Below are 67762 nucleotides of genomic sequence, written 5' to 3' on the forward strand. Positions count from 1 at the left end.
CTGGTCATCTAAATCCCCTTGCGACCAATTCGTTTGTGATATATATTCCCACCGCTGCTGTTACTACCAGTTCACAGAACCAGGCTGAACTGGGAGCAACCCACCGCTGGATCTGGCCACCCTGGAAACAGTGAAGGATTGGCCCATGGTGCCTCTGCCAGATAAAACAGAACTTATGAGGGCCACATAAGCTCCGGTTTTTGATGGCAAAGGATGGCAGGAGGCCATCGCAGCCAAAAAAGGAGCCTGGAAGCCCATTTTTGCTGGCAGAGCGCTCAAGCTGCCACAGACAGCACCAACATGAGTGATGTCAAGCTGACCCTGTCTACCCTGGCCAAGCTCACCCAGGCCGGCGAGGTCAAACACAACCCTGATGTGTCCCTCAATGAAATTGACTTTGACATACCTGCTCTACTCTTTCTTGATGATATATTCCACACCACTCCCCCTTCTCCTTTCACCCTCCAAAATGAAATGATGTTTATTTGAATATGTACATGTGTGTGCGTGTAACTGTTTACTATCCTTGCTATAACCATCTACATGGCAGGCCAAAGGAAAGACAATAACCATCTACATGGCAGACCAAAGGATAATGGGTTGCCACTGGTACAGTAAAGCAGTGTTTCCCGAATGCTGGCTGGGGAATTCTGGGAGTTGAAGTCCAAATATCTTCAAGTTGCCAAGGTTGGGAAACACTGCAGTAGAGGACAGCGCACCGATAGTGCATGGTGCACTGGGCGCGCAGCTTCAGTTCTCTTGCGTGTGTGCACACACGTCCCTGAGCATTTTTGCTTTATGCACATGTGCATGCATCCCCTCATGAGATTTCAGTGCATTTATGCATAACTACAGAAGCAAAAACATGCTGGGACACGCACGGCGCACTCAAGAGAACCAAAGCTGTGTGTGCAGCACACCAGTAGCAGTAGTAATGGCAATCCACCTCCTGCAAAGCAATATAAATAAATCTTACAATCCCATAATTGTAGAAGGTTCTTTTCTAAACTCAAACCAAGACAGAAATCCAGAACCTGAATTGCAACGTTGTTCTCTGTTCTAGAGACCTTTATATGAAAAAATATTCAAAAATCTATTTTTTAAAATGTGGCACAATGTAAACTTAAATTACATTTATTATCTCCTGGTTTGTGTATATATGTAAAAAGAAATTCTACTGAAAGAGTAGTAGATGCTTGGAACAAACTTCCAGCAGAAGTTTCCAGCAGTGGTTGGTAAATCCACAGCAACTGAATTTAAACATTCCTGGGAAAAATATATATCCATCCTAAGATAAAATACAGGAAATAGTAAAAAGGCAGACTAGATGGACCATGAGGTGTTTCTCTGCCGTCAATCTTCTATGTTTCTATGAAATTAGTTGTTTGTGAAAATTGTTATAGCAATGGCACTTAGACCCATATATTGGTTCACAGTCCTTTTACAGCCCTCTCTAAGCGGTTTACAGTCAGCATATTATCCCCAGCAATTTGGGTCCTCATTTTACCCACCCACATCAGAAGGATGGAAGGCTGAGTCAACCTTAAGCCTGGTGGGATTCAATCTGCCAAACTGCAGGCAGCCAATGATCAGCAGCAGTAGCCAGCAGTACTTCACTCTAACCATTGTGTCACTGTGGCTCATATTACAGGGATACAGGGGAATTCCCAGTATTTTCTCATGTTCTGTTAATGTAGGACTTGCTTTTCTATAATATTGTAGGTATAATATAGAATTTGGAATTTATATTTTTCCATAACAAATCTTTCTGAGAAAACTTTGGGGTGGTTGTATACAGATAGTCCTTGAGTTATGATCGCAATATATGTTGCTAAATGAAACATTTGCTAAGTGACTTTTGCCCTATTTTACGACCTTCCTTGCCACAGTTGTTAAGCAAATCATTGCAGTAATTAAGCTAGTAACATCGTTGTTAAATGAATCTGGCTTCCCCACTGACTTTGCTTGTCAGAAGATCATAAAAGGGGATCACATGGCCCTGGGACATTGCAACTGTCATAACTACAAGTCAGTGGCCAAGCATCTTAATTTTGATCATCTGACTATGGTGGTGCTGCACTAATAGTGTGAAAAACGGTCATTTTCCCGGCCATTGTAACTGAATGAACTGTTTTAAGTCACAGACTTATACTTGTGGTAACACAGCATTATGTAGGCACAGAACAGCAGTGGGTTGCTCCTAGTTCAGCTCGCTTCTATGAACCAGGAGCGCTGGTGGTGGGAGGCTACACCTACCCACCCAGGATACTTCAGCGCATGCGCATAGCGGGTGTGAACAAGTAGTAAAGGGTTTTAGAACCCATTACTGGCACAGATATTTAGGAAGAAGGTTTCAGGGCTCTGATCCTCCCTCTAACCCCATCCCAGAAAACACTATCCATATTTTGCCATATAAATATATTGTATTTGATACTTCTGTGTAACACTTTTGAATGCATTACGTCTAAAATAAAAGAGAAGGGAACTATTACAAAATAAGGTGATAAGAATTCTAAAGAGATAGACTGTCAGAAGCAGCAGGAGGGATACTATAATTCTTGTTCCTGCTTTCCTGAGAAAAATAAATGCAAAATAGAAATCCCAAAATGCAAAAACTCAAGTCTTTTCCTTCTCCAATATCATAGTTATCTGCAAAATATCCCCCCTCCCCATAACTCACGCACATACTCACATTCTTAGCCAATTAACAGACTGATCACCTACTTTAGCCCATTCTAGTGTTTTCTCAAAGTGCATGGGACAACAGAAGTAGAATAATATCAAATTCAGGTTTATTTCACCCATATAAAAACAATAGATAAATAATTTAAATTTCACAGGACAAAGATCAGTGCTAATTTCAGATTAGCAAATGAATAAAAATATTTATAAAAATAAGACTTTTCTTCTCAATGTGAAGATGAGAGAAATTCCATAGGAATTATATGCGTAATATAAATATGTATCTTCAGCCAGCAAACATATATATTATATATAAATAGCAATTTTTCTTAGCAGCTTTATAAAAGCACAGATGTCCCCCCCCCTCAAAAAAACCTCAACTGTTTTTCTCTCTTTCACACCATTTGTGTCATTACAATCAAATCCCACAGTATAAATATTAACGTCTTATAAATATATTCGCATAAATAAGTTCAGTGCAAATTTCCTCTGTTCGTTTTCACACCAGAGTTTCCAAATATTGAGTCCAGGAAGGATAAAGTGAAAGATGAGGATACAAATTAATCTTGGTTGACCTTTACTTTGCTTGGCTTCACAGTGTGACTAAGAGTCCCAAATAACCGGTCCCAGTGCGTAAAGTAAGGTGCATAGTTGAACTTGAACTTCAGGTGGTGGAGATCGTGGTGAGGGGCTCCTCCGTACAGGCCAAAAGGCACCAGTCTGTGGGTTGACCAGGGCAGGTCATAGCCAGAATGATCTTCCACTGACAACCAGATGTTGGCCGTGAAGAAAGTCATTTCCGTCAATGGATGACACCTCAACAGCATTGGACCAACGACAGCGAAGAAACCCAGCCAGAGAAGCTCCCAAACGCTGGCATACTGTGTGGTCAGTGCAAAAGTCGAGACGTGTTTGTGGTGGACCTTGTGGAAATTTTTATAGAGCCACGGTACCTTGTGGTGGAGCAAATGCCACAGAAAGGACAAGAAGTCGAAGATCAGCAGGCAAGCAGCGACCTGCAGGAGAAGCGCCGGTACCTCGGGAGCGATGCTCGGGTAGCTCACCGGCCTCCAGTACCAATGCGCAACGGTGGCTGGGAAGATGCAGACGATATGGTGATAGATGCTCTGGCCCAGGCAGAGAGCCACCATCCGCGGCGTAGGCGAGGTCTGCGGTTGGATCTTACACTTCCTCAAGACCGGGATCCAAGGGCTTAGTAAATCCAGAGCGATGAAAGGCAAGCAGAAAGCGGTATAGATGGCAAAGTTGAAGAGCACCGGGAAGAACGGAGATTTGAGCAAGTCCTCCCGCATCCGGACAAAGTCCCAGAGAGGCTGCAGAGCCGGCACGTTTTGCAAAGCATTGGGCTGGTTGCAAAAAACAAACAGCGCGCTTCCGTTGTGTATGCCGATTTCCATTGCAGCCGGAGCTGTCGCTGTGCTTGCTTGTTCACCTACTGTAGCTGTTCTTATGCCTGAAGTGCTTTTTATTCTGTTCCCGCGGGTGACGTAACGAAAAGAAAACTTCCCGCAACTTCCCTCTCTAATCAGTTCAGTTCCTTTTTCCTTTTGAAGAAAATGTACCGGGAGGGGCCGGGGTGAGGAATTTCCCTTCTCCTTTTCCAAAAAGTTTATCCTTGGATGAGCTGGCCTTCTCCTGAATCCCCCCCCTCTCTCTCTCTGTGTGTGTGTGTGTGTGTGTGTGTGTGTGTCCCTCTTTCTTTTCTTTTCTTTTCTTTTTTTTACAACAGATTAGATTTTGGAGCTAAAAAGCAGGCAGGGAGACAATGGCATAGGAATGGCACTAAAAAGAATTCTATTAATGGCATTTTGTCAAGAAGGGAAATGGGGATTGAAGACCACAATCTAGCTTTACAATAATTAGGTTTATCGTCTTTTTTCTTTTATAAAGAACAGCATCTGAATGCCTCTGCTTTGATTTCTTTTTCTTTTATAAGTTTACTTGTTTATTTTTCCTCACATTATAATTATACACTGCTCAAAAAAGTAAAGGGAATACTTAAACAACACAATATAACTCCAAGTAAATCAAACGTCTGTGAAATCAAACTGTCCACTTAGGAAGCAACACTGATTGACAATCAATTTCACAGGCTGTTGTGCACATTCAACTTTGTACAGAACAAAGTATTCAATGAGAATATTTCATTCATTCAGATCTAGGATGTGTTATTTGAGTGTTCCCTTTATTTTTTGGAGAAGTATACAGTATTTTAACTAATAGGTATATGTTATTTGTCTAATGCTACCTTCTTTGTCTAGTTTCATCATCTGGGTTACACCAGTTGCTATTCTCATCTCCTTTCATCCCATTCATATTAAACTGAATAGTTGAATTGAACTGCTTTGGTTTCTGAGGAGTATTAATTGATTTTAAAAGGCTGAGAAATAAAGGCATTTAAAGCAGAAAGTGGTGGTATTCTAGAAGTAGAGCCAAAACAAATGTAAAGGCATTTTCCAACTGCCTAATCATTAAGCGGCTAGGTTTGACGAGCATTATTGATAGAGATCACATTTTAATTCTCACATTGTAACGTATCATTTCAGAAGTTTTGAAAATGTGACTCAGGGGTGGGAAAGGTTCACTAGAAAATTCTTATAGATTAGATAAGCAGCCACCTTCAAAATGCTTGCCTATGTTTTTGTTATTCTATAAAACGAATTAGAGTATTGCAGGCTAACACAGCGAAATGGATTGGGGAGGGGTTATCATTCTGATCCTGAATTTCAGGTGGCTTTCAAGGTTCATCAATTCATCTTGGTTACCACACTATGAGTTATCAATGATTTGGCAAGGTATGTGCTCACATTGGAGCCTCTATCTTGTCATCAGAGCACTCTGAGGCAGGCTGAAGTCAGACTAAGGTTAACAAATATTTTCCACCCTCTATCAGAAGAAGATCTTCTAGGTGCACATGTTAGAACAGAGGTCTTTAAACTTGACTACTATAAGACTTGTGGACTTCAATTCCCAGAATTCACAGCTGGCTGTGGATCCCTGTGTTAGAATGTAGAATACAAGACTCTGCCATTCCTTGAGAGCGAATGGCTATTTTAGTTGGGGTTGCAATGGGGCTGGACACCTCACTGATAGGTTTTCATGTGATTTGTTATTGTTTGGTCCTGAGGATATTGATCTCATGGAAGAAAAAGTTGATCAAGGTGAGAAACCTGTGGAACTTGCACATGTCCCGAGTCCTCGGAGAGGGGTGGCATATAAATACAATCAATAAATCAATAAATAAAATAAATAAAATAAATAAAATAAATAAAATAAATAAAATAAATAAAATAAATAAAATAAATAAAATAAATAAAATAAATAAAATAAATAAAATAAATAAAATAAATAAAATAAATAAAATAAATAAAATAAATAAAATAAATAAAATAAATAAAATAAATAAAATAAATAAAATAAATAAAATAAATAAAATAAATAAACATAGAAACGATTGACGGCAGAAAAAGACCTCATGGTCCATCTAGTCTGCCCTTATACTATTTTCTGTATTTTATCTTAGGCTGGATATATGTTTATCCCAGGCATGTTTAAATTCAGTTGCTGTGGATTTACCAACCACGTCTACTGAAAGTTTGTTCCAAGCATCTACTACTCTAATAAAACTATTTAAATAAAATAAATAAAATAATCATTATTTGATTGCAGTATTTTCCATGTTCTGAAAACCACATCTTTTCTTTTTTCAGTTTCTTACCTATGAATATTCAAAGGGCAACATTCCTATGGCAAATCCATGAAGTTTCCATCTGGCAGTAAAAGAAACAGTGGCTGTTCTAATAGCCGAGCTTGGTTTGAGGTTGGTGGTGGTAGTGATTCATGCACTCTGAATTGAGACCAATTACTATCATGAAAGTGTGGCATAAAAATCAATCAAACAAATATTATTATTATTATTATTATTATTATTATTATTATTATTATTATTATTTAGATTTGTATGCCGCCCCTCTCCGTAGACTCAGGACGGCTCACAGCAATAATAAAAAACAATGTACAACAAATCTAATACTTAAAAATATCTAAAAACCCCTTATTTAAAAAGCAAGACATACACACAAACATACCATGCATAAACTATATAGGCCTGGGGGAGATGTCTCAATTCCCCCATGCCTGACGGCAGGGGTGGGTTTTAAAGACTTTACGAAAGGCAAGGAGGGTAGGGGCAATTCTAATCTCCGGGGGGAGCTGGTTCCAGAGGGTCGGGGCCATCACAGAGAAGGCTCTTCCCCTGGGTCCCGCCAGATGACACTGTTTAGTCGATGTGACCCGGAGAAGACCAACTGTGGGACCTAACTGGTCCCTGGGATTCGTGCGGCAGAAGGTGGTCCCAGAGATATTCTGGTCCGATGCCATGAAGGGCTTTAGAGGTCATAACCAACACTTTGAATTAAATAAATGAATTGAAATTAAATACTGTAATTCGAATTGAAATAAATGAATGAATGAATGAATGAATGAATAAATAAATAAATAAATAAATAAATAAACAAACTCACATTGCTTTGCTTGAGTACAGCAACAAACCTTGTGTCTGAAGTGCAGAGAAAAGCAGATTGCAATGAAGTTCTTCTCAACAGTTGAGTCCTTGGGACTCATCATAATGAGACATAGAGACACCTTATTCTGGAAAACAGAATAAGAAAGAACATCAACGTTGGTCATCTGTAAATAGAAGATGCCACTGCTAATACTTCAGGCAGTCTCCGTGCCATGGTGGGTTCATCCTCAGGATCCTTCTGAGAATGAAGAGATCCTGAGGGTTCACCTTGTTCTCTCCCTGATAGATGTGCTGCGGATCAGCCCTACATAATTTCAGCAAAATGCTGTTTTTATTTTCAGGGGGCAAATAATCTCCCTAATATTGTTTCAATACTGAACCAGTTAATATCTATTTGTCTAACACAGGGGTGTCAAACTTAAGGCCCATGGGCCGGATTTAGTCCGTGGGGTAAGTAGATCAGGGCCACGGGGCTGCCCTGGGAACAGCAAAGGACTGCCACATGGTCCTCCTGAGCTCCATTTTTGTTGGCAAAATGGTTGCAGCAGGCCATCACAGCCAGAAATGGAGCTCAGGAGCATGTTTTCGCTGGCAGAACACTCGGGCCCCCAAAGGGCCCCCCAACATGAGTGATGTCGAGCAAGCTATGCCCCTCCCCCCGATCAAACACGACCCTGAATGCGGTCCTCAAATGAAATCGAGTTTGACATCCCAGGTCTCACAGAATAACAAAACTGTTATTCTGTCTCTTTATGCATCAATCTCTGTGTGGGGTTATTGATTCATTTTTGGCTGATTATTATCTATTCTGGAACGTTAAACACTTAGCACTTTTATTATGACTCAATAATCTGTGGACACATTTCCCGTTTATAAAATATTAGATACAAGGTTATATAAATACCAAATGTGGGCGAGAAGGTGGGTTTAGAAACTGCAAGATCGGAGGAAAAAGATACACAAAGTGGACAAGCAGTAATAATTATTAGCTAATTAACCCAAGCCTTTAAAATTGTTCTGAGGTAATGTTAGAAATGCATTATCAGTCAGGAACTGATTAACATGTCCAACGTGACTTGAGGAGGCACGCAATTGAATATCCTGATGAGACACAGTTACATTAGTTTTGAAATCTATCTTTTAAATCTTTCATATTAGGTTTGTCACCCAACCTCACAACATGATGTTGCAAAAGCACAAAAACATTCATAAGCTCTGCTTCCTTGAGCTGCCAACAACTCTCTTGTGGACCTCTTGAGGAGGAGTTGTGCAATTCTGAAGCAACTAACATTTTACCCATTCTTGATCTTCATGTTATTATGTCAGCTTCATGTGACAGAGGAAGAAGGTAAATCGGTCACCCTCAAGAAGCATCAAAATTGCTTTTCTGTTTGGCCTGGAGAAGACAAGATAGCAAAGGAGAAAACAGTAGAGTGTCTTGGCTTGGGATAGGAAGAAGAACTCTTGTAGATATCAGTATTAATTATGTGTGCTATATTTTATCTTTATGGCAAGTTATTTTCCACTGCCCTTTATTATAGGTAGGTAGGTAGTAGGTAGATAAGAAGGAAGGGATGGAGGGAGGGAGGGAATATAAGAAAGCTAAAATGGTGTAGTCTGTAGGGATTAAAGCACCAGGCTAGGCACTGGGTGACCATGAATTCTAGTCCTGCCTTAGGCATGTAGCCAACTGGGTGACCTTGGGCCAGTCACTCTCTCCCAGCAGGAAGAAGTAGGCAATGACAAACACTTCCTGAAATGAAATCTTGCCAAGACATTTCAGGGTCTTGTCCAAGCGATTGCTAGCAGTCAACACCAACTTGAAGGATCATTATCACCAAGTACATAAAGAACCACCCCAACAAATGCACTTAATACTTTCTCTATCCAGAAACATTAATGTTCTTTGGAAAATGAAAGGCACAACAGCAATATCAAATAAATATCACTCTGCCCACTGAATTTAAAGATGTGATTTATAATTTCAGCCTCTCCATAATTTTTTTACACTTACCAAAGACTCAAGGGCATAAATTCTGACAAAATCAATCTAATGCCATACTCCACAGCTAAGGATACATTTATAAAGGTAGGTAAATTAGTGGCATAGTTGCAGGAAATCACACTACATCATTCATGTACTGAAGAAACAAAAATTAGCTATTTGCTCCATCTACTGGCTACAGATACAGATGCAAGACTCAGATTTTAATTCTTGCTGTTGGAATTCAACATTCCGTAAGAAGAAAATAAATTACGGTATTTAATATTCTGTTCTTTTTAACTTTTTAACACTGCTACAGATTTTGTGCTTCTCCCATTTAATAATGGTATTTTCAAGTTTCAAGTTTTATTGGATTTATATGCCGCCCCTCTCCGAAAACTTGGGGCGGCTAACAGCAATCATAGACAGTATACAATAATAATCCAGTACTAAAAGCAAATTAAAACCCGTAATATACAAAACCAAACACACATACAAACATACCGTGCATACCATTGTAACGGCCTAGGGGGAGAAGAAATCTTAAGCCCCCCATGCCTGGCGGCAGAGGTGGGTTTTAAGTAGCTTACAAAAGGGAAGAAGGGTGGGGGCAATTCTAATCTCTGGGGGGAGTTGGTTCCAGAGGGCCGGGGCCGCCACAGAGAAGGCTCTTCCCCTGGGTCCTGCCAAGCGACATTGTTTAGTTGACGGGACCCGGAGAAGACCCACTCTGTGGGACCTAACTGGTCGCTGGGATTCGTGCGGCAGAAGGCGGTCCCTGAGGTAATCTGGTCCGATGCCATGAAGTGCTTTATAGGTCATAACCAACACTTTGAATTGTGACTGGAAACTGATCGGGAACCAATGCAGACTGCGGAGTGTTGGTGTGACATGGGCATATTTAGAGAAGCCCATGATTGCTCTCGCAGCTGCATTCTGCACGATCTGAAGTTTCCGAACACTTTTCAAGGGTAGCCCCATGTAGAGAGCGTTACAGTAGTCAAGCCTCGAGGTGATGAGGGCATGAGTGACTGTGAGCAGTGACTCCCAGTCCAAATAGGGTCGCAACTGATGCACCAGGCGAACCTGGGCGAATGCCCCCCTCGCCACAGCTGAAAGATGTTTCTCTAATGTGAGCTGTGGATCGAGGAGGATGCCCAAGTTGCAAACCCTCTCTGAGGGGGTCAATGATTCTCCCCTCCCCTGGCTCTGGACTCCCTCTGGGGACCACAGCGGTGCCATCCATGGCTCTGCCCAGGTGCCAAGGAGGAGGATGAGCTCAGCCAGGAAAGTCCATGGAGAGCCAGGTGGCTCCTGGCGGAGCGGGGCCTGGGCAGGAACTGAGGCAGTGGCAAAAGAGCTCCAAGCCATCCAACACGCCTCCATTCTGCCCCGCACTTGGAAGGAACAAGTTCCGCGAGAGTCCTGGGGGCTGCACCAGAGAGGGCTGAAGCCAGAAAACAGAGGGGCTCCAAGAACGAGGAGAAGGGCCGGCCAGCGGTGCCTCCAAGGGGAGGGCAAACCAAAGGGAGCAGACTGAGAAGCAGTAGTGTGGGACAGCAGAGCAGAGCTCAGGCTGGCTGCCACTTTTGCTGGAGCTTCACTTGGCATTTTCTTGCTTCCAGCACAGAAGCAACGAAATGCTGAGTGAAGAAACAGTGGCAGCCAGCCCGAGCTCTGCTATGCTGTGCCATGCTGCTTCTTCTCAGACCGCGGCGATGGGACGACTCACTTGCCCACCCCACCGTCGTGTCCTGAGCTACTGGGCTCCATTACGGATCCCTTTGGTTTGCTCTCCCCTTGGAGGCGCTGCTGGCTGGCCCTTCTACTTGTTCTTGGATTGCAGCTGCGCAACTGGAGCTGGTGGGGGAGGTGCCACTTTTCAGTTATTGACATTTCCTTGCTTCCGCGCATGTGCAGAAGCAAGGAAATGCCAAAAATTGGAGAAATTGTGTGCGTGCTTCAGCTTCTGCGCATGCCTCCTCCCCACTGGAGCGTTCCAGTAGGGCCGCAAATGGCTGCCCTTTACTGCCTGTAATTTGCAATCTAGTTAAGGCAGTCATAGATGATGTCATACCATTCGGCTAAGCCATGGAGAAATATTGGTAGCTGAGAAAGCAAGTTGTTGCCACAGTTATACTCATTTTTGCTTAACTCTGCCAGGCAGCGCGATCTGGTTTTTTTAAACATGTTTTTTTCCCCTGACTTTTAAACATTTTAATACAGTTTGTTTTTTTCATGAATTCCTTGATAATTCCCTGATAGTTTCCGAAGCACCAGTTTCCCTGATAATTCCTTGATTTCCCTGTTTTCCAGGTTTGCCGGACACCCTGCAAATACTCCAAAGGCTGTGAGGGGTTTCTTTCTTTTCTGCTCCACTTATAAATGTTACAGAAGTATCTGGTTTATCAATTGTGCAAATAGAACTCTAGGAAAAAAATTACTCATTCACACCATTTACTATAACTGTTTACCAGAGATAGTACATCACCATGACTTGCTGGTTGCTCATGTCCCTGTTGTGTTCATTAAATTTACATTCAAACTTCCAGTAGAATTTCATGTTTTCAACATCAAGAAAATGGTTGCATCAATGGCATTTCCAATTTCAATTTAGAAAAAAAAAGTCCTGTCTTAGGACTAATCTTTGGTTAGTCTGGCCTAAAGGTATAGGGTGCACCAAGGTCAGCAGGTCTATACAGTGGTACCTCAAGATACGAACCCCTCGTCTTACAAACAACTCGTGATACGAACCCGGGGTTCAGAAAAGTTTTGCCTCTTCTTACGAACTTTTTTCGAGTTATGAACCGGCGTTCGGGAGGCTGCTGGGAAGCCCCCCGGCTGTTTTAAAAGGTGACAGCCCCCCAGCCCGGCTGTGACCTTTTAAAACAGCCGCGCGGCTTCCCAGCTGTCTCCGAACGCCGAACGCAGAAGTTCGGCAAAAGTTCGGCGTTCGGAGGCTGCTGGGAAGCCCCGCCGCCCAGCTGTCACCTTTTAAAACAGCCTGGAGGCTTCTCGGCGGCCTCCCGAACGCCGAACCCAGAAGTTCGGGTTTGGCGTTCGGCGTTCGGGAGGTCGCTGAGAAGCCCCCAGGCTGTTTCAAAAGGTGACAGCCGGGCGGCAGCAGGTTTTTTGCGGGGGGTTTTTTTGGTTGCACGGATTAATTGACTTTACATTGTTTCCTATGGGAAACAATGTTTCGTCTTACGAACCTTTCATCTTACGAACCTCCCCCTGAAACCAATTAGGTTCGTAAGACGAGGTATGACTGTAATTTGGAAGATGACTGGAGAGCTCCACACAGCTCTGGAATAGAAGGAAGACTGGCAATCAATATTGATACATTAAAAAATCCTTGTAGATTACATTTCTATATATGGTTAAATAAATTCTTATAGACTGACTATATCAGGGATCTCCAACCTTGGCAACTTTAAGACTTGTGGACTTGCTGGCTGAGAAACTCTGGGAGTTGAAGTCCATAAGTCTTAAAGTTTCCAAGGTTGAAGACTGCAGGACTATATGACCATATGAAGGAATGTGTACAGAGAACACCAATTTGAAAAAGTCCAAGTCTCAACATGGAAATGGCCCATCATGTAATTTCACAGCTAGAACCTCCATATTGGTTATTTGATCTTACCTGTGTATGAATGAGAGGGAAGGCTGCCTGCAAAATTGCTAGCACCTGCAGTGCCATTGCCCTGTACCTTTAAGGCAGGAGTGTCAAACTGGATTTCTTGGAGGGTCAGATCAGCATTGTACATGTCTTCTCCAGGCCAGTTGTGGAGGGTGTGTGTGGAGACGGGACAGACAGCCTCCTGCAGCACCCTGCAGGCCAAAATGGGATATGGAGGGCATGGACAAACCCCATGTTGCTCATTTTTGGCTTGGATGGCCTCCTGCAGCACCCTGCCAGCCAGCTGAATGGGTGCTGCAAGAGGATGCCCAGCCTGAAAATGTGCCACATGGGGGCTACTCGCAGCCCATTCTCACTAACAGAGGCACTATGGGCCAGTCCTTTACTACTTCTAGGCCAGGCCCATGGGCCGAATCTAAGCATGCCACTAGTCAAATCCAGCCGACAGGTCTTGAATGTGACAAGCCTGTTTTAAGGCCATGGCCTTGTCGGCATAGCAACCATTTGCTATAAAAGCTGAACAGAAAGACAGCTAGGAGTGTTAGTGTGTGTTTGTGGAAATAAAGCAACTAAAACAGATACTGTCCTCTAATAGGACTCACAAGGGGTAGTCGGAGGAGGAGCAGCAGTGGAAAAGAGCGGAGTAGTGAGCAATGAGTACTAGCCTGTTAATTCTTGTGTGTGTGTTGCCTAGGAACCAGCGGTAAGTTGTTCCCACTTTGGCCTGGTTCTGTGAACTGGTAGTACCAGCAGCCCACTTGCCTGGGATGCTTCTGCGCAAACTGTTAGCAAAGGATTTTAGAACCCAGTACTGCTATGAACCCATATTGTATTTGCTCTCATGTTTTAGAGCCCAATGACTTGGATACACTTTTAAAAAAATCTGTGACACTATATAACGACTTGTCTTGAAGGCATAACAAGAAGTGGGCTTCTGCAATTAATATACAGTGGTACCTCGGTACTCAACCACAATTCGTTCCAGAAGTGTGGTTGAGAACCGATTTGGTCGAGTACCGAATTTATTTATCCCATAGGAAATAATGGAAATGGATTTAATTGGTTCCCAGCCCCTGTTAACTCGCTGGGAACCAATTAAATCTATTTTCTTTATTTCCAATGGGATAAATACATTTGGTACTCCAAGCTGCAGGAAGGGTGGGGGCTGCTGCAATCCCACTCCTTTCTGCTCCTTTCCTTTCCTCAATGCTTCCTCTTATTACCTGTAAGCAGCTGCAAAAACTTTCTCCCTCCCGTCGGCTGCAACGGCTTCCCTTCGAGGAACAACAGCGCCGGGAACGTCACGTAATGAAGGGAAGCTGCTGGAGTGGCGGCAACTGCTGAGATGGCTCCGGCGGCTTCCCTTCATCACGTGAGGTTTCCGGCGCTGTTGTTCCTCGAAGGGAAGCCGTTGCAGCCGCTGGGAGGGAGAAAGTTTTGCAGCTGCTTACAGGTAATAAGAGGAAGCATTGAGGAAAGGAAAGGAGCAGAAAGGAGTGGGATTGCAGCAGCCCCCACCCTTCCTGCAGCTTGGAGCTCTTATAGAGCTCCTCAGCCCCCCGAAGCTGCCGGATAATGAACAAAATTTTCTCTGGCTGTTCGGTATCTGAATTTTTGTTCAGATACCGAAGCAAATTTTTGCCGAAAATTTTGTTCGTTATCCGAAATGTACGAGAACCAAAGCGTTCGAGTACCAAGGTACCACTGTATCTCCAGAAAATTGGTTATTATAGTTTCTATTGTGCAGTTCTACTGATCTCAGTGGCTAGAAGTACATAGGTTGGAGGTTAAATACAGATTAACAGAGTTGGAAGGTCATTTCATGATGACCAAAGGCCGTCTAGCCCAACCCTACACCCAAGCAGGAGACCCTACACCAGTGTTTCTCAAATAGTGGGGTGGAGGGCCCGGGGGGGGCGCAAAGCGATGCCAGAGGAGCACATGAACCCAGGGAATGTGCTCTTTTTCTTCCACAGGGAGTAGGGGTTTTTTGCACTGAACAATAGCACACATCACAAACCCTTAAGAGACACAATGGAAAAATATTTAACAGGGATGAAAAGAAAGGAGTAGAGAGATGGAGATAATAAGACAAATAAGTCTCCTGAAAGCTAAGGTGAGGAAATACGATGAAGCGTATGTAGCGCTTGCTTTCACTGTGACTGGTGGGAGATGAGAAAAGACCAGTATGTTTTCCATGTCAAGTGGAACAATTTTAAAGATCATCAAGTCTCAGAATTCCTGAGCTAGCATTGCCAGTTTATAAAGCGTTACAAGATATGCACGTTCTCCAAATATCTCCAACCTACTACTGAAACTGCAGCGTTTACAGCTTATGGAAGTTGGCCCAAAATGTCATTTATGTGGACTCAGCATTTTGCAACCCTTTTCTTGAAGTCTAAAACTCCCAATTTTTTGTCTTTTGAACTAAAATTTTGCATAACATAGTTTTATATCATAAAGAAACTATGTGCCAAATTTCATCAAAATCTGAGATGGTAAGGTGGGGACCATTGGTCCACTTGACACGGAATAACTTGTGTCTTAAAATTTTATTTTAATTTTTATTCATTCATTCATTCATTCATTCATTCATTCATTCATTCATTCATTCATTCATTCATTCATTTAGTCCAATACACAATACATATTGAAGAGAATAGACATGAAGTATTATATATAAAGAGCAGATATAAAAATAGAGAAGATATATGAGGGAAGAAAAGATATATGAGATATGAGATAAAGAGAGACAATTGGACAGGGGACGAAAGGCAGGCTAGTGCACTTATTTACGCCCCTTACTGACCTCTTAGGAACCTGGAGAGGTCAATCGTGGATAGTCTAAGGGAGAAATGTTGGGGGTTAGGGGTTGACACTACTGAGTCCGGTAATGAGTTCCACGCTTCGACAACTCGATTGCTAAAGTCATATTTTTTACAGTCAAGCTTGGAGCGATTAATATTAAGTTTGAATTTGTTGCGCGCTCTTGTGTTGTTGCGATTGAAGCTGAAGTAGTCATTGACAGGCAGGACATTGCAGCATATGATTTTGTGGGCAATACTTAGATCGTGTTTTAGACGTCGTAGTTCTAAGCTTTCTAGACCTAGGATTGATAGTCTGCTTTCATAGGGCATTTTGTTTCAAGTGGAGGAGTGAAGGGCTCTTCTGGTGAAGTATCTTTGGACATTTTCTAGGGTGTTGATGTCCAAGATGTGGTATGGGTTCCAGACAGATGAACTATATTCAAGGATGGGTCTGGCAAAAGTTTTGTAGGCTCTGGTGAGTAGTGTGAGATTACCGGAGCAGAAGCTGCGTAGGATCAGGTTAACAACTCTAGAAGCCTTTGGCAGTGAACAGCATGAAGACAAAAAAATTGAGGTACAGTGTTCCCTCGATTTTCGCGGGGGATGCATTCCAAGACCACCCGCGAAAGTTGAATTTCCGCCAAGTAGAGATGCGGAAGTAAATACATTATTTTTGGCTATGAACAGTATCACAAGCCTTCCCTTAACACTTTAAACCCCTGAATTGCAATTTCCCATTCTCTTAGCAACCATTTAGATTATTACTCACCATGTTTATTTAGTAAAGTTTATTTAAAAAAATATTTATTAAAAGTGGACGAAAGTTTGGTGATGACATATGACATCATCGGGCAGGAAAAACCGTGGTATAGGGGGGGAAATGCAAAATGTTTTTTAATTAATATTTTTGAAAAACCGTGGTATAGACTTTTCGCGAAGTTCGAACCGGGGAACACTGTATCACTTAAACACATTATAGCCCAATCACGTTGATAAGCCGGTTGAGTTTTTTCAGCAAAAACATGCTGAATATTGGAAATAATCCTCCCGGCAGAGTTGGGGGGGGGAGCACAAAATGTTTACTTCTTCCTAGGAGGCAGCCTAACAGAAAATAATTGGGAAACACTGCCCTACACCATTTCTGACAAATGGCAGCCCAACCTGTTCTTGAAAGCCTCCAGTGATGAAACTCCCACAACTTCTGAAGGCAAGTCCCAGAATTCCTGAGCTAGCATGATTGGCTCAGGAATCCTGGGAGTTGAAGTCCACAAGTCATAGAAGAGCCAACTTTGGAGGCGAACGCGCGAAGAGACGCCAGACGAGCTCCACTCCTGTTCCTGGCGGGGGGCGGAGGAGGAGATACTTTATCCCCGGGATCGCTGATTGGGCAATACACATAGCCTGAGAGGCGTGGTTTGACTGCGTTGCGATGCCGGGGAGGAGTGCTTAAAAAAATAAAAAAAAACATTTGCGCCCGTGGTTTCCACTTCTCTGCCTTCACTTTCTCCTCGCTTCCCGGTGAGTTTTTTGCTGCTTTTTCCCCTCCTGGGTCGGGAAGCTTGGATGGATATTGCCGGGACCCTCCTTTAAGGAAGGACTCGGAGTAGTCTGAGGGGTGAGGCTTATGAGCTGGGGATTCTGGGTGTTGTAGTGGAACATACTGGGGAAGCGGGCCGTCGGGGAGAGAGGAAAATTCAAGGCTGCAGGGCTCCGCGGCAGCACTCGAGGGGAAGCCCCGATCAAGTCATTGCATATGTTGGGGAATCCCAGGATGCTTCACAGGAAAATGGAATGCGGCAAGGCTGATTTGGGAACATGTTATTTTCAGCCGGGTTGATGGCTCTTAAAATGCCAGTAACTGTTGCCTTTGGAGAGGTGAATAAATTTAGGGTGGGATGTCCAAAAGGTGTTTTTTTCAGGAGGCAATTGGACTTTATTGAGTTTTGCCCCCCTTTTGAAGACGTTTCTCTTCTCATCCAAGCTGCTTCTTCAGCTCTGCCAGGACAGTGAGGGATGGAAGGGTCACTGTGCTGAAAGAGCTGAAGAAGCTTCTTGGATGAGAAGCGAAGCATCTTCAAAAGAAAAAAAACAAAATCTAGTTACCTCTTGGGGGAAAAAAACCACCTTTGGGACAGCCATGACCTGAGAATCTTCACAGACTTTAATGTGGCATGAGCTTCAGGGAATGAATGAGCTTTCTGGAAAAGGATTTGAGTTCTCGTTAGGTGTATGTCAGTTGTGGTTTTGAAAAGGACCGAAGACCGAATATCAGCAGCAAAAGGAATGTTGAAATTAATGATGCACAGAGATTCTTCTCCCTTTATAGCCAAAGGGTTCAGGCTCTCTGTAATCAACTAATAAACTTTACTAGTTCTGTTAAATCAATGAGATAAAAATAATAGCAATAGCACTTGGATACATCGCTTCACAGTGCTTTACAGCCCTCTCTAAGTGGTTTACAGTGTCAGCATATTGCTCCCAACAATCTGGGTTTTACTGACCTTGGAAGGAGGGAAGGCTGAATCAACCTTGAGCTGGCAGCCAGAAGTAGCCTGGATTAACTCATGTGCCTTCCCGCCTCAGTGGCATTATGATACTCTGTACAACCTGAGAGAGCAATCCAGTGGAATACATAAACTTGAAAAGATGGGGAATTATGTTGTGAAAATATTTTTAAGACCAGAGCTGTGTGCACCTCTTTGTATCAACAGAGCCCTCTGCCCAACCTGACATCTTTATTTACATACAAGAGTGCCTCTAGATCCTACATTTTAACTTTTTATTGATTGATTGAGTGATTGCATTTGTATGCTGCCCCTCTCTGGAGACTCGGGGCAGCTAACAGCAATAATAAAACAGCATATAATAATAATCCAATAATAAAAATTTAAAAAATTTAAAAAGAAGTGCAAAAGATCCTCCTATAGGATCTTAATTGACAGGAACATCCCTGCATCTGACAAAAGCCCAGAAAATGAAGATGGTGAGGAAATGCAGCCTTAGGCCTGGAAATTGACTTATCTCTTACCTGTCAAAGTAGAGAAAGGTACTCGAGGAAGAATGGTAGACAATATAATTAGAAGCAGCGTTAGAAACAAGAATGGGCTAAAAGTTTATGGATTTATTGTCTAGAAAATGAGTGTCTTGCGGCAGGATATCTGTATCTCTACATAAAGTCTCTATAGACCAGTGTCGGCGAACTTTTTTTTCTTCAGGTGCCAAAAGAGTGTGAACGTGTGCCCATACCCATAATTCAATGCCTGGAGAGGGTGAAAACAACTTCCCCTGCCCCCTGGAGGCCCTCTGGAGGCCAGAAACGGCCTGTTTCCTAACTTCTGGTGGGCCCAATAGGCTCGTGTTTTGCCCTCCCCAGGCTCCAAAGGCTTTCCTGGAGCTGGGGGAGGATAAAAATGCCCTCCCCCATTCCTCCAGAGGCTCTCTGAAAGCCAAAAATGCCCTCCCAGAGCCTCTATGCAAGCCAAAAATCAGCTGGCCAGCACACACACATGCACCTTGGAGCTGAGCTAGGGCAACAGCTCGCGTGCCAGCAGATATGGCTCTGTGTGCCACCTGTGGCACCCATGCCATAAGTTCGCCATCACTGCTAGAGGCAATCAGCTTACAATGAAGGAGACTTAAGTAAATTAAGAGTTTGTGGCAACCATATGGAAGTAGTTTGCCATCACCTTTTCTTCGAGTATTTTTCAGTAGTTTAACCTATACATTCCCCATTCAACATCCTCCCATCTAGTTACAGAACAGCTGCAATCCTATGATTTCTATGCCAGATTACGTTCACATGCTGGTTTCCATAAATCATAGCAGATCATAATATAATATTTCAACACAGGCACAAAGTGTAGGCTGATGAAATAGCTTGTTCCCAGGCTTACCTACCTGGGAACAAGCTATTTCATCAGCCTAAACCCGACATTTGCAAACATTTAGATAAATGTGGTGGTGATGTTAATGTTTTGTTGTGATGTTAATGTTTCTCCCCCCTCCAAATAAACTTTTAATATCTAATAACTGGAAACTGGTAGCAGTCATTGATATACAGTAATATGTGTGTGTTTTTATGTGTGTGTACATTATTCCTTTATAATGAGAGTACTGCACTGTGGTGTAGCAGTTACAGTGTATTAGTAGAACTAGGCGGTGCTGATTCCTGTTCACCCTCAGCCATGAAAATTGTTTGGGTAACCCAGTCAATCAGCCAAGCCTACCTTATAGGGTTGTTGTAGGGGAAAAAACAAGGGAGTGCTGTGCAATTTGCCTTGAGTTCCATGAGGAAAAACAAGATATAAAACTAAAGAAGAAACCTGTTCAGTTAATGTGGTACCTTATGGTCTAGATCAGGGGTCTCCAACTCCCCCCCCCCCGTCCATGGGGCCACTTCATGCTAGAAACTGGGCCACACAAACAAGTGAAGTCCCATCTGTGGGATGCAGGCAGAACTCGAAACCATGCCCCTTCCAGTCCACAAAAAAAACTTTCTCCACAGAGCCGGTCCCTGGTGCCCTAAAGATTGGGAGTCTGTGGCCTAGATGAAAATGCAGAAGGATTAGTTTACTGATTGTCTCTGTGGCAGAGATGAATGACGGCTCATAGTTCTATTAAAGTCAGTAATGGGAAGATCATAGTATTCTAGTACAATGTTTTTCAAGCCCAGCAACTTTAAGAGGTGTGGACTTCAATTCATAGAACTCCACAGCCTCTAACTATAATGGAGCAATTTTTGTTGTTCTATGCAAACACTATTTTATTTTATTTTTTGGGCCACAGCTGTGAGTATCAGCTGAATGTAAATTAGTTTATGCTTTATCTCATATTTCTGTGTAGAACATAAGAGAGCTGCAGCTTCACAGCCTTAATCTTGGTGTTGAAGGAGGTTGATTATTACTGTAGGGTTTGAGCAGGGATAGATTTGCATATTTGTGCTGAGCTGATGACCTTTTAGGTTTTTTTCATTTTTCTAGAGATAAGATGTGGCTGCTAATACTTGCACTGAACTTGTTCCAAGGTTTGGTAAATTCATCAATGCTTGATAGAAGAAAAAGAGGCGTGGATCCAGAAGCATTCATGAACATTGTACGTTGTTACTATTATCACTTCAATTTCACTTCTAACCTTTTCAGTGATTGGCGCTGCATATTTATTTTGTGACCAATCTTTTCATGAAGTTTGTTTTTCGCTGAAAATTTGGCCTGCAGAGGAAAAACATGATACCCTGCTCTTAAGCAAATTTTCCCCAGTTGGGAGCAGTTAAAGCAAAACAGTACAATAAAATGCAGAATTTGTAAAGAGCACTAATGCTCAGTGCTCATGTGAGATACATATCCCCAAAGGGTGAACGTGTAGGAGAAGAACAGGTAGAGCCAAATGAATCATATTTTTGTAGTTGCTTACCAAGCACATCTAAATTATATTAAAGTAATTAAAATATCTTTATAATCCCCAAGGCATGTCACAACCTTTGATCACTCCTAATGTTTGGAAATCGAAAGGTGAAAAATTTGACCTTCCCATCTGGGAGTGGATTTAAAAGAGTTGTCAGTCTGGAGTTGTTTGGTTACCATAAACAATCCAAATCCAGCCCTCCATGAATTCCGTTTACTCATATCTGTTTTTTGGAGTATAAGATGCACCTTCTCCCACCCACCCAAAAGAGGGTAGAAATGTTGGTGTGTCTTATACACTGAATACAGCTACCTTTGGCCTCCCAAAGTCTCACCCTGCATCCTAGTTTGCAAAAACAAGGTCCACAGAGGGTTTGAAAGACCTGCAGAGTGCTCCTGGGGCAAGGCAAAAACGCCCCTGTTTTTGTGAAAAATGGAGCATTTTTAATTCCTCAGTGCCAAAATGGCATATTCAAAAGTTTTGAAGTTTCTAAGAGAGCTTGCTTTATTGGGATCCACTAGTTGGATCATTGACAATAGCACTTTATGGAGGAAGAGTAGGTCTGAATCTGATCGAACACTTGTAAGAGCTTTTATTAAGACTTACAAAGTGGCGCTCAAGGCGGCAAGATGCGCGTACCATGCCGCCTTGATTGCATCAGCGGAATCCCGCCCGGCCGCTCTGTTTAGGGTGACCCGCTCCCTTCTTAACCAGGGGGGAGTTGGGGAGCCCTTGCAGAGTAGTGCCGAGGAGTTTAACACGTTTTTCGCTGATAAAGTCGCTCAGATCCGGGCCGACCTCGACTCCAATTGTAAAACAGAGTCGACTGACAATGAGTCAGTCGAGGTGACTGGGGCACGTACTTGTCCACCTGTCTGGGAAGAGTTTGATCTGGTGACACCTGATGAAGTGGACATGGCCATTGGAGCTGTGAGTTCCGCCACCTGTCTACTGGATCCGTGTCCCTCCTGGTTGGTCTTGGCCAGCAGGGAGGTGACACGGAGCTGGGCCCAGGAGATTACCAACGCTTCCTTGGGGAGGGGAGTTTTTCCAACACTCTATAAAGAAGCGCTTGTGCGCCCCCTCCTCAAGAAGCCTTCCCTGGACCCAGCCGTACTGAACAACTATCGTCCAGTCTCCAACCTTCCCTTCATGGGGAAGGTTGTCGAGAAGGTGGTGGCACTCCAGCTCCAGCGGTCCTTGGAAGAAGCCGATTATCTAGGTCCCCAGCAGTCGGGCTTCAGGCCCGGTTACAGCACGGAAACCACTTTGGTCGCGTTGATGGATGATCTCTGGCGGGCCCGGGACAGGGGTTTATCCTCTGTCCTGGTGCTCCTCGATTTCTCAGCAGCTTTCGATACCATCGACCATGGTATCCTTCTGCACCGGTTGGAGGGGTTGGGGGTGGGAGGCACTGTGCTTCAGTGGTTCTCCTCCTACCTCTCTGGCCGGTCGCAGTCGATGTTAGTGGGGGGTCAGAGGTCAACTCCGAGGTCTCTCCCTTGTGGAGTACCTCAGGGGTCGGTCCTCTCCCCCTTGCTATTTAACATCTACATGAAACCGCTGGGTGAGATCATCCAAGGACATGGGGTGAGGTATCATCAATATGCTGATGATACCCAGCTTTACATCTCCACCCCATGCCCAGTCAACAAGGCGGTAGAAGTGATGTGCCGGTGCCTGGAGGCTGTTGGGGCCTGGATGGGTGTCAACAGACTCAAACTCAACCCGGATAAGACGGAGTGGCTGTGGGTTTTGCCTCTCAAGGACAATCCCATCTGTCCGTCCATTACCCTGGGGGGGGGGAATTATTGACCCCCTCAGAGAGGGTCCGCAACTTGGGCGTCCTCCTCGATCCACAGCTCACATTAGAGAACCATCTTTCAGCTGTGGCGAGGGGGGCGTTTGCCCAGGTTCGCCTGGTGCACCAGTTGCGGCCCTATCTGGACCGGGACTCATTGCTCACAGTCACTCATGCTCTCATCACCTCAAGGTTCGACTACTGTAATGCTCTCTACATGGGGCTACCTTTGAAAAGTATTCGGAAACTTCAGATCGTGCAGAATGCAGCTGCGAGAGCAGTCATGGGCTTACCTAGGTATGCCCATGTTTCACCATCACTCCGCAGTCTGCACTGGCTGCCGATCAGTTTCCGGTCACAATTCAAAGTGTTGGTTATGACCTTTAAAGCCCTTCATGGCATCGGACCAGAATATCTCCGAGACCGCCTTCTGCCGCATGAATCCCAGCGACCGATTAGGTCCCACAGAGTGGGCCTCCTCCAGGTCCCGTCAACTAAACAATGTTGGTTGGCGGGCCCCAGGGGGAGAGCCTTCTCTGTGGCGGCACCGACTCTCTGGAACCAACTCCCCCCGGAGATCAGAACTGCCCCTACTCTTCCTGCCTTCCGTAAACTCCTCAAAACCCACCTTTGCCGTCAGGCATGGGGAAACTAAACATCTCCCCCTGGGCACGTTGAATTTATACATGGTATGCTTGTGTGTGTGTATGTTAGTACTGTATATGGGGTTTTTTAAATTTTTGAATATTTTAGTTGATTGGATTATGTATTGGACTGTTTTTCACTTGTTGTGAGCCACCCCGAGTCTTCGGAGAGGGGCGGCATACAAATCCAAATAATAAATAAATAATAAATAAATAAAGTACCATAATGTTTTACAGCACTCTGGGCAATTCACAATGGCAGCATACAGTATTGCCATCAACACTCCAGGTCCTCATTTTACTGACCACGGAAGGATAGAAGGCTGAGTCAACCTTGACCTCTGTCATGACTGAAATCCAGGCTGTGGGCAGACTTAGTCTATAATCCTTCATTGAAACCACTGTACTACCAGTAGGTTTATAGAGTGAATTTGGGCCTTCTTTGCAGTTGCTGAACCATTGTTAAGCAACTGTGAACATTGGAGCAAGTTGATAGTTGCCCAAGCTATTGAATCATCTTTATTGCTTGGTTTTGGTTTTAAATGTCTTTATATAAGAGAAATAAAATATCTACTCAACCTTTTTCAGCCTGTCTACATATATTGAGTTAACAAACTCCAAAATTCCTAGCTAGTGTTGCTAAATGAAGGCTGGCCTTGGTGCTTTAGAATAATTTGATCTGTTTTTCTTTTAGAGTGAACTTATTTTATTCAGAGGATATCCTAGTGAGGAATATGAGATGGTGACAGATGATGGCTATTACCTAAGTATTTATAGAATTCCTTTTGGAAAAATAAGTCAGAAAAACAAAGGTGAGTATATATTTGTATATAGATAATAGAGAGTTACAAAAGTATGTAAATCACTTATAAATATTGTCTCTGTTAAAATGATTGTTTCCTACTCCCAATATATTTTAATTTGTTTAATTATTCTGCTCAGTTCAGTAAGGACCTTAGCCCGAGAAACTCTTGTGAACCGTTGAAATGGAATGGCCAGAATTCTATTTAGTGCTGAGCTTCGTGCCTATTGGTACCCCAGATGCATAGCGATATGACACAGCCTTCAAGATCTAGAGCTAGGCCCAGGGCCCCCGGTCACCACTACCACCCCCTATGGATGGTAGGAGGCCCGGCGGCAGGCTGCACCGCTAGGCCCAGGGCCCTCGGTCACCGCTAACCTCCCCCCCCCCCAAGGATGGTTATCTTACCTTACCCGGCCACATTTGGCTGCTGGGGAGGAGGAGAAAACCCGGGGTTTAAGGGGCGGGGAATAAAGCGGGCCTGCAATTGGCCCCTTTCTTTCCCGCCTTTATTTGAAAGGAACTGTTGCTGCCCTATGGTTGCAGAGCAGCAACAGTTCTTCTAATTTCCAATTCCAGCGCAGAGATCCTGTGCTGAGCTTTGAAATCTCGTGCGCTACAGCAGTTTAGGGGGAACAGTTCTTATGACTGTTTGTCACAGTTACGACCTTTGAAGCATCACCATATGATCATGGGATCAAAATTCAGACACTTGGCAACTGGGTTGTGCTTTACGACCGTAGGTGTGTCCCAAGGTCATGAGATCATCTTTTGCAACCTTCTGACAAGCAAAGTCAGTGGAGAAGCCAAATTCACTTTACAACCGTGTTATTAACTTACCAACTGCAGTGATTCATGTAACAACTGCAGCAAGAAAGGTCGTAAAATGGGGCAAAACTCACTTAACGAATGTTTCACTTAACAATAGATACGTGGGGCTTAATTGTGGGTGTACCTATATTATATTGTGTAAGCTTTCACAGCCAATATTTATTGGGCAGTGTTTGGTTTTAGAGTTTAGTATTTGTGATCTAGGCAACAGATTTTTCTGACATGTTACTGGAAACTGTGGCTGGCATCTTCAGAGGCAAGAAATTTGCTAATTAGTCAGTCCCTGCTCAGATGCTTCAAGATCTCCTAATACAGTATTCTTCTTTTAAAAAAAAACAAAACCAAAACAACCTGATAGGATGAAAAAAATTCACTCATCAAAGAGTAGCAAAGTCAAGACCTCTAAACTCCCTTCCATCTCTGTTATTCTATTCTATTCTAGATAGTGAGATGGGTGCAGTGAAGGGCTACCAAAATTTTTACTACCACACTGAGGGCGTGGCTTATGCAGGATGCCCTGCATTTTCTTTCAACTTCTTTTAGTGCAAATTGGGTGCTCTGGGGTGGAGCTCCATTTTCACTACCCCACTGCAATCGCCTCCGTCCGGACAGCAGCCCACCCCTGGATGGGTGGCATATAAATGGGTGGCACCAAAAATTAGTAAAAAAAAATAAATCTACTATTGCTACCATAATCCCATAAAGGTCTCTCAGCTTCTCAAAGGTGTGGCAAATTAAAAAAATGTAAACCAGCAGGAAATCTCAGTACTTTCTTTTGAGGTTGGATGTCTCCTTCGTAATTTGGCTTCATGAGTTTTCTTGCTTCTCTGTATAATATAAAAAGCAGCCAAACCCACCACCCCATCAATTCTTTTAGGTTGTTTTTGTTGTTGATGATGTTTCCACCTGGTTTGTGTTTGGCCATCTCTGCCCACTTTTATCCTTGTCCTTTTTTATTATCATATTTTAAATTATTATTTAGCATACGCTGACAGCATGATGGGAAAGAGCCCACATGATTGTACCTAAAACCTCTATGGAAATTTGACAGAAGCCTCATAACTGGATGTTCAATCCAGCTATCCAGGCGTTGCTTCGTGCAGATCTTGTAGGAAACCAGAGAATACACATTGTGTGCAATCTTGCATAATATGTGCAATAGTTTGCATATTGGCCCCAGAATCACAATAAGGGGAATCTTCCCATCCCCACTGATACAGGGTAGGGCACAGGTGTCAAAGTCGCAGTGTCACATTGCTGGTACGTGATATTTCAGGATGTTTTGTTTTGTTTTCTCTTTCCGAAGCTGGGATGGATGTGACCTGCACATGATGCATCCGGCCCATGGCCACCAGTTTGACAATCCTGGGGTACAGTCACTTATTCCAGTATCACACCTAAATCTGTTCAGTTTCAATGAAGCAGGTCAAAATCAGATGGCTTGGTAGAGGGATCACAAATGGTCAGGCCACAAGAAGGTACCTTCGTTTTACATCAGCAGCCAACCTTTTAGGCACCAGAGTCCTGTTCCTTAGAGAGAAGTTTTTCCGTGGAGTGCAGGGGATGTAGTTTCACATGCCTGCATCCTGCAGGTGGGGCTTTGCTGTGTGCACGGCCCAGTTTCTGTCATACTGGGGACCGGTGTCGGTCCACAAATTGGGGAGTTGAGCTCCCTGTTTTAAATCATTTGTAAACCGCCCAGAATTGCTGAGAATCGAGCAGCATATAAATATGTGAACCTAATAACAAATTCATGAATTCTCCTCTTGAGAATTTCTTTGAAGAAATTACATAGCATCAATGTATTTATCCATTGAATCTGCTCTCTTTCAAAGAAAGGCAGTTGTACAAACAGATGTGGAAAACCTCCTTGCCTTAGGAGAGGCTGTCAAGGATTAGTTCAGTACTAGGTGATATTCCATTATATTACCATATAATGTAAAAGAATGTTGTGAGAATGTTGAATGCTGAGTCATAGGGAGTAAACTACAATCTGATTGGGCCAGAGCATTATAAAATGCAAAGCGACTTTACAATGATTGATAGCTGACATCTGTAGTTGGTGGTGATATTATTAGTTGGCTGGCTGGAGCAGTTTGAGCATGAGTTAGATATTGAGTTAGAGCTGTAGTGTTGTTACAGAGAAACCTGGATTTGTTAAGTATCTACGTGTAAGTAAACTTTACTGCATATAGATAGAGTAAAGTTTGTTCCTGTAAATAGAAGACTAAGACAGAAGATATTTTTGCTTTCACTGAAGAGTAAAACTGCTTACTACTATTTTCTACAAAAGTGTCTTCGTTAGTTCTCCGCACTGGTTCCTAAATTGCCGCACTATAAATTCTGGTATCTTGTCAAATCCTACTGCGTAACTCTGTATATCCAGACAGAGAATTGCTTTTGTTCTGCTTCTAACTATGTGTAAAATGCTTCCTTTTCAGAACGGAGACCTGCTGTGTTTCTGCAACATGGCCTTCTTGCTGATGGCAGTACCTGGGTGACTAATCTAGACTACAACAGCCTGGGTTTTGTGCTGGCTGATGCTGGTTTTGATGTTTGGTTAGGGAACAGCAGAGGGAACACTTGGTCTCGAAAACACACCAACTATACCACAAAGCAAAAAGAATTCTGGATGTTCAGGTAGACAAATTTGCTAAACGTTAGAAATTGTTTGGCTTTGCCCCTTTACCTGTCCCTTTTTTTATGTGCCTGCTTAATATAGCTGTATTAATGAAAGTGTATGCATGTTTACGGGACCGCCTCTTACCACATACCTCCCAGAGGTATAAGAGCACACAGAGTTGGCCTCCTCCAAGTCCCGTCGATGAAGCAATGCAGGTTTGCGGAACTATGGGCAGCATAGAAGTCGAATGAAAAAAGAAGAAAGAAAGAAAGGAAGAAAGAGAGAGAAAGAAAGAAAATGCAAGTACAGTGGTACCTGTACTTACGAACTTAATTCGTTCTGTGACCAGGTAGAAACGTTCTTAAGTAGAAGCAATTTCCCCATAGGAATCAATGTAAAAGCAAATAATGGGTGCAAACCCATTAGGAAAGAAATAAAAACTCAGAATTTGGGTGGGAGGAGGAGGAAGAAGAGGAGGACAGTCGCTGCTGAAGGAAGAAGGTGAGATGAGGGGAATCAAAAAAATACAAAACTGTAAGGCTTTAAAAAAAAAAAAAGAGGGACTCTGTGGCGCCCAGAGAAAAGAAAACGCTCTGTTCGCTCTGGGCTGCCCAGAGTGAAGGCAGCGTTTCTTTTCTCTGGGCCCTGGCAGAGATTTATTCCCTCTCCAAACACCCAGAGAAAGGAAAATGCTTTCTTCGCTTTAGACTGCCAACGCCTCCTTAAGCACCACCAAATGGCTCCTCTGGCAGCCCAGAAAAGCCTGAGATGGCCGGTATTAAAGGGGGAATGGCAGGAAATTTTTCCAAGCTCGGGTTCTTAAATAGAAAATGATTCTTAAGTAGAGGCAAAAAAGTCTTGAACACCCAGTTCTTATCTAGACAAGTTCGTAAGTAGAGGTGTTCTTAAGTAGAGGTACCACTGTATATAATATTATAGATGATGACAGTGAGAACTGCTAAACTGCTATTCTAAAGCAGGAGACCTAGCAAAATAATACACCTAGAGCAGACCTAGGCTTCTACAGCCCACTGATCATATCCAGCCCTTTAATTGCCCTTGTCTGATCAGTAAAGGCAACCCTATTGGTTCTGCTCTCCCCACAATCCCAGTTTTGCATGTGGCCTCTTGGGAAGATTACTTTTCCACTTCTGTCTTAAGAGAATTTATTTAGGAGAGATTTAAGAATACCAAGCATTCACACTCTGTACAGAAGACTCAACATTGTACCTGACCTATAGAGCTAGGAATAAGACAGAACACTTGATTATTGCCATTATGTGACATCTATATAGTTCACACTATGTGACAAACTGGCACTATGCTGATATCTAAGGAGGACGACAACATATGATGGCTGATGCATATTGCTTGATTTGTATGGTGAATCACTGTTGTATGGATGAAACTGACTATGTCTTCTTCACCAGACTGGCCTTTTTTGCTTTCATACAGAATATTGCTAATTACATTTTATCCTGGCATTTCCCCAAAGCTGATTTTTCTTTTTTAAAAAAGAAAAGTCTATAACAGTGATGGTGAACCTATGGCACGGGTGCCACAGGTGGCACACGGAGCTATATCTGCTGGCATGCGAGCTGTTGCCCTAGCTCAGCTCCAAGGTGCATGTGTGTGCCAGCCAGCTGATTTTTGGCTCACACAGACACTCTGGAAGGGCGTTTTTGGCTTCCAGAGAGCCTCTGGGGAGATGGGGGAGGGCATCATTACCCTCCCCCAGCTCCAGGGAAGCCTTTGGAGCCTGGGAAGAGTGAAACATGAGCCTACAAGTCGTTTCCAACCTCCAGAGGGCCTCTGGGAGGTGGGGGAAATTGTTTTCACCCTGTCCAGGGATTGAATTATAGCTGTGGGCACTCACGCATGCAGGATAGTGCATGCCCACACTCTTTAGACACTGGTCTATAAAAAAAACTATGACTCACAGCATGACAGGTGTGCACATTTAAAAAGACAAGTTACAGAAAGGGAGGGAAAATGCCACAACGGTTGCTAAGCAGACTGTTTGGGCAATTCTAGGAGCTGAAGTGCAGAAATCATAGATGTTCTTGAGATTGAGACACACTGGATTAAAAGACCTAGATTCCAGATGATTCCCCCAACTATAAAAGATCAGTGGATATTTTTGAGCCAGTTGTTGTTTCTTAGCATAGATATCAAAGTTGTTGTAGTTTGGAAAAATGGGAAGAGTGAATGGTGTGTTTTCAGCTCCTGAAGGTGGAATATGAATCAAATAAATGACAGCCCATCAAATATCTAATAAAACAAGTAAGTAAATGAGGACACACCCATCCACCCACACTTCAGGTGCTAATATTCTCCTAGGTAGGTTACAGGATCTTGAGAAGAAACTATTGGACTCATTGGAAGACTATACAAATAAAAACCACAGTGGTATAAAATTGGTCATGATTCTTGAAATCTTTCTTGCAAAAAGCAGAGAGTTTTCTCAAATGTACTTATTGCTGTTGCTAATGTTAATTGGATTTTATAGTTATTTCATCTTTATCTTAGTCTTTTAAAACAAGCCTCATATGAGATGTGGAGGCGCAGTGGTTAGAATGCAATATACTGCAGGCTACCTCTGCTGACTTCAGGCTGCCTACAATTTGGCAGTTTGAATCTCACCAGGCTGAAGGTTGACTCAGTCTTCCATCCTTCCATAGTTGGTAAAATGAGGAGCCAGATTGTGGGGGGCAATATGCTGACTCTGTAAACAGTTTAGAGAGAGCTATAAAGCACTGCAAAACGTTATTGCTATTGCTGTTATTGCTATTACTATTGCTCATCTGCATTGTAAGGAAAGAAGCTACACCATTAGTGTCTTGATAGATGAGTAAAGGACTTACAAACCCAATGACTTGAATCCTGGCATCCTTCCATCATATTGACTGGATAATATTCCAATGCAGCTTAGATAATATGAATCGTACTTCTTTAATGTTATGTGTAAATCTGATGGACTCCCATCTCCTCTTTAGTTTTGATGAAATGGCTAAGTATGACCTTCCTGCTTCAATAAACTTTGTCTTGAACAAAACTGGTCAAGAGCAACTCTTCTACATTGGTCATTCTCAAGGTACCACCATAGGTAGGTTAGCAAACTACTTTGCTAAAATTACATTGGTAATTTTAATAGCTACATAGGTGAAGTAGAATTTCATAATGCTCATCTATAAAGCAATAATTACCCCGAATACAGGTAAATAAGAATCTTGATCTATATTCCTTAAATTGATTTTTTCCAGATGAGTTATGACTGCAGCTTGAGAAATGTGTAAACTGAAGGGTATTGCTGTATTTTTCAGACTATAAGATGCACTTTTTGTCTCCCAAAAGGAGGTGAAAATGTATGTGCGTCTTATAGACTGAATATTGCCAAATCCCTCCCAGGCTGGTTTTGGCCTCTGAACGCCCTGTTTTGGGGCCTTTTCCCACCTATTTCTGGCCCATATTGGGGACCTGAAAAAAACACCTAAAATAGGCTGAAAAAAGCCTCAAAAATGGGCTGAAAAAAGTTTTGGAAAGAGGCAGAACGAATGCCAAAAAGGGCACAAAATGGGGCACACGGAGGGGACCACTTTTTTTGGAGAGGGGTTGCTTTTCAAAATTTAACTGCATCTGATAGTCAGGTGCGTCTTATTGTCCGTATAATATGGTAGCTTAGGAAAGACATATTTTAAATAATGGAAAGTATTTACAGGTGAAACTGTATTAGAATATCGTGCAAATGTTTATTTATTTCATTTATTTCCCCAAAATCAACATAGATTTTGGAAACTTTTGTATCTCATTTGGAAACCAAGGATCCAAAGTATTATTATTATTATTATTATTATTATTATTATTATTATTATTATTATTATTTATTAGATTTGTAACTATGGAAGAAGAATGGAGAGGCACACACTGCAAGGTGCTTTAGGTCCAGTGTAAAGTTTCCACAGTCTGTGTTGATTTGAGGAGCCATGTCATCTGCTGGTATTCATCCACTGTGCTGCCTTAAGTCCAGGGTCAGCACAGCTGTCTACCAGGAGATTTTGGAGCACTCCATGTTTCCATCTGCATATGAGCTTTATGAGGATGGTGATTTAAATTTTCCAACAGGACTTGGCACCTGCCCACACTGCCAAAAGCACCAAATCTTGCTTCAATGACCCTGGGATTACTGTCCTTAATTGGTCAGCAAACTCACCTGACCTGAACCCCACAGAGAATCTATGAGGCATTGCCAAAACAAAGATGAGAGACATGAGATCAAACAATGCAAAAGAGCTGAAATACGCTATTGAAGCATCCTCGTCTTCCATAACACCTCAGCAGCGCCACAGGCTGATAGCGTCCATGCCATGCCGCATTAAGGCAGTAATTGCTGCAAAAGGGGCCCAAACGAAATACTGAGTACATATGCATGCTTATACTTTTCAGAGGTTCAATATTGTTCTATGTACAAGCCCTCTTTTATTGATCGCATGTAATATTCTAATTTTCTGGGATGGGGTTTTTTCATGAGCTGTACCCCATAATCATCACAATTATGATAAATCACGGCTTGAACTATCTTGCCTTGCATGTTATAAGTATCTCTCATATATTACATTACTTAAAATAAACGAACGTTTGCATGATATTTGAATTTTTCGAGTTCCGCCTGTACATATGAAAGCTTGAATGAAGATTTTAAAGTTTTGAAGTGACTCTGGACTGAATTAAGATGTCTTTGGTGAATACCCCAACTTCAGTGGAACACTATAAAGGGATATGTGGTATATAGTGTGTCTCACAATGTGTTAAATCCTCCTTGTGGTTTGTTGACTGACTGTTTTAAAAACGTCACACTCTATGTAACTAGCAGATGAATGGAATGGAATAGAATTTTTTATTGGCCAAGTGTGATTGGACACACAAGGAATTTGCTCTCAGTGTACATAAAAGAAAAAGATACATTTGTCAAGAATCATGAGGTACAACACTTAATAATTGTCATTACTACAGGAAATAGTATAAGGGCAGACTAGATGGACCATGAGGTCTTTTTCTGCCGTCAATCTTCTATGTTTCTATGTCATGGGGTCAAAAAAGCAATGAAGAAACAATCAATATTAATAAAAATCTTAACGATACAAGCAACAAGTTACAATCATACAGTCATAAGTGGGAAGAAATGGCTGATAGGAATAATGAGAAAAAACTAGTAGAAATAGAAGTGCAGACTTAGTAAATAGTTTGACAGTTTTGAGGGAATTATTTGTTTAGCAGAGTGATGGCGTTTGGGGAAAAACTGTTCTTGTGTCTAGTTGTCTTGGTTGCAGTGCTCTGTAGCGACATTTTGAGGGTAAGAGTTGAAACAGTTTATGTTCAGGATGTGAGGGGTCTGTAAATATTTTCACTGCCCTTTTTGTGACTTGTGCAGTATACAGATCTTCAATGGAAGGCAGGTTGGCAGCAATTTTTTTTCTGCAGTTCTGATTATCCTCTGAAATCTGTGTCGGTTTTGTTGGGTTGCAGAACCAAACCACAGTTATGCCTGTGGAAGAAAAGAAATCAACATTTTTCAGCATAGCAAAAGAGGATTATATATCAAATTTCAGAGTGTTTAATTTGGATTTATAAAGCAAAATGTGTTAAAACATTCTTCAGGCACAGAAAAAGCCACTTTTGTCTTAATGATTCTAGCCATAAACTGTGAAAATTATAAAAAACATGTTTGCTATTGTGGAATATGTAACAAATAATTTGACTACTGATTTTGTTCAGCTGCATAGTTTTAGATCTATTCAATGTCTTTTGTGTTTCTCTTTCCTCCAGGTTTCATAGCCTTTTCAGCCTTTCCAGAGTTGGCAAAAAAGATAAACATGTTTTTGGGATTGGCACCTGTTATGAATGCGAGGTTTTCATCAGGTGCTTTGGCCAAACTTGGAGAACTTCCTGAATTGCTACTTAAAGTATGTGTTTTGTTTAAAATATTTGCTTGAACCACAAGTGCAGATTTTAGGTGATATAGTTAAGTACTACATTTCTTTTTGTACATACTTGAACAAAGACTGACGGGCCTTTGAACAAAAGTTTTAACAAGGAACTCAGTTTTAAACAAACACCACCTGTGAGACTTGAGATGTTCTGGGGCATCATAGATGGTGGCTGTCTATTCTGCTTCCTCCTCGTTTCCTCCCATAGCGGGGAAGAGTGAGGTTGAGCTGACCAAAATAAAAAGTGGCCCAAAGTTACTTTTTTAAAAGATATCCATTACTCCTCCTCCCAAAATTATTGAAAGCTGTCCAACACTCCACATAGTGATTAATTAATAGATTTAACAGATTAACAGGGTTGAAAGGGGTCATCCAATCCAAGCAGATGCCCAAGCAGATGACCTTACACCAGTGATGGTGAACCTTTTTTTCTTGGGTACCAAAAGAGCATATGTTGCGCACTATCACACATGCATGAGTGCCCAAACCCATAATTCAATGCCTGGGGAGGACAAAAACAGCTTCTCCCACCCCATGGAGTCCTTCTGGAGGTTTGAAACGGCCTGTTTCCCAACTTCTGGTGGACCCAGTAGGCTCATATTTTCCCTCCCCAGCTCCAAAGGCTTCCCTGGAGCCAGGGGAGGGTAAAAATGCCCTCCCACATCCCTCCAGAGGGTCTCTGGAAGCCAAAAATGCCCTCCCAGAGCCTCTATGTCAGCCAAAAATCAGCTCGCTGGCACACACATGCACGTTGGAGCGGAGCTAGGGCAACGACTCTCGTGCCAGCAGTTATGGCTCCGCATGCCACATATGGCACCCATGCCATACCATCACTGCCCTACACCATTTATGACAGAGGGCATTCCAGTCTCTTCTTGAAAACTTCCAGCAATTAAACTCCCACAACTTTCAAAGACAGTATGTTCCATTGGTTGTTTGTTCTCACTGTCAGAAAATTTCTCCGCATTTGCAAGTTGAATCTCTCCATGATCAGTTTCCATCCATTATTCATCTGGCCTTCAGGTACTTTGGAAAACAGCTTGACCCCCTCCTCTCTGTGGCAGCCCCTCAGATATTGGAAGACTGCTATCCTGTCTCTCCTAGTCCTTCTGTTCTCTAGACTAGCTATGCCCAGTTCCTGCAACCATTCTTCATATATTTTAGCCTCCAGTCCCCTAATCATCCTGGTTGCTCTTCTCTACACTTTTTCTAGAGTCTCAACATCTTTTTTTTTTATAGTGTGGTGACTTACAGTACTTTCACGACAATATAAAAATTTACTTTCTTGGCCTTGTTGTTTACAAAAATCTTGTGAAGAATGTTACAGGTAAAATTAATATAAAGTGGAATCTTCAGTTGCTCCAAGTTCTCTATTGAGTTGGATGCCTAGAAAATACTTAAATTGAGTGCTGTGTGTTTTACCTGTTCTTATTACTGTGAGGTTCTACTGCCAACTTCCTTGAAAAGATGAAGCACCTATTCAAGTTGGGGGGGGGCGGAGTAATTGCTGATCTTCTTGGCATCAGTCAAGAGACTTGATAGCAGTTTCGGTTTCACTGAAGTAGTCATGAAGATCCTACCCACGTGGATTAAACTGCTGAAATTAATCTGCTGAAATTAATACAATATACGTTGCAGAAAATGTCAAGAGTACCTCCGGAAATTCTATTAAGAGTGAGCAATCATATGACTCTAGTGTATATTGAATCAAAAGTAATACTTTCTCTGTGTCTTGTTCTCAGTTCCTTTTTAGAATACGACTCCCTTCTAAGCCCCTTCCCTACCCACCCTCGAAATACAAGGCCCAAGTTGATGTTAGAGAAAGACAACTTCTGATTAAATATTAGGAAAAACTTCCTAATATTTATTTAGAGGTTACTAGTCCAACCACCTGCCCATAGCAGGAAATCCTAGGTCACTCTGGATAAATGGCTGCATAGTCTTTTCTTGAATACTTTCAGTGATAGAGCATCCAAAACTTCAAAAGGCAAGCTGTTCCACTGATTAATTATTCTCACTTTCAGGAAATTTCTCCTTAGTCATTGTTCTGCCGGGCTCTCTGATAGGAGCCTCCCGAAAAGTCAAGGGTACAAATTTCAGACACACACACGTTTGAAAATTCAAAACAATGTTCTTTATCACAAAATTCAAAATAAACAAAGCACTCTTTTTGTATTGCAAAGAGCACTCTTCCCAAAACAACCAGGTAGTATCTACAATTTCCCTTAAGCAGTCATTAAGTACTTAGCTAGCACCTGTGAAGAAACTTCACACCCCTTCTTCTTCCAACGAAGTGAGACACACACACATGTTGTTCTGCTTTGGTTTCAAAGGTGTGAAAAAGCAACAAAGTCCAGCAACACAAGATTCCTGACGAACTCCAATCAGATATTCTTCCAGAACAGCCAAACCCACATTCTGCTATTTATAGCAGCAGCCCTAATTACTGGAGCCCCACCCAAACACAGGTGGCCACCCTTATTTCCTGTAATATGTTCTTACTTGGTCTCTTCTACGCATAATTCTGCGCTTGCGTGGGTCCAAAACGTCATCATCTGAATCAAAGGAAGATAAGGGAGATTGACTGCCTGGGCTGTGTGCCAAGCCCTCCTCTGCCGAGTCACTCCCACCTTCTTCTTCGTCCGAGGAATCTAAATTCTGAACTGATTCTGTCAGCAATAACACAGGCCTGTGACATGTTGAATTTCCCCCTGCATCTACCTCCCCATTCCCTGGGGCAGGAGCTGGGCCAGAGCCAACCATAACAGTCATGGAGAAATTTCTCTTTAATGATCTTCCACTCATTACTTATGATCCAGCCCTATGGTTTTATGTTAATCATATTTAGAAGCATTCTTATTTTCCAGCAAAGGGACCTATGTTATACTATTCTTACTTTGCAGGAAATATTTGGAACGAAGGAGTTTTTCCCCCAAAATGCTGTAATAAAATGGCTTGCTACCAAAGTGTGCAGTCATGTTGTACTTGATGACCTTTGTGGCAACATTTTCTTTCTCCTCTGTGGATTTAATGAAAAAAACCTAAACATGGTAAGAATGTGAATTAAAGAGCATAAATGTATAAACTCTGTGGTGAAATGAAATAAATCTGTAATTTAAAAAAAAAATAATATTGTGCATCTTGTCACACAGGCAGATATTCTTCTCTAAGCTTATATCTCAGCTATTTGGTAAAAGACTGAGAATCTTACATAGCTTAAGAATGGCAAGATGCTCAAATGCTAAAGAATTCCTCAAGTGAAGTTGAACTATTTTTCACTTGCCTAAATTAATCTAGTTCAGGGGTGTCAAACCGGATTTCTTGGAGGGCCAGATCAGTACTCTAGTTTTTCTCCGTGGGCCAGACGGGGGAGGGGGAGGAGATGGGACAGATGGCCTACTACTGCACCCTGCTAGCCAAATTTGAATATGGGGGTTTGGGTGCAGCCACTGTGTACCCCATTTTCAGCCTGGATATCCTCCTGCAGCACCCTACTTGCCAAAACCGATTTCGGGTGGAAGAATGCTATGCTAAAAGGGGATACATAGGGCCATCCATGTCCCTTTCGGGTGTCCTGTTTTGGCCAACAGGGTGCTGCAAGAGGCTGTCCAGGCTGAAAATGGAATGCATGTGAGTTTCCTGCAACCTGTTTCTGCTAGCAGAGGCACCATGGATCAGTCCTTTGCTATTTCCTGGCCAGCCCTGTTCAGCCAGATCTAAGTACCCAGCAGGCTGGATGTGGTCCATGGGTCTTGAGTTTTACAGCCCTGGTGTAGGTCATTCAAAAAATACTCGGATCAGCCCTTCTTAGCTTTTTTGAGATTAGCCAGGGTCAGTTTGTGTGTGTGTGTGTTTTTGCTGAATTTGAAAATTAGGGGAGACTAGGATAGATCTATTTCGGCCTTATTTTGGCCTCATCAGCTAGCCATACCCCTACTGGGACTTGAACTTGCAACCTTTGCCTTGTAAGGCAGAGAATTAACCTCTAGGCTACAGTATCCAATCCCTTCAGCTCTGTACCAGGGAAGGGTTATATGTGTGTGTGTGTGTGTATGTGTATGTATATGTATATATATATATCGTCATCTTCAGGCTGGTGTTTCTGTACACACACACACACACACACACACATATATATATATATTTGTTTTCGTAGATTTTCACGGGTACAGGTATGACGGTCTTGGTATATTCGGGTTTCTTCCCGTGTAGGATTTGGAAATTTCTGGCGACGTTTCGACGAGGTCCCACTCGTCATCTTCAGGCTGGTGTTTCTGTCCTTGTTCTAGAACAAACACTGGACAGAACAAGGACAGAAACACCAGCCTGAAGATGACGAGTGGGACCTCGTCGAAACGTCGCCAGAAATTTCCAAATCCTACACAGGAAGAAACCCGAATATACCAAGACCGTCATACCTGTACCCGTGAAAATGGTATATGTATGTAGATTGTTCTGAGTTCGGGTTTTGCCCCGTGTAATATTTTGAGTGTCTATGCGACGTTTCGGTGAAATCACATTCACCATCATCAGGCTGAAGTTGTAAGCTTCGTGCTGCTGTAAATATATTTGTATATTTACAGCAGCACGAAGCTTACAATTTCAGCCTGATGATGGTGAATGTGATTTCACTGAAACGTCGCATGGACACTCAAAATATTACACGGGGCAAAACCCAAACTCAGAACAATCTACATACATACATACATACATACATACATACATACATACATACATACATATATATTTCCTATGGAATTTGTGAGTTGCACAAAGGCCTGGCCAGTTTCTTGCCATTCCCCCTTTAATCCCAGCCATTTCTGGGATTAAAGCTACCAGAGGAGCCTTTCGGTGGCGCTTAAGGAGGCTTTGGCAGCCCAGAGGGAACGGAGAATTTTCCTTTCTCTGGACACTTCGCGCCCTTGCGCTGCCTCCCATACACCCAGTGCAAGGTTGTCTCTCAGAGCATCTGGCCGTGGAAAGGCAAAAGGGGGCCCTTCGCCCCAGCCGGATCAACTCGTCTTCAGCCAAACTAAGGAATCACCACAGTGAAGGAAAGGTGCCGGCTACAAAGCGAGTGAGCGAGAGGAGAGGGGAGCCCTTCAACATGGGAAGGAAGAGGAAGCAGGTAGCAGCAGCAGCCGCCTTTTTGTCAAAAGAGCGGGAGGTTCCCCCCTCTTGCCCGCCTGGGTTTCTCTCTCTGGCACAGTGTATGGGAGGCGCATGCTGCTCCTCACCCCCTCAAAATCCCTCTTTTTCTTTATAAGCCTTAAAGTTTTGGGTTTTTTAAAATTCCCCTCACCTTACTTCTTTCTTCGGTAGTGACTGTCCTGCTCCTCTTCTTCCTCCTCCTCCGCCCACCCAAATTCCGAGCTTTTATTTCTTTCCTAATGGGCTTCTACTTACAAACCTTAAGAACCTGGTCACAGAACGAATTAAGTTTTTAAGCAGAGGTACCACTGTGTGTGTGTGTACGTGCATGTGCGTGCGTGCGTGCGTGCGTGCATGCATGCATGCATATATATATATATAAAATTTTAATTTTAAAAATTCAGCAAAACATGTGTGTGTGTGTGTATATATATATATATATATTTTTCTTATGTCGGATCACCATCCTAGTCTCCCTTAATTTTAAAATTCCAGCTAAAAATACATTTAACATATATATATACATACATACATACATACATACATACATACATACATACATATATATATATATATATATATATATGTAGATTGTTCTGAGTTCGGGTTTTGCCCTGTGTAATATTTTGCATGTTTATGCGACGTTTCGGTGAAATCACATCCACCATCATCAGGCTGAAGTTTCCAAGCTTCGTGCTGTTGTAAATATATATATATATAGCGTGTATATATATGTGTGTGTGTGTGTGTGTGTGTGTGTGTGTGTATATGTATATATTTCCATGCTGCCCAACTCCCTAGGGACTCAGGGCGACTCATAACAAAAATAAACATGGATCAATATAAAATATTTCAATTTAAAATAATTGCAGCCATCCATACATTCATGGGCTGACCTCGCTAGTAAACACACACACACCCTGAGGTCAATGGCCCCAGGCCTGTCGGAAAAGCCAGGTCTTTCTGGCTTTCTGGAAGGCCAATACATTGGGGGGGGGGGGAAGTGTGGATCTCAGGAGGTAGCTGATTCCAAAGAGTTGGGGCAACCACAGAGAAGGCTCTCCCCTGCGGACCCACCAGCCGACACTGTTTAGCTGATGAAACCCAAAGAAGACCAATCCTATGGAATGTAACTGGTCGCTGTGAAGTATGTGATAGAAGGTGGTCTTGAAGATACTCTGGCCCTGAGCCATGTAGGGTTTTAAAGGTAATAACCAACACCTTGAGTTGTGACTGGGTCACCCATAGGAAGCCAGTGCAGCTCACGAAGAATTGGTGAAGTGTGGGTGTATCTGGGTGCAACCACCACAGCTCAGCAGCTGCATTCTGGAACCAACTGTAGTCTCTGAACATTCTTCAATGGTAGCCCCATGTAGAGCTGATTGCAATAATCCAGCCATGGGGTGATAAGGGTGTGAGTGACTGTGAGAAGAGCCTCTTGATCCAAGCTGGGTTGTAACTGGTGCACTAGTCAAACCTATGCAAAGGTCCCCTTAGCTACTTCTGTCAGGTGTTGATATAATCTTAGCTGTGAGTCTAGGAGGACACCCAAATAGTGAACCTGTTTTGAGGGGGTTAATCAAGGAAGGACAGTCAACATAGTCCTTTGAAGGCAGTATCCACAGCCACTTGGTCTTGTTGACTTCCATCCAGACCTTCACCTCGTCCAGACATCGGCACATTACATCCATTGCTTCACTGAACTGACATGGGGAGGGGAGATATATAGCTGGTTGTCATCAGCATATTGCTGAAACCTCACCCCATGTCATTGGATGATCTCACCCAGTGGTTTCATGTAGATGTTAAATAGTAGGGGAAAGTCCTGAGGCACCCCCCAAATGAGGCATCTAGAGGTCAACATCTGCCCTGCCACTAACATGGACTATGTACTATGCACATAACAATTGGGTTTAATAATATATAAACAAGCAATATATAACAATGAATGCTTGTATGTATTAAAGCACTATGGCTTTAGAGTTAGTGTTGCAGATTGCCATGAGAGGGAGCTAGAAGCGTGATTCTCTCTGCTATTTCTGTTATTTGTTTGTTTGTTTGTTTATTTATTTATTTATTTCATTTTTATGCCGCCCTTCTCCTTAGACTCAGGGCGGTTTACAACATGTTAGCAATAGCACTTTTTAACAGAGCCAGCATATTGCCCCCACAATCTGGGTCCTCATTTCTCTATTTGGTATTGCCGATTCATTGTGACTGCTGTAGTAAGAACTGTGTGTTCAATGATAGTTTATGAATTTGTAAGCTGAACAAGTAAGGCTTGTAGTATTGTTAATGTAGTAAGAGTTATTGACTGATTTGACTGTGCATGACTGGACTGTTTAACTTGACTAAAGCAAATACTGTACTATTTTATACACTTTAATGTATCTGGTTTCGTATGACTGAACCATTACTCATTATCTCCTGACTGACTGCTGGGTATCTGCTAGAACTCCACATTTCCTTTGTGTATGTTCATCCTTGATAACTCAGGGTTACTCTGTATACTCCTTAACAACTGTGATCGACCAGAGAGGTAGGAGGAGAGCCACTGTAATACGGTGCCTTCTAATCCCAGCTTCCTTAGTCAGCACAGAAGGATACCATGGTCAATGGTATTGAAAGCCGCTGAGAGGTCAAGTAGCACCAAGATAGAGCAATCACCCCCATCCCAGGCTCGCCAGAGATCATTCATCAGAGAAACCAAAGAAGTTTCTGTGCTGTTGCCAGGCCTGAAACCCAATTGAAAAGGGTCTAGATCAGGGGTCCCCAAACTTTTTACACAGGGGGCCAGTTCACTGTCCCTCAGACTGTTGGAGGGCCGGACTATTAAAAAAACCGTGCGGCTTTCTTAATGCCGCCGCCTTGAGGGAGGAGGAGGAGGTGAAGTGGAGCAAGTCCCCAACTCCTTGCCAAGTTTTCTCTTTCTCTCTCTCTTCCTTCCTCTCCTTTTATTCCTCTCTCTCTCTTTCTCTCTCTGTCACTTTCTTTCTCTCTCTCACTCACTTTCTCTGTATCTCTCCCTCTTCCTTTCTCTCTCCCTCTCTATTCCTTTCTCTCTTTTTTTCTCTGTCCCTCTTTCAATCTCTTGCTTTCTTTCTCTCATTCTGTTTCTATCTCTCCCTCTTCCTTTCTCTCTCTCTCTATCTCTCCCTCTTTCTTTCTTTCTTTCTCTCTCTCTTGCTTGCTTTCTCTGTCCCTCTCTCTCTCTTGCTTTCTCTCTCTCTCTTGATTTCTTCCTCCCTCTCACTCACTCTATCTCTCCCTCTTCCTCTCTCCCTCTATCTCTCCCTTTCCTTCTCTCTCTCTGTCCCTCTCTTGCTTGCTTGCTTTCTCTCTCTCTTTCTCTTGTTTTCTTTCTCTATCTTTCTCTCTCTCTCTTTCTTTCTCTCTGTCCCTCTCACTTGATTTTTTCTCTCTCTCACTATCTCTCCCTCTCCCTTTCTCCCTCTCTATCTCTCTGTCCCTCTTTCTTTCTCTTTCTTTCTCTCTGTCCCTCTCACTTGATTTTTTCTCTCTCTCACTCACTACCTCTCCCTCTTCCTCTCTCCCTCTCTCCCTCTCCCTTTCTTTCTTTCTCTCTCTCTCTGTCCCTCTCTCTCTTGCTTGCTTTCTCTCTCTCTTTCTCTCTGTCCCTCTCACTTGATTTTTTTCTCTCTCACACTCTTTCTCTCTTGCTTTCCTTCTCTCTTGTTCTCTCTCTCTTGCTATCTCTATTTGTCTCCCCCCCTCTCTTGCTCTCTCTTTTTCTCACTTTCTCCTTTCTTTCTATCTCGCTCTCTGTGTGTTGATCTCTCTCTTACACTCTCTTTCTGTCTCTCTCTTGTTCTCTCTTTCTCTCTTCCTTACCTCTCTGCAGAGGCCGGGGGCAGGGAGGCATGGCACCGGCACATCCACAACAGGCAGAGGCGGTGGCAGCCACGTCTCCCTTCTCCCACTGCTTATGTCTACCACCGGCGCCTCCTGCCAAGTCAGCGGCCAGCGCTGCAGGTTTCTCGGGCGGGAGCTGCCACTTCCCTCCGGGAAGCCCATCCAGGCGGCCGTAGAAAGTGCAATAATCTCTGCACTTTCTACGGCCGCCTGGCTGGGCTGCCCAGAGGGGAATGGCAGCTCCCACCCGAGGAACCTGCAGTGACGGCCACTGGCGGTAGATATAGGTGGGAGCAGGAAAGGGAGCCGCAGCTGGCCCCCCCCTGCCGCGGATGGGCGGGTACTGAGCATCTCGGTTGTGGCCTCTCTGCCCCCAGTCCTCTGCCAGCCCGCCTGGCGTGGAGCGGGGAATCTCGGCACCAGCATTCGTGGCGGACGCGGCTCTTTCTTTCACCCACCGCCGTCGCCTCCAGCCAAGCCGGCAGCAGTCGCTGCAAGTTCCTCTGGTGGGATCTGCCATTTCCCTCTGGCAGCCCAGCCGCGGATGGGCGTGTGCCGAGCATCTTGGTTGTGGCCTCCACACCCCCATCCACCAGCCAGCCCGCCTGGCATGGAGCTGGGAATCTCGGCACCAGCATTCATGGTGGGCGGGCGCAGCTCTTTCTTTCACCCACCGCCGTCGCCTCCAGCCAAGCCGGCAGCAGTTGCCGCAAGTTCCTCGGGCGGGTTCTGCCACTTTCTAATAATCTCTGCACTTTCTACAGCTGCCTGGTTGGGCTGCCCAGAGGGAGTGGCAGCTCCCACCCAAGGAACCTGCAGCGATGGCTGCCGGCGGGAGAAGGAAAGGGAGGCGCGGCCGCCCCTGCCCGCTGCGGATGGGCGGGTGCCGAGCCTCTCGGTTGTGGCCTCTCTGCCCCATCCCCCTGCCAGCCCACAAGGGGATGGGGAGTGCACACACACGTGCAACATTCAGCATAAGAAAAACCTTCGCCATTCAAAAAAAGAAAAACTTTAGCCAGCCTCGCACTTTCGTCACTCCCTGCCCCCAACTCCAACACCCGGCTCCATGTAAAATCTCATGTGCTGCCGCGGGCCAGCTGAGGCAATTTATCAGGGGCGGCCGCAGCTCCCTTTCCTTCTCCCGCCAGCAGCCATCGCTGCAGGTTCCTTGGGTGGGAGCTGCCACTCCCTCTGGGCAGCCCAACCAGGCGGCCGTAGAAAGTGCAGAGATTATTAGAAAGTGGCAGAACCCGCCCGAGGAACTTAATTTAATGCAATAATTTATTTAATTTTTTATTTAATTTGACTTATATGCCATCCACTCCTACGGGGCTCAGGGCAGCTAATCCTTTTTGATAGTTAGTGAAAGCTTTTTAGAGTTCGTTCATAATTCAAACATCCAGCACATAATAGTCCTTCTTTTTTATCACAATTGGACACAAAATAACCAACTTTCTTTGCAAGCCCATATAAATTCTCCCTTCAAGGTTAACAGATAAACAAAAAAACACTGGTAAACAGTCAATATGCAGCTTCTCACCAACAAAATTCTTCTGCCAGCAGATGGCACTACCACACAGTCCCAGAATTTTCTTCTTTTTATTTAGTACTTTTCTTCCATAGCAAAGCAATAAAGTTCAATATTAATTAGAACAATAACTAGTTAATTCATAGTTTATTTAAATCCAAAATTTCCCCATCGCTGATTTTAGTTATAGCCTCCCAAAATATTCAATGCATGTAAATAGAACATTTCCGGTAATTAATTAGCCGCTTCCCCAACTTTCTCTGTAAATCTTCTCCTTTAGTCTTAAGGAAAAAAAAAACCCGGCAAGATAACTTTGCTTAAGTTTCCTTCCTTTCCAGATTACTTCCAAATTTCAAACAATAATCCAATCCTTGCATAACATAGCCGCCAAGGCTAGGATGGCTTGAAAAACCCAAGCCTCTGTGGGGTATACCGACAACCAAACAGATTGCCAATGACGTCCCCTTCTTCACCGCCCCTCCAAGGCGGTTCCATTGGAAACAGGACCCTCGATGCTTGGCCCCTCCCCAGCTGATGCTAGACTTGAAACCCATCTGGACATATCTCTGAGAGGGCAACACACACACCCTCCTGGCCCAGCCAGTTATATATACCAGGTCAGCTCCCTCCTCCAAGATTAAATCACAAACGAGGGGAGCTTTGTTGACAATAGACCTGGCATTAAACAGCAGTAGGTCCTGACATCCCTAGTTAACAGGTGTACTAGCTGAGCCAGAGGGGCCAGAACACATAATTGCTTTGAAACAGCGAGTCCTAGTTCCCCGTTAGTGACCTACCCCTTCAGTTCCTGTGATATCTACCTCTGCCAGTGATGACTGTAATACTCTGGCTCTCCCACCCTTCAGAGATCCCCTCCCCCACCCCATCGGCCTATTCTTCTCCGGCAGGCCACGGCTCACTCATATCAAGCCTGGGGTCGTAACCAGGCCCCCACCTGATTTTGTTTGCACACTCAGCAAGGGGGGGCTCGATCTCTTGTTCCCGGCTCTCTTATTCTTCCAAATTCAATCACTCCAGCCACTCACTCTATCGGAATCATCCACATCTTCATACAAATACCCAAGCACTCCCCCCCCCTCCCGGAGATAAAATATCAATATAAAAAACCAGCAACCAAACCAGCCAGGATTTGTCCTTTCTCTTTGGTGTCTTTGCCACAACAGGCGGTAAAAACATCCTCTGCACCTCCAGGGCTATCTGCAGCCATCCGTCGCTCTCCCTCGTAGCGATGACTGATCCATAGCTCTCCACAGCCCAATAACAAGCCTTGGGAGAGTCGATGGTACAGATGCTGATGGTAAGTGCCCCAGCGAAGATGGCGTCATTGCCCCAAAGGCCCATTTCCCCAAAACAGTCTGCTGCTTTCCCCGGGGAGCCCCACAATAAAGTGTCGCTAAAGCCAGCGTTCTCCTGCGGTAAAGAGACAAGCTGCAGGTCGCCGCCACACGAAATGTGAGACCTACCAGGAGACATCCCCTTGTCTTTAAGATTGCTGGCTCCTGACTATGTTTTGATAGTTAGCTTCCCCTGTAAATTATCCATTGTAAATGGATAATTTACAGTGATAAGATTGAATTAATCCCTTCAATATGTGAGACAATCAATCAATCAGTTAATTGATTGGATAGGGAAAATAAGCAGGCTCCGATGAGGAGGAAAAAGCAGGCTTCAAGTGGGAGAAACAAGCTCGGATGGGAGAAACAAATAGGCTCTGATAGGGGAGATAAACAAGCTCTGGTGAGGGAAACCAGCAAGCTCTGATTGGGGAAACAAACAGATTCTGATGGGGAGAAAAGCAGGCTCCGATGGGAGAAACAAACAAGCTATAAGGGGAAAGAAGCAGGCTTTGATGGGCGAAGCAAACAAGCTCCGATGAAGGAAAGCAAGCAGGCTCCAGTCTGTGATCTTCCAGATATTCCTCTGAAAGAGCTAGTAAAACAAGGAAAACTGACCAATTAACAGTTGGTGGTTGGATAGTTTACCTCACAACAATAATCAGATTCGTGCCTGCTGGTTGAACAGTTGGCAGATGGAACACTCAGGTCCTCAGCGTTCAGTTGGCCTGCATCGTCCCATTAGCCAGTTTGCACTTGGACACCATGGCCAAATGTTAAGTCTTGATGCATTTTCCCCCTTTATATGAAATTTTAAAAAGAAGTAATTGATGTACTTGGTTACAGATTTATCTAATCATTTCAATGTTATTTTCAGAGCCGAGTTGCTGTATATTCAACACACTGCCCAGCTGGAACATCTTCCCAGAATATTCTTCACTGGAGTCAGGTAGGGTTGAAATCCCCAGGCTGATTGGTGAATGCTTGCCACAATGGTGTTTAGGTTATTGGCTTGCATTAATGGGTCGTGATTCTAATGTTAGCTTTTCCCTCTGTTGCAATTTTGCACGTGATCTTCTAAGAGTAAGATCAGTTGAACTTTGGTGGTCTTACTTCTAAGGAAATTCCCTCAGCAGGAAGTGGATGTTAAGATTACTCAATGTCATTATTTGCACTAAATCCTTGATGCTGCGAGAATGGGAAGACTTTGGAAAATGTACGTAGCTGTGTATTTCTCAAGGAATGGGCAGGTGAACAAGTGTTACAGGAAAACTGCTACATCTGATTGTTTTCCTAGGTATAATAAATGTCTCAGAGCAGTAAAGGCAGTAAATGAAATTAAATGAATGAATGAATGAATGAATGAATGAATGAATGAATGAATGAATGAATGAATGAGCAAGCACGCAAGTGAATGAGTGAATATTCTTGAAGGCATACACACTTTTAAAATTAACTTTACTTTCAGGTTATAAAGTCTGGGGAAATGAGAGCATTTGACTGGGGAAGCAGAAAAGAAAATATGGCTCATTATAACCAGGTAAGAATTTCTAAAGGGAGGGGGACTTCCGGTTTCGCTGAGGATCGCAGCGGAGTCTCTTGGCAGGGCTCTGCCTCGAGACCCCTCCAACCCTCCCAGAGGTCGCCCCAGCGCGATCGGATCGAGTCCGGATGGCTCGATCCTAGAAAAGGGGATTCCCCTCTGCCCGGGGAGCCATCGCCGAGGCTCCAGGACAGAGGGTTCATCCTGCAGCTCTGGTGCAGGGAGCACCGGTCCTCTCCCAAGAGGACACGGCCATTGCGATCCCACCTAACCAGTGGGAAGCAAGAAACATCAAGAGAGTAAAAAGCAGAGAAACTGAACAACCCTAATCGAAAAAGGAATATTGCCAAAGAAGCTACAATTAAGGTAAAAGTTTTTTCTATGTTCCATGCTAAACAAGAAGTTTAAAAAAACAAGAAAATTGAATCGGAGTTTAAACAAAGGCGAAAGAGAAAGTTGTTAAAACAACATTGTATCCAGGCGCGAATTAACAGCCGGAACTTATTCTAACCACTTTCACTTGTTTTGAATTGTTGAATTTTTGCAAACAAGGAGATCTAGAAGATTTTAGAATGAGACATTAAAGGATTTATTATTCACAAAATGACATTATTTGGTTGAAAAAAAATTTTTTTCCTCTTTTGAAACATTTTTGAAACATTTGGTTACCGAAAGTTGAAAAATGAAGTCCGGGCTGGGATTTTTCTAGCGGAAGGACCAGACTGCTCACTATTTTCCTACAAATTCTGAATAAACATTTATAAAGGGAAAAAAACCTCTTTTCCTACATTTGAGAACTTTAAAATTTGGATTATCTAATCGACGTTTTTTTTGGATTATTCTGTTGGACTATTTCCATTGGATTTCGTTTGGATTAATAGCGGTTTGTGGATTAACAGCATTTTCGTTGGATTTACTGCGGAGAGATTTCTTCCTGGGCTGTGAGAGACGGACCGACTTCATTTTAACTTCGTGAGATTAAACTGCATTTGCTTGGAAAAAGTTTTATAAATTTTCTAAAGACTATACCCTTCTTCAAAAAACGGAATACCTTTGTAGTACTCATTAAGGTGTTTCTGACAACAAATTAGATCTTCAATCAATTGTTTTTTTTTTTTTCTTGCATTTTCCCTTTGATAATTTCAATTTTTGAATTTTAATTCTATATTACATTATATTACAATTGGTTCTGTTTATGCATTGCTAAATTTTCTTTTGGTCTTTGGTCCCCTGTTCCTCCTAATTGAATAATAGTCTTTAACTCTGATTGTCCCCTTTCTTCACATGTTTTTACCCTCCTTCTCACTTTGCTGACGTTTTTTCCTTATCTTTGCAGCTGTGCTAAACTAATTTCTTCCCCTTTTCCCCCTCTTCTTTTTCACATCTTCTTGATATAAACTTTGACTAGAGTAATAAGAATAAATAAGTTGAGCATTAATTAGATATATTTTAAATTTTAAGTGTATTTGAAATTTAGCCTTTTATTTGAATTAGAACTTTTATTGCTATTAATTAATTGCTATTGATTTAGTATAACTGTTACTGTGGGTTTGGAATTTATAGAATCTCTTTACATTTTGCTAACATAAAATACCACTAAATTTAAATTTGAAAATGTCAAGTTCTTCCACCCATACTAAAACAATCAAGAAGCAAACAACTGTCATTTCTTCCCCGCAAAGTTCACCACATCCATCTCCCGCACAGCAGACTTTATCTGCAACTATGTTCACCAAGGAGAAGGACAGGGAGAAACAACCATCTCTGGCTTCAATCCAAGAGACATTAACAACATTAAATGATTTTATGCTAAAATCTCAACAAGACGCAACACAACAGAGAGATGAAATTAAAGCAGAGATGGCGGAAATGAAAGTTGATACAGGTGAAATGAAAGACCAGATGAAGGAGATTAAGCAAGCCTTGCAAGATAATGAAGTACGAATGAAGGCAGTGGAAGAAAAGGCGGAAAAGGTGGAGAAAAGAATTGGTCACTTGGAGGACAAAGCTGCTTCACGTTACAGAGGGTATGATGAATCAATTACACATCTGGAAATGCAACGTGCGTCATATGGACTTCGATTTCAAAACGTAATAGAAGAAAAAGATGAAGATTTAAAGGCCATTATGGCTGACATTATTGGGAAAATCCTTCAGATGGACCCAGATGACATAAAAAGAGAAATCGATGAAGTCTTCAGAATTTCTAACAGCTATATTCGCCGTTTTAATCTTCCACGCGAGATTCACATCAAATTTGTAAGAAAAAGCATGCGAGATGATATATTGCATTGGTCAAGAGCGGGACAACTACAACACCAAGGCAAAGAAATAAAAATATTAAAACAAATCCCAAGACGTGTTCGAGAGATTAGAAGAGACTATCATTTCTTGACCAAACTTCTGATCAAAGAAAACATAACTTTTCGCTGGCTTATTCCACAAGGTCTATCATTGACATGGAAATCAACGAGATATAAATTGGAGAATCTAGACCAAGCAAGAGACTTTTATGAAAACAGTGGAATATGCGAAATGGAACAGATAACAAAAGAACTGGAAGCAATGCAGGCCGAAGCCATGGGGGCACTCGCACAAGTGGAGGACCAGGACCATGGGGCCAGAAGAAAGCAACCTCAACGCGAAACCAAGAAATACAACAAATGACTACATTGAGAGATTTAAAAATCTTTTCAGTAAATGTCAATGGACTTAATGAACCAAAAAAAAGAAAACAAATGTTTTCCAAAATTAAGAATCAAAAAGCTCAAATTGTGATACTCCAAGAAGTGCATATAAAAAAAAGTAATCGGAATTTATTGTTAAATAATAAAATTGGAAAGATGTATGCTGCGTTAGCAGACCAAAAGAAAAGAGGAGTGGCAATGTATGTTGAGAGTTCTATAAATTCCAAACAACTATATAGTGATGATGAAGGTAGAATTTTGATTGTCCAGATAGATATTGAACCCAAATCGCTTGCTATTGTTTCTATATATGCCCCAAATGATGACCAAATTGCATTTTATGAAAAATTACATCAAAAAATTTTAGAATTAAATTTGGAAAATATGTTAATTATTGGAGATTTTAATGCCATAACAAATAGACAATTAGACCATTCGGGGGTGAAGAAAAGTTGTAAAAAGAAAAAAAAGAATTTACTGCCCTCAACTTTCCAAAAAATGAAAGCAGAATTGCTATTGAATGATATATGGAGGGAAAGGCATCCTCATAGCAGGCAATATACTTTTTACTCAAACCCCCACAAAATTTGGACTAGAATAGATATGGTGTGGGCTCCCAAAACAACAGCAGAGTACATACAAGACGTAGAAATAGATGTTAATACTTGGGCAGATCATAATCCAGTTATAGTCTATATGAGAAATATTAAAAAACATCGCAATTGGCAAATGAATAGAAATATTTTGAAAGAGAAAGAATATAAAGAATGGATGGAAAAGGAATTAAAAATATTTTTTGAAATTAATAAAAATACAGACACCACCCCTCAGAACTTGTGGGATGCAACCAAAGCATACATAAGAGGATTAACAATATCCTATACTGCAAAATATAATAAAGAAAGAAAAAGAAAATATGAACAATTAATAAATGAATTAAAACAACTAGAGTTTCTATCACAACAAAATGTGAAAAATAAAGATTTGGGGAAAAAAATAAATTTAATTAAACATAAAATTAGATTACAAGAACAAAATCAACTATTGGAAAAAATAAAGAAAGCTAAGCAACAGTATTTTGAGCATGCCAATAAATCAGGTAGATGGTTAGCATATAAACTGAGAAAGCAGAGACAATCTAAATTAATTAGAAAATTAGAAGATAAAGATGGAATAATAAAATATGACCCAGAGGGAAAAGCAAATATAGTTCAAAACTTTTTTAAAGAATTGTATAAAGATGATAATATTGAAGAAGAAGCCGTATTTAAATACCTAGAGAGTGCAGAGTTACCACAAATAACAGAAGAGCAACAAGAAAAGATGGAGAGTCCAATAACGATGGAAGAACTCCTTATAGTTATTAAAAAGCAGAAAAACAACAAAGCCTCGGGACCGGACGCTATCCCGGCAGAGTGGTATAAAATAGAAAATGAAGTATTAAGAAATAATATGCTCCAAATTTTTAATGAATGTAGAGCAGATGGTAAAATTCCTAAATCATGGTCGGAATCTTTGATAACTTTAATTCATAAACCAGATACACCAAAAGAAAAAATTAAAAACTATAGACCAATATCTTTATTGAATGTAGATTATAAAATTTTTATAGCAATATACGCAGATAGATTGAAAAATGTGATAAACAGCAAAATTCACTCAGACCAAAATGGTTTCCTTCCAGGTAGACAAATTAAAAATAATCTTAGGACAATCATTAATGTATTAGAGTATTATGAGCAACATTCAGATAAAACATTATCTTTAATGTTCTTAGACGCGCAAAAAGCTTTTGATAACGTGAATTGGACATTTATAAAGATGCAATTAAATAAAATGAGATTCGGCCCCAAATTTGTTAATTTAATAGACGCTATTTATTCAGAACAAACGACAAAAATTATATTAAACAATGAACAATTAGAAGCGTTTAAAATAAATAAAGGAGTGCGGCAAGGATGTCCCATATCACCTCTTCTTTTCATTATGACTTTAGAAGCACTCTTAATAAAAATAAGATCAGATCCAAAGATAAAAGGTTTAACAGTTAGAAAAGAGATATACAAAGTCCAGGCCTTTGCAGATGATTTGACTTTTATAATGGAAGATCCGTTAGTCACAGCACCAAGATTAATCCAAACAATAGAACAATATGGCAAGGTGGCAGGTTTGAAAATAAATAAAAATAAAACAAAAATTATAACTAAAAACATGAGTAAAATACAAGAAAGCAATTTAGAATGTATTACTGGAATGCAAATAGTTAAAAAAGTAAAATATTTGGGAATATGGCTAACAGCCAAAACAATAACATTAAAAAATGATAATTATATAAAATTAATTAATGAAATTAAAAAGGATCTAGAAATATGGAACAATCTAAAAATATCATTTTTGGGAAGAATTGCTACGATTAAGATGAATATCTTACCTAAGGTATTATTTTTATTTCAAGTGATCCCAATCAATCCAGGGGCTAACTTTTTTAAAAACTTAACAAATGTGGTTAAAAAATTTCTATGGCAAGGGAAAAAGGCAAGAATTAAGATAAATATGTTAGAAGACATAAAAGAGAGGGGGGGTTTTGCGCTCCCAAATTGGAAACTATATTATCAGGCAGCCGCCTTAACATGGATTAAAAACTGGATAACTTTAGAGGATATGAGAACATCAATATTAGAAGGACATGACCTCATGCTTGGTTGGCATGCTTTTGTGTGGTACGATAAAGATAAAAACCATTCTTACTTTAAAAGACACACGCTGAGAAAATATTTATTTGATGTCTGGAAAGACATAAAGAAAAACCACTTTTTAACAATTCCAGATTGGGTTACCCCCCTGGACGCAATAATACATCCAAATTCTATTAATGACTCAAGAAATATAAGATATAAAGATTTGTTAGACAATCAAATGAAATTAAAATCTAGAATTAAACTACAAGATGAAGGGATACAAATTGATTGGTGGCATTACGCACAGATTAGATCCAGATACCAGAAAGATAGTACACTCTATATATTTAACAAAAGTAAAAACCTGTTAAGTGAGTTAATCACTAAAAACCACAACAGAGTAATTGGAAAAATATATAAATATTTGATTACCCACAAGAATATTGAATTAACATTAAAAGATAGTATGATACATTGGTGTAGAAACATAGGTAAAGAAATTGATTTAGATACATGGGAGAAAGTTTGGATGTGCAATTGGAGAATGACTAAATCAGTTTCTTTGAAAGAGAACCAAATAAAAATGTTTTATAGATGGCATCTCCCACCAAGTAGATTAGCAAAAATGTTCCCAAAGACATCACCTTTGTGCTGGAAATGTAAGAAAGAAATAGGATCCTATTATCATCAATGGTGGACATGTAATAAAGCTAAAATGTATTGGAAAATGATAGAAAAAATGACAAAAGAAATTACAAAGCAGAAAATAGATTTCACCCCGGAGTTTTGTTTGCTAGGAATTACTAACCAAAATTATAAAAAAGAAATTTTGTACTTGATTATACATATTTTTACAGCGGCAAGGATTATATACGCGCAAAATTGGAAAGGGGAAGATATCCCCAAAGAAGAGGGAGTTATTGCAAAAATATTAGACTGCGCGGAAATGGACATGATGACAAGACGCTTGAATGAACAGGAAGAAACCAAATTTTACGCAACATGGAACAATGTTTATGAATGGATAGATAAGAATAAAAAAATAAAGAAAGAAGAGTAGTAACAAGTATAGATATTTTAGATGATCTTTTCTTATCTTAGATTTAGTTTACATAGATAGAATAGAAATTTGTTTTTTCTAAAGATTTTTTGACTTGAAATTAATTAGAAACTTTTATATGACAGTTAATTTTTTTTTTTTTACTAGATATTTTTTGTATTAGTAGCATTGAATTAGATATTCAATTGTGTATTCCTTTTTCTGTATCTGCAATTATACTTTTGAGAAGAGCAGGGATGATACATCCCTACAATGTATGTTAAATGTTTGTAAGTTTGTTTGTCATTTTAAAGAAAATTAATAAAAAGATTTGAAAAAAAAAAAAAAGAATTTCTAAAGGGAGAGAGACATTAGACTACAGTATTATCAGATAACCAGTATATAGGTAGTTCTCGACTTATGATCACAAATGAGCCACCGTTTTAAAATGAATTTTGCCATATTTTATGACATTCTTTGCCACTGTTGTTAAGTGAATCACCATAGTTGTTAAATTAGTAACATGGTTGTTAAGTAAATCTGGCTTCCCTGTTGACTTTGCTCTTCAGAAGCAAAGTCAGTTACAAAGTTTGTGAATTTTGACCAGCAGCCTGCAATGGTTGTTAAGTGTGAAATTCAGTCATAGTCACTTTTTTCAATGATGTTGTAATTTTGAATGGTCACTAAATGAACTGTTATAAATCAAGGACTACCTGTAACGTTGCTGCTGCTTCTTTTGTTTTGTTCTTGTTTTGCAAATACAAAAATGTTCTTGTGAATGGCCATATCCTAAGGTAGTGATGATGTGTGTGCCTCTCTCACACACACATGTGTATGGGTGCATGTGTGCGTGCGTGATTTTATATATATAAACACGCAATCACACACACACACACACACACACACACACTATATTTTGGGACTATAAGACACATCTAAATTTACAGGAGGAAAACAAGAATGTTTTTGCCCCCCGCGCTTTGGATATTTGTCCTCCCAGGCCCCCAGAAACTCTCTGCAGTGCTCTGCACAACCCTTTTTCACTAACAATGGCCCAGTTTTGGGGCTCCCAAGCCCTATGCATGCTACGATTTTGCCCTCCCAAGCCCACAGAAACACTCTGCAGCACCATTTCACCAAAAACGGGCCCATTTTTGGCCTGCAGAGTACTTCTGGGGGCAGGGGAGTGCGAAAAGGCATCACAGGGAGGCTTGCAAGCCTAAAAATGAGCCTATATGCAGGAACAATAGAGATGAAACTTAGAGTGGCAATGTGATATAGGAAACAACTACAATAGAGAGAAATGATAGAGCTGCAGATAAGGTAGAGGTTCATCTGGCATGCCGGGTGGACCTGGAGGACGGGGATGGATCACGCCTTCTCCTCTCAGCTCCCCCCCACCCCCCAGTGTATAAGACACCCCTCCATTTTCAAGTAAATATTTTAAAGAAAAAGTAGCATCTTATACATGGAAAAATACGCTAGTTTGCCTCAGATGACTTGTTGAACAGATCTAGAGAACATTGGATTTCCAGTTGTTGCCAGACTACAACCAGTTTGCTCAGTGGTGAAATTGGAATGAAAATTTCTTTTGATTTTTTTAACCATTATTTTCCTTCTTCCTTAGCCAACACCACCTCCCTACAAAATGAAAGGAATGCTTGTTCCAACAGCCATATGGACGGGGGGCCATGATATCCTGGCAGACGAAAAGGACATTGCCATGCTGATGACTATGATCCCAAACTTGATATACCACAAGGAGATCCCAGATTGGGAACACCTGGATTTCATCTGGGGCCTTGATGCCCCACAGCGCATGTATAGAGATATGATTCAGATGATGAGGAAAGCTCACTATGCCCATTGATTACTTGAAGTTGTTGTCCCAAAACATTGATGCAGTTGTGAAAAGGAAGTCTTACCTACTATAGTATTATTCCAACACAAGCCTTCTTGCAATACCTTAAGAAATGGAAATTCTGCAGTTTTAATGGAAAGGCAGAAAATAGTGAATGAAACCAAATACTTTGCAATGCTGCTGTTCTTGCACTATTCAGACAGTTTTTGAAATGAGAGGAAGGGGTGAAGATTGACAGTTTATTGAATCTTGCTGATATCCATGATACTGAGGTTATGGAAGTTATTTAAAAATGGCTATCCATGTGTAATTTTATTTTTACTTGTTTTGCTGGAACAAATTCCTTTCAAAGTGCACTTAAATGTTGGTAAGTTTGCATAGTTTGGATATGGAATCAATAAGGATAATTATCATTGGTTTAAATGATATATCTATAAAACCTATTCAGATAATTTTTGAAATGAGAGGAAGAGAGGGTGGGATTGACAATTTATTGAACCTTGCTAATGCCCATGATACTTGTTGAGTTCAGATACTGAAGGGGCAGGAGACTGGCAGTGAGACTTCAGTATCAGTACTACTGGCTCGAATGACACCATTGCACCAGTAATAAAACTGGAGCTGCACACGCAGCACTGGGTCTCCAGCAGGCAGGTGTGCCTGTCCTTGGCGAGATTTTGCTTCTGCGCATGTGCAGGAAGCAAAATCTCACAAGGAGGCGCATGAGAAAAAGTTCAACAATTTTTTGTTTCTGTGTAGAAGCAAAATAATTGCCGAAATCTTGTCCACATGCGCACATCTTGTCCTCACAACATTTTGCTTCCTGCGCATGCGCAAAAGCAAAAATCTCACCGGGACACGCACGCATGCCCGCCATAAATCCGGAGCTACAGTGGGAGCAGCAAACCCTGCCTCGTTATAGTAAACCAGTATAGTATATAAACAACAGCCCCTGCCTATTTTTGGCAGGAGTTTAAATAGGGAGCCCTTTTGGAAAGGAGCCAATCAGAATTTGCCTGCTCCACTTCCTTATCGGACTGGAATAAAAACTTCTCAGCTGCTCAGGACGTAACAATGCTGAGGTTGTAAAAGCTACTGTATTTGTCAGAGTATAAGACGCACCGAAGTATAAGATGCACCTTAGTTTTTGTGAAGGAAAATAGGGGGGATAACCTGCCCACCAGGCTAGTGTCCTTAGTTGGGTCAGCTTCAGCACATTATTTTATCCCCTGGTTAGGGTTGGGAAAGTTTTTATTTGGAGTGAGTAGCAATGAAAAAACCCTGCAAAGATTTAGGACTGGAAAAAAACATCTTTCAGAGAGAGTAACAATGAAAAGCCTGCAAGCTGGGAAGAGCTGGGAAGATTGTTAGCACTGTTAGGGCTGGGAAAATAAAACTTCAAAAAAGCTACATCCAGAGAATAAGACACACCCAAATTTTCAGCCTCTTAGGGAGGAAAAAGGTACGTCTTATATCGAAAAATACAGTATTTAAAAACAGCTGTCCATGTGTGATTTTATTTTGCTTGTTTTGTGGAACCAATTACTTTCAAAGTACACTTAAATGTTGGTAAGTTTGCATAGTTTGGAATAAGAATAATTAGCAATGGTTTAATGTATATCTTTGAAATTTACATTGACATCTCATTCCAAAGCACACACTCCTTGTTTCCTTCATATTTGAAAGAAGCACTTGGAAAGCAATCACCTTGGTTCTCTAAAAACAAATCATCCTGGAAGGTTTTTACAGAGTAGATTTCCTGCCTTGTAATCTTCCTGTGGATTTTGCAACACATGCTTAAAGATGCACCTCTCCGAATAACAAATATTTTTGCTTATTTCAGCAGGAAAAGACTTGCCAGGTAGGCTTCTTAAATTGTAATCCTGGTTTTGGAAACAGGTACATGCCTTATATTTTCTGGTATATCTGGAAGGCTTGGGTGTTTTATTAGAGGGAGTGGGCATTTTGACGGCAATGGAGACTGTTCTCTTGGAAATAAACTAGATCTTTTATAATGAAATAAGTGTCAGCTGCCTCAATTGCTATCCTGAAAGTTTTCAACGTGTATTACAATTAAATACCAAATGAAATGGGTAGCTTATCGGTGGGGGAACCTATCTGTGGTGTTGGAAAGTGGCTTCATTGCAATGGAGCTTTTCAGCAACCTAAGAAGGCAATGCAGAACAACCTAGAGCAAAAATTGAACCCAGTGAGGAGGGCTGTTTTTCTGAAACTGCTTGGGTGAGATTTCTTCTTCCTAAGAATTTATTGTCTTGAATGCTTGACGAATACAGACCATCAGATTCAAAGCCTGTCATATAAATCTTTACGGCTGTGATAAGCCACACGGGGCATTATCAAGGAGGACTCAGCATTAAAGTCGCCTGAATATTTTGCCAGGGCAATTGTTCTGATTTGTTTTTCTTTAATTCTATGAAATTCAGTAGCTAAAGGGATGAAAATTACAATTGGGACTGCTTGAAAGAAATCAGGTTTCCCTCATTCAAAACAAGGAATCTTAATCTTATTATAGCATATTTTATTCTTACTACTTATAAAGTTTTCCCCAACCTGCCATTCCTTATGTGTATCAGATTTCCTACCTACAATTCTTGCCCATTTGAAATGCTATTTTGACAATTACGGGAACTGAACATCAACTTCTGTAGAGGGTACCAATACCATATGTAAAAACTGACTTGGGCCATACATTGTCCAACTGAGACTCCTAGTATTGTTAGAAAGTTTTTTAGCGCTGATAAACACCTGCTTAAACGTGCTTGGTTCTCGCGCTTGGCATCTCGGAGAGGGGCAGCATATAAATCCAATAAATAAATAAAATATAGATGTCTGAAACCTAAGTTCTATTTTCCCTCTTCCCGCTCTACATAGGCTTTGAAGCTTGACAGATACCTTCTAGTAGGGTGGGCATAATCTGTTACATTTTAAGAAGCAAATTTAAGGATTGGGGCTTACTGACAACCAATATGGTGTAGCAGTTAAGGTAGTGGCTTGCAATGGTGAGATCCAAGTTCTAGTTCCTCATTCACAGAAATTCAATGGTCTATTCTTAGCCCAGTCATTTTTCTGTTAGCCAAACATCCCCCAAAAGGGCTGTTCTGGAGAAAACTGTACGAAGCACTCTATAATTCTTTCTTGAGCTCCTGTACTAAAAGCAGGATGATAATGGTAAATTTTCATGGTAAACTGTATCATGAAATGGAAGCGTGCTTACCTGATGTTGCAGGTGGCATGCAGAGCCATATCAGAGGGCATGTGAGACATTGCCCTATGTAGGCTGCAACACACTGGGCAGCTGATATTTGACCTTGAGAAAGACCGTTTCACCGCCCGGAAGCCCCAGGGTGCATCCAACAGACAAAGCGGACGTTTGTAAAATGTACTTCCAGTTTGCCCGTTATGTGTTTTTTGCACACTGGAGGGTTCAGAGAAACTTCCTGAAGCCCCAGGGTGCAAAAAACAGCACAATGACAAACCGGAAGTGAATTTTCCAAACTTCCGGTTTATCCGTTTGGCCATTTTTTCACCTTCCAGGCTTCAGTGAGGCCTGTGCGCATGCCTGGCGTTGGGGGGGGGGATTGTGCGTATGTTTGGGGCCAGAAAGGTTTGGGTGCACATGGGGGCGGGAGGGAAGGGGTGTGAACATATGCATACTAACATACATCTTTTTGCACATGAACCAAAAAAGGTTCGCCATCACTGTTATAGAGAGTAGACCAGTGTTTCCCAACCTTGGCAACTTGAGGATATCTGGACTTCAACTCCCAGAATTCCCCAGCCAGCATTCACTGGCTGGGGAATTCTGGGAGTTGAACTCCAAATATCTTCAAGTTGCCAAGGTTGGGAAACACTGGAGTAGACAACCAGAGCTAGTTTAGTGGTAAGATACCAGGATAGAAATCAGAAAATTTGAGTTCTCATTTTGCCTTAAGTATGTGACTTTGAGTCAGTCTCTTTCAGGCCATGACATCAGGCTCAGGCGACAAGGTGGTCAGTCAATTCCTGCCCAACCAATGTATCAATCTTGGCTGATCTGGGGTAGAGGCGGAACACTTGTGGGAAAAATGCTATGAAAAAAAAAAAGAGCATAAAGAGGAACCCAGATCTGTAGGTTGAAGTTTGATATGCTGGCTGTAAATCACTTAGAGCAGTGGTTCTCAACCTTTCTAATGCCACGAGCCCGTAATACAGGTTCCTTGTGTTGTGGTGACCCCCAACCATAAGTCAAGTGCCAATTCTCCCAACAGAGCTTTAGGCTGATTAGCAGGAAGGTCAGCAGGACCCCCCACTGTAAACGCATGATTGGTCAGATTGTAAAAATATGTTCCAAGGTGCCAGAATAGAAGCTTCAGTTCCTAACACCATGAGAAATTTGTCTTTTCCCATGGTCTTAGGAGACCCCGTGAAATGGCCATTCGACCCCCAAAGGGGTCCCGACCCCCAGGTTGAGAACCACTGACTTAGTGCTATAAAGCACAATGAAGTATACAAGGTCTGTTAGAATGAAGTATACAGGGTCTGTTAGAAAAGTATCCAGCCTTTGGCCAGGGGGAAAAAAACGGGCATACCTAAAGCATTGGAAACCTAATCACCCTTGAAGTAGTCTCCTTGGCATTCTACACACTTCTCCCAGCAGTGCCGCCATTGTTGGAAGCATTCCAAGAAAGCCTCTTTCGGAATGGAGTTTAGCTTGGCTGTCATTGCAGCTATAATGTCCCCTCTTGTCTGAAATTGTGTCCCTTTCAATGACCTCTTGAGTATGGACAGCCATAAGTCGCAGGGAGCCATATCAGGAGAATAAGGAGCCTGTTGAACCACAGGAGTCTGGTTTTTCAGTGAAAAAGTCTTAACCAAATGTGAGGAATGTGTTGGAGCATTGTTATGATGGAGGCACCAATTTCCTGTTGACTATAACTCCGGTCTCTTGCGCCGAACATCATCACGTAGGTCAGAGGTCCCCAACCGCCGGTCCGCGGACCGGTACCGGGCCGTTGGGGGTTTTCAGCCGGTCCGCGGCGCCAGGGCCCCCTCGGCCTTTCCGCACCACCAGCGGCGCTCCCCCCGCCAGCCAGCCAAGCCCCGCGCCCGCCGGAACCGGCTCCTCGCTCTCCCCCCGCCGCCCGCCGCGTTTGCAGGAGGTGGGGAGGGTCGGGCGGCCCGCCAAGGCCAGGAGGGACGCTGCTGCCCCCCCCTTCCCTCTCTCCGCCCGCCGCTGCACCTCCTTGACGCCGAGAGGAAATGCCAGCAAAGGCTTTTCTCAGCGGAGGTCTTCAATGTCGGGGGCGCACGGGTGGTTGCACGCGCTCCCTATCTCTCTGCTAGCCCACTCGGAGTATTCAAAATAAGAAAAACCTTTGCCGGCGAAGGCTTTTCTTATTTTGAATATTCCGAGTGGGCTAGCAGGGAGATAGGGAGCGCGTGCAACCGCCTGTGCGCCCCCGACATTGAATATCACCTTCGCCGGCCCCACCTCTCCTGCAAACCCCCTTGCTGAGAGCCCGGGGCGAAAGTGCTCTCGCAAAGGTGAGGCGGGCAGGGCGTGCGCGCGTCACCGCTGAGAAGAACGGAGAACGAGAGTGAGTGAGAGCAACAGACAGCAAGATAGAAACATAGAAACATAGAAGTCTGACGGCAGAAAAAGACCCCATGGTCCATCTAGTCTAAGATAGAGAGAAAGTGAGAAAGAGAGAGTGAGAGAAAGGGGGGGAGAAAGAGATAGCAAGAGAGAGAACAAGAGAAAGAGCGTGAGAAAGAAAACAAGAAAGAGTGAGAGAGAGAGAAAGCAAAAGAGACAGAAAGAAAACAAGAGAGAGAAAGTGAGAAGAAGAGAGAGAAAGAGGGGGAGAGAGAGAGAGGGAGAGGGAGAAAGAGAGAGGGAGAAGGGGGAGAGATAGCAAGAGAGGGAGAGAGAGAAAGAGAGAGGGAAAGGGGGGAGAGATAGCAAGAGAGGGAGAGAGAGAAAGAGAGAGGGAAAGGGGAGAGAGGGGGGAGAGAAAGAGAGAGGGAGAGAGAGAGGAGATAAAGGAAGAGGAGAGAGAGAAAGGAAGAGAAAGAAAGAAAGAGGGATAGAAAGAGAGAGAGAGAGTGAGAGATGCTCAGTGAGCCTTTCTTTGAAGTTGCCTTTCTTTCTTTCTTTCTTTCTTTCTTTCTCTTTCTTGCTTTCTTTCTTGCTCTTTTTCTTTCTCTCTTTTACCTTCCCTTCCTCTATTTCTTCTTTTCTTTCTCCTTCCTACCTTCTTCCCTTACTCTCCCCTTTCATAAGTTTCCTTGCTTCCTTCCTCTGTTCCTGTCCCTTCCCCCCTTCTTTCTTCCTTTCCTCCCTCCATTTCTTGCTTTCCTTTTCCTTCCTCCCTTCTTTCCTCCCTCATTCCCTTCTTTCACTCCTTCCTCTCTTACTCTCCCCTTTCACACCTTTCCTTGCTTCCTTTGCACCCTTCTTCTGTTCCTGTCCCTTCCCTCTTTCCTTCCTTCCTTCCCACCCTCCGTCCATTCATTCACCCATTCCTCTCTTGATCGCCCCTTTTACGGCGCCGCTGACAGCTAGCTCCCCCCCCCCCACCGGGCCATGGAAAACTGGTCTAGCTTAAAGCCGGTCCCTGGTGCAAAAAAGGTTGGGGACCTCTGACGTAGGTGATAGAGGACATCCCTGTAGTATTCTTTGGTGATTGTTCGACCCTGTGGTGTGTACTTGTGGTGTACCACACCACGGGAATCAAAGAAAGCAGTCAGGATCACTTTGATGTTGCTGCGCACTTGGCAGACCTTCTTTAGTCTTGGTGATGTGGAATGCTTCCACTGCGATGACTGGGATTCGGTTTCCGGGTTGTACCTGTACACCCAGGACTTGTCACCAGCGATTATGGTGCTCATGAAGTTGGAGTAACTGTTTGTGGAGTTCAGCATGTCCTGTGAGACTTCAACATGACGTTGCTTTTGCTCGGCCATCAGCAGCTTCTGCATGAATTTCACCGCCATTCTCTTCATGGCCAAATCTTGTGCTGAAAAAGTGCTGATGCGCACCTCTTCCACAATTTCTCAGATAGTCATACAATGGTCCTGCATCACCACAGCAGTCACTTTGGCAATGACCTAGTCATTTCGGCATGTTTATGGCCCACCGGAGCGTGGCTCGCTCTCCACCGATGTGTGGCTGTCTTTAAATCGGCTGTACCACTCCTTAATCTGTGTGATGCCCACACCATCATCACCGAAAGCCGTCTGAATCTTCTGAATGGTTTCCACTTGGCTGTTGCCCAGTTTCTGGCAAAATTTGATGCAGTAGCACTGCTCTAGTCGTTTAGTCATTTTCACTGCAATGAAAAACTAATGACTCACTACCTCACTCAAATGCTGCTTGCCAGCAAGACACTATCGATGGGGGGGGGGGGGAAGAATTCACACATGCGCATGAAGGTTCAAGGCCGGCTCATGCAAGCGCGCTTGATTCAAATCCATCAGGTTTTCACACAAAAAAATAAGGTTGGATACTGAAAAATACTTGGAGAGTTAACTGGTGAAATTAGCAGTTGTTTATTCGACTAGAGCTGACAGGGTTAACACAAATGGGTTACAGTTAAAATCGTTCTAAAAGAAAGTGCCACGGTTTTGTATTTATAGGGTTCACAAAGTAACAAACTCTATCTGACATGGTAACAATTCTCCCCCCAAATGAAGTTACCAATCAGGACGGCTTAGGAGGCTCCATGCAGATTCTGAACTCTGGAACCTTCTTCATGAATATTTAACACCCCTCCCCTCTTAGTTCAGGAGAAGGTCAGTTAGCTTAACCATGTGACGAAGTCGTCCAATCTGCTGGGTCTGCGACTTTCATGCTCAGACCTGCGCAGATCATTCAAAACTTGGATATAGGGCTAAGAGGAGGTCGGCTCCTCTGAGCTGCTGCTGAGAGCTCCAGGCCTTGCCTGTGGAGCTCCTCTATCCGAGGAGTCTGCAGCCATGCCGCTGGCTACCAGGGGAAGAGATCCTGCACCGCTGGAACACCATTGAAGACCTGGTAAGTCCAAGGCTATTTCGAACTTTTCTGAGCGGGACTGTGAGCGGGTTTGTCGGGCTGTGTTCCCTGTTAGGAGCGAAAAGTGAGTGTTTTTAGACAAGTTGCTAGGATGTTGTTCTCGCAGGGCTGAGGACTCTAAGCGCCATCGGAGGTGATCTATGTGACGCCTCCAAGTCCTGCCATCTTCTAGTTTTACAGAGTATGTTTTAGGGGCTAGTTTCTTAGTGATGGTTCCCTTAGCCCAGTTAACTCCCCCATCGAAGTTCCTTGCAAAAACCTTTTGCCCCAATTCCAAAGACCTTTCAGGGGACCTATGAGTTTTTTCTTGGGTGTTGGCATATTCTGGGTGCAATCTATCTAATGGGGATCTTAACTTTCTCCCCATCAGAAGTTCTGCTGGCTTTTCTTAGTTATTGCATTGGGGGTGATGTGTTGTGATAGTAGGATACTATCCAAACGTTCTTGGATTTCCCCCGGTTCAGACCTCTTTAGAGCCTCTTCTGCCACCCTTACGAGCCTTTCTACCAATCCGTTAGCCCAAGGCGCATGGGGTGAGATGAGGGCGTGCCTGACCCCTAATTGAGCTAGGAACAGCTCCATCTGTCTTGAGATGAACTGAGGCCCATTGTCTGATACCAAGATGTCCAGGCAACCATGGGTAGCAAAGAGTCTACGTAGAACCTTGATAGTGGCGCAGGAGGTTGTGCTTCCCATAAGGATGATGTCCACCCATTTAGAATAAGCATCCACTACTACCAGGAAGGATTGGGAATCTACTGGCCCAGCAAAATCCACATGGACACGTGACCAGGGGCCCCAGGGTGGTTACCAATCTGTTGGCTTGGTTTTAGGAGGGCTAGGCCTAGACTCCTGGCAGGGGGAGCAGGTGGCCACCCACTGCTCAATGTCCTTGTCTAATCCCGGCCACCATAGGTGCCCTCTAGCTAGGGCCTTCGTCCTAACGATTCCAGGGTGTCCTTTATGCAGCATGTTCATTACTTTCCCCCTTAAACTCTTGGGCACTACTACCCGGTCTCCCCACAGGATACAATCCCTCATGATGGTTAACTCTTGCTGTTTATCTGTGAATTCTCTAAGGTGAGGGTCCTGGCCCTTTCCTGGCCACCCTCTAAGAATGTATTGCATGACTGTATGTAAGACTGGGTCTCTCCTGGTTTCAGTGGATATGTCTTTGACCGTGACAATGGGCTGGTCTACTAACTCCAGCAGTAGCACCTCACTGGCTGGTGCAGGGTCCTCTACTGGTTGCGCTATGGGGCAATGACTCAGAGCATCAGCATGGTCTATCTGAGACCCTGCCCTGTGTTGCAGTGTGTACTGATAAGCAGCTAAAAAAATAGCCCACCTGGTCATCCTTGGTGACATGAATGGTGGGGTCAGTTTGTTGTTGACTAGTAAGCCCAGTAGTGGTTTATGGTCAGTCACCAGTTCGAATTCTCTTCCAAAGATGTAATTATGGAATTTCCTAACTCCTGTCACTAAGGCCAGGGCCTCTCTGTCAAGTTGGTTATAGTTCCTCTCAGCATTAGAGAGGGTTCTGGAGAAATAGGCTATGGAAGCCTCAGCCCCATTGGGCAAGATGTGGGCCAATACTGCACCTACCCCATAAGGGGAGGCATCACCTGTAAGCTGTGTTGGTAGGGTGTTATTGTATTGGATTACCACGCTATGAGAAGTTAGAAGGTATTTTATTCTCATGAAAGCTGCACGTTCACTGCTTCCCCATCTCCAGGCTGCTCCCTTGTGTAGTAGTCTGTGCAATGGCTCAGCTGCGGTAGCCTTCTGTTTTAAAAAAAACAGAGTAGAAGTTAAGGAGTCCTAGGAATGTCTGAAGCTCTATCTTATTTCTTGGCTCAGGGGCTTCTCTGATGGCCCTTATCTTTTCTAAGGTGGGGTGTATGCCTTCACTGACGATTTTGTACCCCAAAAACTCTACACTATCTGTCCCCCACACACATTTATCTGCCCTTAATTTCAATCCAATTTCTCACCCAGTAACTGGGAAATTGAGTCCAATTCCAAATCCAGAAAGGCCACACAGTCTTGAACAGGGAAACAGCAAAACCACGATCTTGAAGAAATGATGAATCAGATAAACTTCCACAAGGCTAAACTAGCACGCTGCTCTTTTTATCTGTAGCACTAATTACAGCAGCCCCACCCAACCACAGGTGGCCTCACTTATCTCCTGTAATAATCCTTCAGTTGTTCTCTCCTATGCATCACTCTACGCATGCATGGGTCTGTCATACGTTCTTGTTCAGAATCCACGGATGATAAGGATGATTGATCTCCTCCTGGGCTGTCTGCCAAACTCCCCTCTTCCCTGCTACTCACACTTCCTTCGTCAGAGGAGCCTTCGTCGGGAGATTCTATCGGGAGCAAAATAGGCCTGTGGCATGTGGATGTTTCCCCCACATCCACCTCCACATTCCTTGGGGCAGGAACTGGGCCAGAGCCAACCACAACATTCCGTATGTATAAAATCCTTTATTTTTTTCACTGTTCAGGGACCCTCTTTGTTATGAAGCAGTGAGCCACTGATCATTACAGTAAGCATGGATCTTCTCGGTCAAAAGCAAGAGAATCAAAGTCACATGAAGCGGAGGGATGAGATTTTTCCCTCTCCCATCCTTTTATCACCCACTGTTTCCTGACACCTCATTTTACCTTTGTACTGTATTCCTTCCAACTCAGCAGAGAAAATTGTCTAGGACTTTAATCACAGCCAGGTAAAGTGAACATTGTATTAGCATTCCTCTTCTGATTACACAGTTTTAATGGCTCCAATTTCAGCTTCTTTTTCACGAGGGAGATTTAAAGTTTCACTTTGTTTTTTGTTTTTTAACATTGTAAAATATTGGCTGTTGGGAAACAATAACATACAAGAATGACAATGTAGGACTTGCAGTTAATTGAAAATACCCATCTGTGCTGCATTCTCTGAAGACACAAAGGTCCTTTCTTATATAAAGGCAGCCCTCAACTTACAACTGATGACTCAGCAACCATTTGAAGTTCCAATGGATGACCTACCAGGTGGGTGGGTGTGAAGATCTGAAGGTCGACTGCCCCCCAATCATGTGACCACTACTTTGAGCTCTTGGTGATGAGGCTGCATTTGCAGCCATTTGCAGCAAGAGCCATGGTGATGCAATAGTTAAAGTGCAGTACGCAGGCTGCTTCTGTTGTTGGCTGCATGCAGTTTGGCAGTTCAAATTTATTAGTTGGACAAATCGCACCAGGCTCAAGGTTGACTCCATTCTTCCAAAATGGGTAAAATGAACAGCCAAGGGGAACAAGAGGCTGACTCTGTAAACCACCTAGAGACGTTTACAAAGGACTGTAAAGCACTGTGAAGCAGTATATAAGTCTAAATGCTATTGCTATCTTGTGCTCACATGACTGCGTTTAACAATGGTTTTGCCAAAACCTGATATTTACTTCGTTTTCAGCAAAGTCTGCCCATTCCAAACCATGAGTTCACTTAACAACCAGTGTTTACATAATGACCATGGCAATTGTTTCACGGGTGTTTTTTTCCTTAATGACCACTGCAAAGAAAGGTCATAAAATTGGGTCAGTCATGTATCCAATCTGCTTTCTGACCATTACAAGTTATGACTATGATGGGCAGATTCCATTACAGTCATAACTCAAAGAATGGAATGGGGAAAAAAAAGATGACCAGTGGATTAAAGCCATCTTGTACCATCTCAACCTTAGATATGGGATTTTTTTTTCCTGTATCATGAAATGGGACAAGAAACAGATGCTGGTGGACACCTCTTTGGGCACATGCCATACCTGTCAACCCACCTGGTTTTATGTCAGATTTTTAACAGGAACTTGGCATGGTGTTAAACAAGCCACCAACATCTAGCAGCAAAAATGCTTTTGTAAAATGGAGGCTAATTGCAGTCAAATGCTTCTTTTTCTGTATGCCCAAAGCTTTAGAAAACAGGTATGTCATTCAGGATGCTGCTTATAAGCGCTATGTGCTTAGAGCTCAAAGCATTGTTAGAGACTCCACAAACCCACTTCACAGTCTTTGAAGTATTTCTAGTAACTTCCAGATTCTGTAACAGTTTTGCTCCCAATGCCATCCGTCTGGTAAATGCCCAAGATTCATTTTTCTCGCCATGTACATGTATACATCCGAACTAGACTGTGTTATTTCTGTCATATCATATATGTGGGTATATGCATAATTTTGTATTTATTTGGTTTTTTTGTCATTATTGTAT

The 67762-nt window shown here is 42.6% G+C and overlaps 2 protein-coding genes across 2 annotated transcripts; one reads left to right on the plus strand and one right to left on the minus strand.

Annotated features, from left to right (window-relative positions):
* Positions 1-2772: 2772 nt before the first annotated feature.
* CH25H (cholesterol 25-hydroxylase) lies at positions 2773-4137 on the minus strand. The gene has a single exon (XM_070753970.1). The coding sequence runs from the start codon at positions 4098-4100 to the stop codon at positions 3243-3245; it is 858 nt and encodes a 285-aa protein (XP_070610071.1). The 5' UTR covers positions 4101-4137; the 3' UTR covers positions 2773-3242.
* Positions 4138-17099: 12962 nt separating this feature from the next.
* Positions 17100-56958, plus strand: LOC139167639 (putative lysosomal acid lipase/cholesteryl ester hydrolase). The gene is made up of 10 exons (XM_070752320.1): positions 17100-17177; positions 20639-20750; positions 24199-24316; positions 27579-27777; positions 30757-30866; positions 33584-33720; positions 36648-36794; positions 46529-46600; positions 47120-47191; positions 55226-56958. Exons 2-10 carry the CDS (start codon positions 20646-20648, stop codon positions 55466-55468), a joined length of 1203 nt encoding a protein of 400 aa, XP_070608421.1. The 5' UTR covers positions 17100-17177; positions 20639-20645; the 3' UTR covers positions 55469-56958.
* Positions 56959-67762: the final 10804 nt, after the last annotated feature.

The sequence above is a fragment of the Erythrolamprus reginae genome, chromosome 5 (assembly GCF_031021105.1).
Source record: "Erythrolamprus reginae isolate rEryReg1 chromosome 5, rEryReg1.hap1, whole genome shotgun sequence".
Taxonomy (NCBI): Eukaryota; Metazoa; Chordata; class Lepidosauria; order Squamata; family Dipsadidae; genus Erythrolamprus; species Erythrolamprus reginae.

Coding starts and splice junctions, on each gene's coding strand:
- CH25H (XM_070753970.1), bottom strand. CDS start 4,100: ATGGAAATCGGCATACACAACGGAAGCGCGCTGTTTGTTTTTTGCAAC.
- LOC139167639 (XM_070752320.1), top strand. CDS start 20,646: ATGTGGCTGCTAATACTTGCACTGAACTTGTTCCAAGGTTTGGTAAAT. Junction 33,721..36,647: donor TTCCTGAATTGCTACTTAAA/GTATGTGTTTTG, acceptor CTTACTTTGCAG/GAAATATTTGGAACGAAGGA. Junction 36,795..46,528: donor ATGAAAAAAACCTAAACATG/GTAAGAATGTGA, acceptor TGTTATTTTCAG/AGCCGAGTTGCTGTATATTC.